At 42.1% G+C, this 72,089-nt stretch overlaps 2 protein-coding genes and 3 pseudogenes across 2 annotated transcripts; 1 reads left to right on the forward strand and 4 right to left on the reverse strand.

Moving 5' to 3' along the window:
- Positions 1-1,204: 1,204 nt before the first annotated feature.
- LOC148775785 (olfactory receptor 5B2-like) lies at positions 1,205-2,138 on the reverse strand (annotated as a pseudogene).
- Positions 2,139-8,520: 6,382 nt separating this feature from the next.
- On the reverse strand, positions 8,521-9,744 carry LOC129553735 (olfactory receptor 5B2-like; annotated as a pseudogene).
- Positions 9,745-25,506: 15,762 nt separating this feature from the next.
- On the reverse strand, positions 25,507-26,374 carry LOC129554166 (olfactory receptor 5B2-like; annotated as a pseudogene).
- Positions 26,375-34,298: 7,924 nt separating this feature from the next.
- Positions 34,299-43,589, forward strand: LOC129554176 (olfactory receptor 5B2-like). The gene is made up of 2 exons (XM_055422790.2): positions 34,299-34,305; positions 42,643-43,589. The coding sequence occupies exons 1-2, from the start codon at positions 34,299-34,301 to the stop codon at positions 43,587-43,589; spliced, it is 954 nt and encodes a 317-aa protein (XP_055278765.2).
- Positions 43,590-49,325: 5,736 nt separating this feature from the next.
- Positions 49,326-50,279, reverse strand: LOC129554174 (olfactory receptor 5B2-like). Its single transcript, XM_055422789.1, has one exon. The coding sequence runs from the start codon at positions 50,277-50,279 to the stop codon at positions 49,326-49,328; it is 954 nt and encodes a 317-aa protein (XP_055278764.1).
- Between the last annotated feature and the right edge of the window lie 21,810 nt (positions 50,280-72,089).

Raw genomic sequence — 72,089 nt, forward strand, 5'->3', positions numbered from 1 at the left:
AGCCGCAGTTGAGCACTGGCCGTTTCACAGCATTTGTGGGCAGGAGAACGCACTGACCGGGCTGCGCCAATGGCTCAGTGGTAAAGAATCCACCTGCCAGTGCAGGAGACACGGGCATGATCCCTGGGTTGGAAAGATCCCTGGAGAAGGAAGTGACAACCCACTCCAGTATTGTTGCCTGGGAAATCCTGTGGGCAGAGGAGCCTCTCAGGCTACCTGGCATGCTAGAGTCCACAGGGTCACAAAGAGTCAGACACGTCTTTGTTACTGAACAACAACTCTCGGGGCATTTTAAACACTGTGAAATGTGTGGTCAGCTGTGAAGAGCTGAACGTGCTTTTATTTTCCTCCATTTTTCTTCTAGTGTTTTCATCCTTTCATAAAACCAAATGTTTGGTTTTTCATTCTTCAAAATGACTCAGTCAAGACAGAAATAACTCCATTTAAATGTGGTATTTATGTGTCTTTCAATAATGTGTTGGAGAAGGAAATGGCAACCCACTCCAGTATTCTTGCCTGGAGAATCCCAGGGACGGAGGAGCCGGGTGGGCTGCCATCTACGGGGTTGCACAGAGTTGGACACGACTGAAGGGACTTAGCAGCAGCAGCAGCAACAGCAATAATGTGTGCCAATAAGGCACATACTTTCATTTAGAGTCACAAAATATTTCTCTAATTAGGACTCTTAGAAGACATATTCAGCTAAATAAATAAATTAAACATAAGTGTACATTCTAATACCCAAACGTTATCCTAAGTTATTTTACCTACACTTTATCACTACCTACCTACACTTCATCACTGGCATTTACACCACTGTCATGTGTGTGACCACATGCCTCGTGCCCACATGAAGCATGTGTATGTGTTTCTGATCACAGCCTTGTTTGTCTCACTGATTTATGTGTGTGTTTGTACTGACATGTGGTAGAGAAAAAGCCTATGTGGCAAGTGAATAAATCAAATCCATGACTAAGGTTTTTCAGAAGCAAGACCCAAAACATCTTATTCTTTCCCTGAGCTACATTATTTCAAGTATTACATTTCTGGACATTTTTTATTATCCCTAAACAACGTATTTTTGAAGTGGTAAGGCTAAAACTTTAGGAATTAAATGCATTGTACAGCTAAAAAGAGAGAATAGAACGACGTGAGAGAGATGAAACTACATTGCTTTTCATTATTCAACATTAAAATGCAAATCCTAGAGCGAGTTTTGCTTCCCCCAAGCCTTCTTGATCACACTTTTCCCCTCCTTGTTCCTCAGGCTGTAGACTGTAGGGTTCAGCATGGGGACGACCACAGCATGGAACACAGAGGCCACTTGGTCTGTGTCCATGGAGTGACTGGAGCTGGGCTGTAAGTACGTGAAGATGACTGTCCCATAGAAGATGTTGACTGCGAGAGGTGACTAGCGCAGGTGGACAAAGCTTTTTGGTATCCCTTAGCCGAGTGCATCTTCAAGACAGTGATAAATATGAGAAGGGAGGAAATAAATATTACCAGAAGAGCAAAAAAGACATTAAAGCTTGAAATTAAAACGAGAACCACCTCCCTAACATGTTTATCAGAGCAAGAGAGAGCCATGACAGCTGGAATATCACAGAAAAAGTGATGGACCACATTGGACTTACACAGAGAAAGGCTGAATGTGCCCCCAACATGGATGGAGGTGTTCACGAATCCACAGACGTAGGAGCCTATGGCCAGACGGCCACACACACTTTGTCTTCATAGGAGCCTATGGCCAGACGGCCACACACACTCGTCTTCAAGGTGTAATGTAGGGGTTTACACACTGAGGCATGGCGATCATAGGCCATTGCAGCTAGGAGGAAATTTTCCACACTGGCAAAGGCTGCGAAAAAGAATATCTGAGCAGCACAGGCATTGTACGAGATGACCTTGTCTGCTCTAAGAAACCCAGCCATCACTTTCGGTGTGACAGCTGAGGAGTAGCCAAAGTCCACCAAAGACAGATTAATGATGAAAAAGTACATCGGGGTGTGGAGACGGGAGTCCAACAGGATCAGTGTGATCACCCCCAGGTTTCCAAAAACACTGATGAGGCAAATGAGGGTGAACACAATAAAGAGGGGAATTTGAAGTTCTGGAGCATTGGTTAGACCCTGTGCCATTCTCCATGGGAATATTCTAAATTCTCTGTAGTAATGAGAAAGCAAAGAGCACGAGGTAACCAGCAAAGAGTTTGCACTGGAATTATCGAAACACCCTGTTATTTTATCATTTTATGATGGCAATAAATTATTCTTCATGATTCTCTGATCTAGAGCATAGATTTGAAACAAAAAACCTAGCAAATATCTTATTGTTACATACCGATTTATCATATAGCTTACATAATTTACTTTTTTGGAGTCCAAAGTCACTGCAGATGGTGACTGCAGCCATGAAATTAAAAGATACGTTCTCCTTGGAAGAAAAGTTATGACCAACATAGACAGCATATTAAAAAGTAGAGACATTACTTTGCCAACAAAGGTCTGTCTAGTCAAAGCTATGGTTCCAGTAGTCAGGTATGGATGTGAGAGTTGGATTATAAAGAAAGCTGAGTCCCCAAAAACTGATGCTTTTGAACCATGGTGTTGGAGAGGACTGTTGAGAGGCCCTTGGACAGCAAGGAAATCCAACAAGTCAATTCTAAAGGAAATCAGTCCTGAATATGCATTGAAAAGACTGATGCTGAAGCTGAAACTCCAATATTTTGGCCACCTGATGCGAAGACCGGTCTGTCTTGGGTGGCCCCACACAGCATGGCTTAGCTTCATTGAGTTAGACAGGACTGTGGTCCATATGATCAGATCAACTAGTTTTTTGTGATTATGATTTCAATGTGTCTGCCCTCTAATGCCCCCTCCCAATACCTACCCTCTTATTTGGGTTTCACTTACCTTGGTCGTGAAGTATCTCTTCACAGCTGCTCCAGCAAAGTGCAGCTGCCCTACCTTACCTTGGACGAGGGGTATCTCCTCAAGGCCGTCCCTCCTGACCTTGAATGTGGAGTAGCTCCTCTCGGCCCTCTTGTGCCCGAGCAGCCACCCCCTCTTGGACATGGGACAGCTCCTCTCAGCCACCGCCCTAACCTTGGGCGTGGGGTAGCTCCTCTTGGCCATGATTCTGCACGTAGTCGGTTGCGCCGGGGCTGGCGTCTCTCGCGTCTACACCGTGTCTATGCCAAAGCCTTTGACTGTGTGGATCACAATAAACTGTGGAACATTCTGGAAGACATGGGAATACCAGACCACCTGACCTGCCTCTTGAGAAACCTGTATGCAGGTCAGGAAGCAACAGTTAGAACTGGACATGGAACAACAGACTGGTTCCAAATAGGAAAAGGAGTGCGTCAAGGCTGTATATTGTCACCTTGCTTATTTAACTTATATGCAGAGTACATCATGAGGAATGCTGGGCTGGAAGAAGCACAAGCTGGAATCAAGATTGCCGGGAGAAATATCAATAACCTCAGATATGCAGATGACACCACCCTTATGGCAGAAAGTGAAGAGGAACTCATAGGCCTTTTGATGAAAGTGAAAGAGGGGAGTGAAAAGGTTGGCTTGAAGCTCAACATCCAGAAAACGAAGATCATGGCATCTGGTCCCATCACTTCATGGGAAATAGATGGTGAAACAGTGGAAACCGTGTCAGACTTTATTTTTTGGGGCTCCAACATCACTTCGGATGCTGATTGCAGCCATGAAATTAAAAGACGCTTACTCTTTGGAAGGAAAGTTATGACCAGCCTAGATAGCATATTAAAAAGCAGAGACATTACTTTGCCAACCAAGGTCCGTCTAGTCAAGGCAATGGTTTTTCCCGTGGTCATGTATGGGTGTGAGAGTTGGACTGTGAAGAAAGCTGATTGCCAAAGAATTGATGCTTTTGAACTGTGGTGCTAGAGAAGACTCTTGAGAGTCCCTTGGACTACAAGGAGATCCAACCAGTCCATTCTAGAGGAGATCAATCCTGGGTGTTCATTGGAAGGACTTATGCTAAAGCTGAAGCTCCAATACTTTGGCCACCTCATGCGACGAGTTGACTCACTGGAAAAGACTCTGATGCTGGGAGCAATTGGGGGTGGGAGGAGACGGGGACGACAGAGAATGAGATGGCTGGATGGCATCACCGACTCGATGGACATGAGTTTGAGTGAACTCCGGGAGTTGGTGATGGACAGGGAGGCCTGGCGTGCTGTGGTTCATGGGGTGGCAAAGAGTCGGACATGACTGAGCGACTGAACTGAACTGAACTGAACTGATGCGAAGAACTGACTCATTTGAAAAAACCCTGATGTTGGGAAAGATTGAAGGTGGGGGAAGAAGGTGATGACAGAGAATGAGATGGTTGGATGGCATCACCGACTTGATAGACATGAGTTTGAGTGAGCTCCAAGAATTGGTGATGGACAGGGAGGCCTGGTGTGCTGCAGTTCAGGTCGTCGCAAAGAGTTGGAGATGACTGAGCAACTGAACTGAACTGATCCGATAGTTACATATTATTGAAGCTGCAAGGTCCATACAGAGTACAAGCATTGCACAACTTCCCATTTGTTCAGATGAACAAACTAAGGTGCAGAAAGAGGTTATAATTTGTTTAAGATCATATATTTACCATAAACTCGTCTCCCAAGTCTGATAACTTGAATCTGTTAACAGTTTACATTTATATAGTGCTCATTCTCAGTACACATTTACATTTAATATGTTGGGCTTCCCTAGTGGCTCAGACAGAAAGAACCTGCCTATAATGTAGGAGACCTGGGTTTGATCCCTAGGTCAGGAGGATTCCCTGGAGATAGAAATGGCACCCACTCCAGTATTCTTGCCAGAAGAATCCTGCGGACAAAGGATCCTGGAGGGCTACAGTCCATGGGGTTGATGTTAAAAATTGCTTGATCCTCTTAACAGTCACACAAAAAGTTAAGTGTTTTATGGAACCTTATAAGTGACAGAGTGAAGCTTTGACTCAAAGGCAGAGCATGGACTCTGGAGAAAGGTACATATATATTTAAAAAGCAGACCCACCGTTTACTATTTGGGAGACATTCATAAAATAACTTCTTAGAGCCTTTCTTTCTCTATATGCAAAATGAAAAGTTTAATAGGACTTCTAAAATTGGATTATTACAGTAGTTAGATGAGAGAATACATTTTTTAAAAAGCCCAACATTGGTGTTCACCACAATCCTAGTGATTTACTATGTGTGGTCTCATTGAGATAAGACGGCAGTCTCCATCTCGGTTTAGGAAACGTGGGTGGTGACATGTAGGGTCCCAAGAAGTGGGTGAGGTTGACCAAATCTCATTTGACCCATGAGATTCTAATTTGGCCAATTAGAATCATACACTAAAAGCTATGAGTTTGGGGCTTCCCTGGTGGCTCAGACAGTAAAGAATCCACCCACAATGCAGGAGACCTGGGTTCGATCCCTGGGTAGGGAAGATACCCTGGAAAAGGGAATGGCTACCCACTCCAGTATTCTTGCCTGGAGAATCCCATAGACAGGGGAGCCTGGTAGGCCACAGTTAATGGGGTGGCAAAGAGTTGGACATGACTGTAGTGACTTAGCACACCACAGAAACTGTGGCTATTCAGTGTTTGTTGGTGCAGGTGGTAAAGAATCTGCCTGCCAGTGCAGGACACCAAGAGAATGGGCTCAGTCGCTGGGTTGGGAAGATCGCCCGGAGAAGGGAATGGCAGCCCACTCCAGTGTTCTTGCCTGGGAAGTCCCACGGACAGAGCAGCCTGGTGGGCAGCACTGAATGGAGTCGCAGAGTTGGACAGGACTGAGCACGAGCGCACGTATATTTTAAATAGAAGACGGAGGAGGGAGAAGAAAGAACAAGCGACATGATAATGTGTGTTCCATCAACAGGTCCACTAGATCACTCAGGTAGTTCAATCCTTTCGTCCCTAAGAAAGAGATGAGAGCTACAGACGCTCTCATGGGGAATATCCCTGAAGAGCTCCACGTGTCTATAACTCCTTCCTGACTCCCATGAGCTAGTCTCTGAAGTCCCCATGTGACTCAGTGTGACATCACTTTAGCTCAGATGCCTTGGCTGTCATCTTTTCCTCCGATGGTTAGCAGTTGTAAGTACATGCATGCATTCTCCCCGCAAACCCCCAACCTGAGGATTTGCTGTGATGCTGCAATCATGGCCAGAGGAAACATCCCGGGGCTCTGTGTCAACCTAGAGGGGTGGGGTGGGGTGGGAGGTGGGAGGTGGGAGGGAGGTTTAAGAGGGAGGGGATGTAGTATGCCTATGGCTGGTTCACGCTGATGTACTGCAGAAACTAACACAGCATTGTAAAGCAATTATCCTCCAATTAAAAAAAATTTTTTTTTAATATATATTGATTAATTTTAAAATGACAGCACTTCAGCAAGGCGTTTTTTGTTAATCGTAGGTCCAATTCTGTGAAATATATGGAAGAGGTAATTTTATTTTATTTTTTTTTCAAATAAGCAGAAGACAAGTGACTCTGCCAAGAGCAAAGTAAGAATTAGTGAAGTATTCAGGACTTTCTTTCAGGTTTCTAACTCTATGTTGGGTTCTTTCCTCCATCTTTACTTGTCTTAGAGGTCTCAGAATCTTTTGACCAGTGCCTGACAGAGAACATCCATCTCTAGCTATATACATGCATTATTCCACAGTTAAATGCTGATTCTAGGTTCACTATTTGGGACTGACTGTCTTTTCCAGCAGTAAGGTAAGACTGTATGTTCCATATAAATTTTTAGTGAGTGTAATTCATGCAAAAATCTGTGGAGAAACTTTAGCTACTATGAACTATTTGAGCACAGAAATAGATGTTTTGACAATTTTCTTTCCTAAAACAGTAAGTTGAAACTGGAGTTTAAATGTCAAAACTTCCATCAATAAGAAATTTAGTGACGCAAGGAATATCATCGTAGTGCCTTCCTAAAAAAATAATAGCAAAAAAAATGTAAGTGATGCTGTAAGTCTTACTTCATTTTATTCACGATTTCTTGTCCTTTTATTGGAAGCTAAAAAGAAACTTAAATAAAAAGCATTAACACACCAGGACAGAGTGAAATAATTCTTCTTTAGACCACGGAAGGGTTATGATTGAATCAGCAAGATCAATATTCCGTTGTAATCTTTCCCCAGTAACCTCACCCTCTTCATTATCACTAGCACATTTATAAATGCCAATAGAGAGGGGGCTAAAAAATAAGGCTTTTGATTTGATCACAGCTGCGTTTAAATTTTGAATCTTTAATTTTCCTCATAGTAACTATGTAATTGTAGAGCTTAATGTAATTCTCACAGCCTCAGTTCTCTTAATCGTAAAATAGGAATAATAATACCTACCTTACAACATGACTGAGGATTAAATGAAAAGAGATATGTATTTGTATATATACATATAAACACAAGAACAAATAAATTAAATATATATCTGACAATTAGAAGTACAATGGTAGAAAAGAATAATAGATGGCCTGCTAAGTGACTAAATTCAAGTAAGAAATATTTAAGGCACTTCCTACACAGGAACATATTCATATAAAAATTTCAAACATGGGGCTCACCACCAAACCAGACCTGTAGGCAGGCTGAAGACTGCCAACAAACTAGGAAATTTTCAACCCTTGACCTCTGTGGTTCAACTATGAAAAGATAGTATTAAGAGAAAGGACGAATTTCTAAAAAGAGGTTCTGGGGATTCCCTGGCAGTCCAGTGGTTAGGACTCCAGGCTGTCACTGCCGAGGGCCTGGGTTAATCCCTGGTTGGAGAACTAAGATCCCACAAGTCACATGGGCTGACCAAAATTAGAAAGAGACCCTTTCAACCCAAGCTAAAACATAGATTTTAAAGGAGGAACCTGAGCAAAAGAATCACTCGCATGAAATGACCAGAAGAGCCACTCTGTACAGCTGTAGAGGGAATGCCTGGGAAACCCTGGAGGACACAGGAAGATGTCAGTGGACCAAAGGTGAGAGGAAGGCCACAGGACTACAGAACTCATCCACACTTGAACCTTGCACTTCACTACCCACATTTCTCAAACAATCATGGAGGTTATCAATTCATTTTAATACTAATAGTATCTGATGTGATCAGACTGTACTTAATACCCAGCATTTTACTCATTGTTTTTAATATGTTTTATCTCCTTTAATTGTCATAATAATACCTTGAGTTAAGTCTCATTAAGCAGGGACTTCCCTGGTGGCTCAGATGGTAAAGAATCTGCCTGCAATACAGGAGACCGAGTTTGATCCCTGGGTCAGGAAGATCCCCTGAAGGAGGGCATGGCAACCCACTCCAGTATTCTTGCCTGGAGAATCCCATGGACAGAGGAGCCTGGCAGGATACAGTCCTTGCGATCACAAAGAGTCGGACACGTCTGAACAATGAACACTTTCAGATTTCACTACTACTTTAAGCCACCAAGTTTCTTGGTAGTATTACAAAACAATAGATGGCTGATTAGCAATACATGTTGTATAATCTCTTTAATTAAATCTATGTACTGAACAGAAGCTTCATCTTCTCAATGGCTCTCCTGAAAGCATTACTAACCTCTTTATTTCTTAGACTATATACGAGAGGGTTCAACATGGGGATGATTATCGTATAGAACACTGAGGCCACCAGGTCAGTGTCCATAGAATGACTAGAATTTGGCTGTAAGTACACGAAGATCACAGTTCCATTGAAGACGGTGGCGGCACTGAGGTGAGAAGAACAGATGGAAAGGCTTTCTTCCGTCCCTCCGCGGAGTGCATTCTCGGGATGGCAAAGCATATGAACAGCTGCTGCTGCTGCTAAGTCACTTCAGTCGTGTCCAACTCTGTGTGACCCCATAGACGGCAGCCCACCAGGCTCCCCCGTCCCTGGGATTCTCCAGGCAAGAACACTGGAGTGGGTTGCCATTTCCTTCTCCAATGTGGGAAAGTGAAAAGTGAAGTCACTCAGTCGTGTCCAACTCTTAGCGACCCCACGGACTGCAGCCTACCAGGCTCCTCCATCCATGGGATTTTCTAGGCAATAGTACTGGAGTGGCTTGCCATTGCCTTCTCTGTATGAACAGCTAGGAGCTCATAATTATCATCAGGGCAAAAAAGCCATTGAAAGCTGCTGAAATAAAGAGCACCATCTCATTTCCGTCGATATCAGAGCAGGAAAGAGCCAGGGTTGGAGGAATATCACAGAAGAAATGATGGACCACAGGGGAATGGCAGAAGCAGAGGCAGAAAGTGAATCCAGTGTGGATGGCAGACTCAGCAAAGCCCCAGACACAGCAGGCCATGACCATCTGAGTACACACTCTGGGGGTCACAGTGCTGGCATAACATAGAGGCTTCCACACGGCGGCATGCCGATCACAGGCCGTGACCACTCGGATCAAACAGTCTGCACTGGCAAAGGCCACAGAGAAGAACATCTGAGCGACACATCCCCCGTAGGAGATGACCTTACCTCCTGTGAGAAGCCCAGCCATCACCCTGGGAGTCACAGCTGAGGAGTAAACCAAATCCCCCGGAGAGGTGTTACCGAGGAGAAAACACATGGGGGTGTGGAGACAAGAGGCCAACAGAATCAACGTGGTCATCCCAAGATCTCCAGTGAGAGGGGTGACATACAAGACGCGAATATTATAAACAGGGGGACTTGCACCCCTGGGGCATCTGTCAGTCCCAAAAGCCTAAACTCATTCACCTCAGTGCTGTTCTTCATGACAGACATTTTGAAACAATGTTTCACCTGTCAGAACAAGGGAAGCAAAATGGATGTATTATAGACGCATGGAAAATGACTCGTTGCACATTCTGTCACCTGAATGACACAAGCAAGCCTTCATAACATCCAACCATCTCATCCTCTGTCATCCCCTTCTCCTCCTGCCTTCAATCTTTCCCAGCATCAGGGTCTTTTCCAGTGAGTCAGCTCTTCGCATCAGGTGGCCAAAGTATTGGAGTTTCAACTTCAACATCAGTCCTTTCAATGAATATTCAGGACTGATTTCTTTTAGGATGGGCTGGTTGGATCTCCTTGCAGTCCAAGGGACTCTCAAGAGTCTTCTCCAACACCACAGTTCAAAAGCATCAATTCTTCGGCACTCAGCTTTCTTTATAGTCCAACTCTCACATCCATACATGACCACTGGAAAAACCAAAGCTTTGACTAGACGGACTTTTGTTGGCAAAGTAATGTCTCTGTGTTTTAATATGCTGTCTAGGTTGGTCATAGCTTTTCTTCCAAGGAGCAAGCGTCTTTTAATTTCATGGCTGAAGTTACCATCTGCAGTGATTTTGAAGCCCAATAAAAGAAAGTCTGTCACTGTTTCCATTGCTTCCCCATCTATTTGCCATGAAGCGATGGGACTGGATGCCATGATCTTAGTTTTCTGAATGTTGAGCTTTAAGCCAACTTTTTCACTCTCCTCTTTCTCTTTCATCAAGAGGCTCTTTAGTTTTTTGCTTTTGGCCATAAGGGTGGTGTCATCTACATATCTGAGGTTATTGATATTTCTCCCGGCAATCTTGATTCCAGCTTGTGCTTCATCCAGTGTTCCTCATGATGTACTCTGCATATAAGTTAAATAAGTGGGGTGACAATATACAGCCTTGATGTACTCCTTTTCCTATTTAGAATCAGTCTGTTGTTCTATGTCCAGTTCTAACAATATTGCATAGGATCCTGGAATGTTAGGTCCATGAATCAAGGCAAATTGGAAGTGGAGATGACAAGATGTAGCATCGACATTTTAGGAATCAGTGAACTAAAATGGACTGGAATGGGTGAATTTAACTCAGATGACCATTATATCTATCAATATAAGGTTCCCAATAACCCTGAGACTGGCAGCTTCTCACCTCCATCTTGCCATTTCTAAAAGCACTCAGCTATTCCAAGCAACCACTTAATTATGTACAAAATATCTATTGATTGGGCTTCCCTGATGGCTCAGCAGGTAAAGAATCTGCCTGCAGTGAAGAAGATGCAGGTTCAAGCCCTGGGAAGGAAAGATAACTTGGAGGAGGAAATGGCAACCCCCTGTAGCATTTTTGCCTGGAGAATCCCATGAACAGGGGAGCCTGACGGGCTACAGTCCATGGGGCCACAAAGAGTCGGACTTAACTGAGCACATACATCCTACTACTATCTATTGCTTATTTTTCTATGGGTTGAAGGTTGTGCTTCCTCTGCAGATTATTTTTTCTGAAGACTTTTTTTGACCTGGACAAGTTTTGAAATCTTTATTGAATTTGTTACAATATTGCTTCTGTTTTAGGGATAGGTTATTTTGGCCCCGAGGCATGTGGGGTCTTAGCTCCCTGACCAGGGACTAAACCCACACCCCCTGCACTGGAAGGCAACGTCTGAGCCCCTGGACTGCCAGGGAAGTCCCTACTGATACTTTTATCACTGTCATTCCTAAGCAAGACCTCACTCCTATTCACTGAGCATTTACCATATGCCAGGTAGTCTGAGAAGAATAAACAATATTTCATTTGATCTTCTCAGCTCTCTTGTTAGATTATCACCTGAGAAAAAAGTGATGCATCACTATCTTTCTGGAGGTGAGCAGTGTGAAGAATGTGATTATCATGCAAGCAACTGTGATCTATCTGAGGTCTAAGAAATGGAGAGTCAGTTGCAAGTTATATGCAGATGTTCGACTGTGCTGAGGGTCACTGCCCCTAAAACTCTTGTTGTTCAAGAGTCAGTCTTACTTAGTGAAATATGTTTAAATTACAAGAAGAATACAGGATGGTTCATCCTGATGGCTGTCAGAGATGGGGAAGTGGAGGGTGGGTGAAATGGGTGAAAGAGTCAAATGATACAAACTTTCAGTTACAAAATAAATCACGGGAATATAATGTACATTATAGTTAATATTACACTGCATATTTTAAAAAATTGTATCTGTGTATGGTGACAGATGTTATCAAGACTTGTTCTGCTGTCATTTTACTAAAGATACAAACATCCAATCACGATGCTGTGCACCTGAAGCTGATAAACGGAAGATAGAAAAGCGCAGGAAGCAAAGGTACATTTCAGATGAAAATAAGCAAGGGCTCCACGGGAGTGTTATTGCTACTGTACGCGTCATAGGTGGGTACATGTGCTGAGCGACGATGTAAATCGTATTTTTTCCCTGTAGATTTCTTATTCAAGAAGCCTAAAGCTTTTGATCCCAGGCTTCTGAAAATCCTGTGCAGAGCTGGGCTGAGACTACTCTAGTAACTCAGGACCGTGTGTCTCATGACGTGCTCAGTGTGTGCAGAGTTACAGAGACTACTCTACTCAGGACCGTGTGTCTCATGACGTGCTCAGTGGAGCTCACTTAGTGATCTGTTCATTCGTTCGGCTGAGACTACTCTACTCAGGACCGTGTGTCTCATGACGTGCTCAGTGTGTGCAGAGTTGGGCTGAGACTACTCTAGTAACTCAGGACCGTGTCTCATGACGTTCTCAGTGTGTGCAGAGTTACAGAGACTACTCTTCTCAGGACCGTGTGTCTCATGACGTGTTCAGTGTGTGCAGAGTTACAGAGACTACTCTAGTAACTCAGGACCGTGTGTCTCATGATGTGCTCAGTGTGTGCAGAGTTACAGAGACTACTCTAGTAACTCAGCACCGTGTGTCTCATGACGTGCTCAGTGTGTGCAGAGTTACAGAGACTACTCTAGTAACTCAGGACCGTGTGTCTCATGACGTGCTCAGTGTGTGCAGAGTTGGGCTGAGACTACTCTAGTAACTCAGGACCGTGTGTCTCATGACGTGCTCAGTGGAGCTCACTTAGTGATCTGTTCATTCGTTTGGCTGAGACTACTCTACTCAGGACCGTGTCTCATGACGTGCTCAGTGTGTGCAGAGTTGGGCTGAGACTACTCTAGTAACTCAGGACCGTGTCTCATGACGTGCTCAGTGGAGCTCACTACTCTACTCAGGACCGTGTGTCTCATGACGTGCTCAGTGTGTGCAGAGTTACAGAGACTACTCTAGTAACTCAGGACCATGTCTCATGACGTGCTCAGTGTGTGCAGAGTTACAGAGACTACTCTACTCAGGACCGTGTGTCTCATGACGTGCTCAGTGGAGCTCACTTAGTGTCTGTTCATTCGTTCGTTTCATTTGTTCACTCAGCGCCTCAGTAAACGTTTCCTGAGCGCCCACCACTTCCTGAGTGCTGCCCTAAACACAGGGATTGTGCTCAGAAAAATATCTTCTATTACTTGAGAAAAATCATTTCTTAGTTAATGAAGGTTGTTGAGACGTCGGGACTCTAGCTTGGAAACATGAGAGCATTAAAACTCAGGATTTTAAACTCCAAAGAAATTCACGGGGACACACTGCCTTTGTAACTTTACACAGCACATCTTGTAACACCACAGTCTAAACTAGGCCATAGAACTGATCTAGAAATTTACCTGACTTTTCAAGGAAAGTGGCACAACTTCCCTTGTGAGCTTCAAATTGCTAGTCCTACTCAAAGATAAAGGATCCTATTGAAGCTTTTTCTTCATGTCTCATCACAAAGATTGAAGTTCTCCAGAGGCAGGGAGATATAAGGAAAATGTAATTTTTAAGTGAGGATGATAAAATACTTTCAAATGTGTCACACAGGGATGTTGCTATGAGGACAAATAGGAGAACATCCTTGCATGCACTCTATAAAGGGCTGAGCAATGTCAGGAAAGGATTATCATACTCACCGTGGACATTTTAGCTTGGGGTTTTATCCCTGATCATTGTTACAGGCTCAGAGTAATATGCCTTGGAAATAAGTCCACTTAGTAAAATGAACAAACTATTACCTTAAGATTAATAGAAGAATGCCAAAGGGCCTTTGACAAACAGACTGGTCCATCTAAAATGATGTCAGAGTCATTTGGGATGTTACAGGCCAGTGAATGGAAACCAGATGGATTTATGTGTCCTTGAAGTTATCAGGGGATCAGGTACCCAGGAGGGAAGCCACTGTCTCTCATTCCACCTGGAGAAGAAGCAATTAAACTGTCCGTAGAGACCTACCTTAGTTTGTGAAGGCACAGCACAATATATCTACATCACTTGGGTTTATTTCTTTTGATAGTGCAGACATCTTTAGAAGAGATTTGTCACTGACTTTCCTGATAGACAGAATCTTGAGAGGAGTAATGAAAACTATGCTAGGACGTTAGTTCTGTTATCTCACAGCAATATGACTTCCTAAATTAAATTCACAAAACGGTTACAGGCTACATAACCCTTCTGCACATAAGTTCCCTCATTCATAAAAAGGAGATGATAGTGCCCACTTCTTATGGAAGTTCTGAGGAACGTATTAGTTAATGCTGATGAAGTTCTTCAAACAGCCTGATACGTGGTAAACTCACCAAATACTATAAAAAACAAAGTCTTAATTTTCTTTGTAAAAGAGCCTCTATTTCTGAATGTGTGATTTTCTCTAAAATAAATCATTTATCCCTTATGGTGGTGTGTTCAGCATTAAGTCAGGTCTGACTCTGTGATCCCATTGACTGCAGCACGCCAGGCTTCCCTGTCCCTCATTATGTCTCAGAGTTTGCTCAAGTTCATGTCCGTTGAGTCGCTGATGCTATCTAACCGTTTCATCCTCTGCTGCCCTCTTCTTTTGGCTTCCATCTTTCCCAGCATCAGGAACTTTTCCAACGAGATGGCTCTTCACATCAGGTGGCCAAAGTACTTGGAGTTTCAGCTTTGGCATCAGTCCTTCCAATGAATATTCAGGGTTGATTTCCTTCGGGATTGACTGGTTTGATCTCCTTGCAGTCCAAGGAGACTTAAAAGTCACCGTGAGTTAATTTCAAAGACCCTAACATATAGTTGTGGGATTGGGGATGCCTGTGAATAATTAACAAACCAAGAAATAAGCCAGAGAAACATGACCCTGAAACATGGAACATGTTCAAACATGAACTTTATTAAGGTGTCAAAAATTGCAAAGCAAGGATTCATCGGTTGCATATTTGATTTTTTTCTCCCAGTTATAGACAAAGCTAAACAATTCTGGGACTCAACCAAAACAAAAATTCAGACATATAGCTATGTGGAAACTGTAAATGACCACTAGGAGCTGACATATGACATTTTTCTGGAAGTTCTTCACCTTAACTTGTCCTATTTTTGATAATTCCCCAGTATGCGAAACTCAGTGGAAGGCTATACAATACCATGTTCAATGGTCTCCCTAGAGAACCTCTAGAGAGTGGCATGATTGCAAACCCTGGTTCTGTCCAAACTGCCCTGGACCTCAGGCAAGTTATTTAGTGTCTCTAAGCAAGGAGATCCAACAAGTCCATTCTGAAGGAGATCAGTCCTGGGTGTTCTTTCGAAGGACTGATTTTGAAGTTGAAACTCCAATACTTTGGCCCCCTGATGCGAAGAGCTGACTCATTTGAAAAGACCCTGATGCTGGGAAAGATTGAGGGCAGGAGGAGAAGGGAATGACAGAGGATGAGATGGTTGGATGGCATCACCGACTCGATGGACATGGGTTTGGGAGGACTCAGGGAGTTGGTGATGGACAGAGAGGCCTGGTGTGCTGTGGTTCATGGGGTCACAAAGTTCATGGGGACACAACTGAGTGACTAAAGTGAACTGAACTGAAGCCTCCATTTCCTCATAAGTAAAATGGGAGTAATAGTATTCATCGGAGAAGGCAATGACACCCCACTCTAGTACTCTTGCCTGGAAAATCCCATGGACAGAGGAGCCTGATAGGCTGCAGTCCATGGGGTTGCTAGGAGTCAGACATGACTGCGCAACTTCACTTTCATGCATTGGAGAAGGAAATGGCAACCCACTCCAGTGTTCTTGCCTGGAGAATCCCAGGGACAGGGGAGCCTGGTGGGCTGCCATCTATGGGGTCACCCAGAGTCGGACACGACTGAAGCGACTTAGCAGCAACAGCAGCAGTATCTATTCATGGAGTTGTGAGGATTAAATAAGTTACATGTAAAGCACTGAGAACAGCATCAATGTTCTAAGAAACGATATAAATGAGAGCTATTATTATTGTCATTATACTTACCATGCTCACTGCTCAGCCAGCAACAGAAGTACTTATCTCAGTCAAGGGGCTGCTACAGATAACACACCTAAGTTGGGACAGTCGGAACTTGTTGATGTCGGGTGCTGCGGCATGTGACATTAGCAAAGGGCCTTCAGCTGTGATCAAGACGGCCCAAGGTAGAAGCGGTGGACATGCAGAGGAATTGTCTTAACAAAACGGTCTCGGGGGTTCTATCTTGCCTGTGTCTCCTGCCTTCTGGTTTCCTTTGTTTAACACTGATTTCCTGAGCTTAATTAGCCATCATTCTTCTTGGTTTTGTGAGCACTTCATTATTCTTCCAGTAAACTCCTTTCTGTTAAGTTGGCCAGAGTTGATTTCTGCTCCGTACATCCACGATCCTGTCTCACCAACCGTGTCTACCCAAAAGGTGGGGACAGGGATGCAGGAGAAAACCTATCAGAAAAGGCAGACTGCTGCCACCGCTGTCGCTCAGTTTCCTAAGCTGACCTTTCTCACACTGTAACTCCCACAGGGGTCATGACTAGGCTTCTCGACACAACATGCCAAACACGGAGAATTTTGTGGATTTTATGTCTTAAATACAGGAGGAAAAGACATGCTTCTTTGTCTCTACTTGCTCGCATTATCTCGGCCTTTTCACACGTTACCCTTGGTGTTGGATCAACTGTGTCCCAGCAAAAGCATTCCAACTCAGCTGGGGAAAAAATAAAAGCTATGAAGGACAAGCACTTTGCGATCTATCCTCAGGTTTCCTAATTCAACAATATTTAAATACAAGTTTATAATAAGTCTTTAAATTGCAAGTGACCAAAAACAAACAAGTATAAAAAGTACCCTAATGCTAACACCAGAAAAATATATTCAAATTAAAGAAAGTTACAGACCAATATTTCTCATGAACATAAATACAGAAGTCCTCAACGAAATAATACCAAACCAAATCCAGCAAAGTATAAAAATAATTATACACCACAACTAAATGAGATTTATTCCGTGTATGCCAGGCTGATGCATCATTTAAATATCAGTCATTGTAATCTGGAATATTAATATGTTAATAAAGAAAAAACATGATCATATCAATTGCTGCAGAAAAAATTATCTGATAAAAATTCAGTTTCATGATAAAAACCCTTAGGAAACCAGGAATAGAGAGGAGAAGTCACACATAAATAGGGAAGGCTGAAAGAACCAGCAGGATGAAGGTATTATTTAGCTTAATGGAGACATAGATGGATTGATATAGAAAGAAACACACCTTTGGATGTATATATTTGCTATTGTTATTAAGTCTCTATGTCAAGTCTGACTCTTTTGTGACTCCATGGACTGGAGTCCACCAGGCTCCTTCTGTCCATGGACTGTCCCAGGCAAGAATACTGGAGTGGGTTGCCATTTCTTTTCCAGGGGATCTTCTTGACGCAGGGATCAAACCTTCACTCCTGCATTGAGGTGGATTCTTTACCACTGAGCCACCGAGGGAGTCCAAATACTTTTGTTGGTATACATATATATTTCCTAGTTTTGTCTTCTGAGAGCGCCTGGAAGTGGCACCCCAGTAACAATGAGCCTTCCTGGCTCCTGGATCCTATTTTCTAAATGTCTTCCTCTAATAGATTGAAGCAGAGCTCTTTGAAGAAATAATTTATTAATTCAGGGACTGAGCAGGTTAAATGCAAGGTGACCCTGAGTGTCTTATAACTCTCAAATATAAATAAGTGTTCAAATATAAAAAGATAGGGGACATGTCAAAGGAAACAGGAAAAAAAATTAAAGAGTTTCCAATGACCAAACTTGGAACAATTTAAGCAAAATAAATAACTCAATATAACATTGGATTAAAATACAAAGTGCACAGTGAGTATGTGTTCCTATGGTTCAGTTCAGTTCAGTTCGGTTCAGTCACTCAGTCGTGTCTGACTCTCCGCGACCCCATGAATCACAGCACACCAGGCCTCCCTGTCCATCATCAAATCCCGGAGTTCACTCAAACTCATGTCCACAGAGTCTGTGATGCCATCCAGCCATCTCATTCTCCGTCGTCCCCTTCTCCTCCCGCCCCCAATCCCTCCCAGCATCAGAGTCTTTTCCAGTGAGTCAACTCGTCGCATGAGGTGGCCAAAGTATTGGAGTTTCAGCTTTAGCATCAGTCCTTCCAATGAACACCCAGGATTGATCTCCTTTAGAATGGACTGGTTGGATCTCCTTGCAGTCCAAGGGACTCTCAAGAGTCTTCTCCAACACCACAGTTCAAAAGCATCAATTCTTCGGCAATCAGCTTTCCTCACAGTCCAACTCTCACATCCATACATGACCACGGGAAAAACCATAGCCTTGACTAGACAGACCTTGGTTGGCAAAGTAATGTCTCTGCTTTTTAATACACTATCAAGGTTGGTCATAACTTTCCTTCCAAGGAGTAAGCGTCTTTTAATTTCATGGCTACAATCAGCATCTGTAGTGATTTTGGAGCCCAAAAAAATAAAGTCTGACACTGTTTCCACTGTTTTTCCATCTATTTCCCATGAAGTGATGGGACCAGAGGCCATGATCTTTGTTTTCTGAATGTTGAGCTTCAAGCCAACCTTTTCACTCTCCTCTTTCACTTTCATCAAGAGGCTTTTGAGTTCCTCTTCACCTTCTGCCATAAGGGTAGTGTCATCTGCATATCTGAGGTTATTGATATTTCTCCCGGCAATCTTGATTCCAGCTCGTGCTTCTTCCAGCCCAGCGTTCCTCAAGATGTACTCTGCATATAAGTTAAATAAGCAAGGTGACAATATACAACCTTGACATACTCCTTTTCCTATTTGGAACCAGTCTGTTGTTCCATGTCCAGTTCTGACTGTTGCTTCCTGACCTGCATATAGGTTTCTCAAGAGGCAGGTCAGGTGGTCTGGTATTCCCATCTCTTTCAGAATGTTCCACAGTTTATTGTGATCCACACAGTCAAAAGCTTTGGCATAGTCAATGAAGCAGAAATAGATGTTTTTCTGGAACTCTCTTGCTTTCTCCATGATCCAGCGGATGTTGGCAATTTGATCTCTGGTGCCTCTGCCTTTTCTAAAACCTGCTTGAACATCTGGGAGTTCACAGTTCACATATTGCTGAAGCCTGGCTTGGAGAATTTTGAGCATGACTTTACTAGCGTGTGAGATGTGTGCAATTGTGCGGTAGTTTGAGCATTCTTTGGCATTGGCTTTCTTTGGGACTGGAATGAAAACTGACCTTTTCCAGTCCTGTGGCCACTGCTGAGTTTTCCAAATTTGCTGGCATATTGAGTGCAGCACTTTCACAGCATCATCTTTCAAGATTTGAAATAGCTCAACTGGAATTCCATCACCTCCATTAGCTTTGTTAGTAGTGATGCTTTCTAAGGGCCACTTGACTTCACATTCCAAGATGTCTTTCTCTAGGTCAGTGATCACATTATCGTGACTGTCCTGGTCGTGAAGATCTTTTTTGTACAGTTCTTCTGTGTATTCTTGCCACCTCTTCTTAATATCTTCTGCTTCTGTTAGGTCCATACCATTTCTGTCCTTTATCGAGCCCATCTTTGCATGAAATGTTCCCTTGGAATCTCTAATTTTCTTGAAGAGATCTCTCGTTTTTCCTATTCTGTTGTTTTCCTCTATTTCTTTGCATTGATCACTGAGGAAGGCTTTCTTATCTCTCCTTGCTATTCTTTGGAACTCTGCATTCAGATGCTTATATCTCTCCTTTTCTCCTTTGCTTTTCGCTTCTCTTCTTTTCACACCTATTTGTAAGGCTTCCTCAGAGAGCCATTTTGCTTTTTTGCATTTCTTTTCCATGGGTTACATAAACAAATAATTGAATAAATAAATAAGTGGTGGAGAAGAGATCATTTTTTCCCTTCACAAACATTCTAAATAATTTATTGGTATATTCTCCACTGCAGGAGGTCAACCTTAGTGCTCTATAGCCTGGAGGATCAACTAGACTTAGTGAGTTGCTTACAAAAAAAATAGAAAAGAGAGAAATTTTCTTTACACTGGACAACATAGAAAAGCTGTCTTGGGCCAGTGACTGAAGTTAATATCACAGTGTCAAGTCATGTTGTTTACATGTACCCCCTTAAGATGATTTTCATCTTATTCTTCACATAATCCCCCAAACCTCGTCTCAAAATGATCAAAAAATTCCGACAAATACAAGTTAGGAGACTTTACAAAACAGCTGATGCATGTTCCCCAAAGCTTTAGGGTTGTGGAAAATGAGGGCAGACTGAGAAACTGTCCTAGCCGAGAAGAAATGGGGGGCCATGAGATGTGGACTCGCGTTCCTGAGCTGTCTCCTGGAAGAGAAAAAAGTTTGGTAGGAAAAAAGTTGCAAAATCCAAGTAAAATCTAAAGTTTAGATAATAGTAATGCCAATGTTGATGCTCAAGTTTGACAAAGGTACCTGGTGGCTCAGCTGGTAAAGAATCCGCCTACAATGCGGGAGACCTGGGTTCGATCCCTGGGTTGGGAGGATCCCCTGGAGAAGGGAAAGGCTACCCCCTCTATTATTCTGACCCGGAGAATTCCATGGACTGTATACTCCATGGGAACACAGAGAGTCGGACACGACTGAGAGACTTCCCTTTCACACATGGCAAAGACAGTCACAGTAGGGGAAACTGGGTCGAGACACATGGGAATTGTCAGTAATACCTCTGTAAGCTGTTTTTAAAATTTTAGAATACTCCAAAATTTTTAAAATATTTAAAATAATAATAACAAAATGATTCTAGCAGAAGAAACATTCTTCATCCCACAGACTTTAGAGCTAGAGGGAATGTCACTAGTATCCCATCAACATGCACTAGTGAGATAAGCTTATGCTTGTCCCACTAGAATCAGCTTGACTGCCTTAAGGCATTAAAGCACAGTCTTATAAGTCCTGAGATGCTGAATGCCTCTAATTGCATAGAGACAGAGAAGACAAAGGAACAAATAGCATTGTGTAGTTTTATTACAGACCACTGGAAGGTAAAAGTCAAGTGATAATTAAATTTCATACTAGTTTACTGAATATAGTTAATATTTACATTCAATATGGATATTTACAGTTATTAGACTTAATTATACAGACTTTACTTTTGTGGGCTCCAAAATCACTGCAGATGCTGATTGCAGCCATGAAATTAAAAGATGCTTACTCCTTGGAAGGAAAGTTATGACCAACCTAGAGAGCATATTAAAAAGCAGAGACATTACTTTGCCAACCAAGGTCCGTCTAGTCAGTTCAGTTCAGTTCAGTTCAGTCGCTCAGTCGTGTCCGACTCTCCGCAACCCCATGAATCACAGCACGCCAGGCCTCCCTGACCATCACCAACTCCTGGAGTACACTCAAACTCATGTCCACAGAGTCAGTGATGCCATCCAGCCATCTCATTCTCTGTCGTCCCCGTCTCCTCCCACCCCCAATTGCTCCCAGCATCAGAGTCTTTTCCAGTGAGTCAACTTGTCGTATGAGGTGGCCAAAGTATTGGAGCTTCAGCTTTAGCATAAGTCCTTCCAATGAACACCCAGGATTGATCTCCTTTAGAATGGACTGGTTGGATCTCCTTGTAGTCCAAGGGACTCTCAAGAGTCTTCTCTAGCACCACAGTTCAAAAGCATCAATTCTTTGGCAATCAGCTTTCTTCACAGTCCAACTCTCACATCCATACATGACCACGGGAAAAACCATTGCCTTGACTAGACGGACCTTGGTTGGCAAAGCAATGTCTCTGCTTTTTAATACACTATCAAGGTTGGTCATAACTTTCCTTCCAAGGAGTAAGCGTCTTTTAATTTCATGGCTGCAATCAGCATCTGCAGTGATTTTGGAGGCCAAAAAAAGTCTGACACTGTTTCCACTGTTTTTCCATCTATTTCCCATGAAGTGATGGGACCAGAGGCCATGATCTTTGTTTTCTGAATGTTGAGCTTCAAGCCAACCTTTTCACTCTCCTCTTTCACTTTCATCAAGAGGCTTTTGAGTTCCTCTTCACTTTCTGCCATAAGGGTAATGTCATCTGCATATCTGAGGTTATTGATATTTCTCCCAGCAATCTTGATTCCAGCTTGTGCTTCTTCTAGCCCAGCGTTCCTCTGATGTACTCTGCATATAAGTTAAATAAGCAAGGTGACAATATACAACCTTGACGTACACCTTTTCCTATTTGGAACCAGTCTGTTGTTCCATGTCCAGTTCTAACTGTTGCTTCCTGACCTGCATACAGGTTTCTCAAGAGGCAGGTCAGGTGGTCTGGGATTCCCATCTCTTTCAGAATGTTCCACAGTTTATTGTGATCGACACAGTCAAAGGCTTTGGCATAGTCAGTGAAGCAGAAATAGATGTTTTTCTGAAACTCTCTTGCTTTCTCCATGATCCAGCGGATGTTGGCAATCTGATCTCTGGCTCCCTCTAGTCAAGGCTATGGTTTTTCCCGTGGTCAAGTATGGATGTGAGAGTTGAACTGTGAAGAAAGCTGATCGCCGAAGAATTGATGCTTTTGAACTGTGGTGTTGGAGAAGACTCTTGAGAGTCCCTTGGACTGCAAGGAGATACAACCAGTCCATTCTAAAGGAGATCAATCCTGGGTGTTCATTGGAAGGACTGATGCTAAAGCTGAAACTCCAATACTTTGGCCACCTCATGCGACGAGTTGACTCACTGGAAAAGACTCTGATGCTGGGAGGGATTGGGGGCGGGAGGAGAAGGGGACAACAGAATGAGATGGCTGGATGGCATCACCGACTCAATGGACATGAGTTTGAGTGAACTCCGGGAATTGGTGATGGACAGGGAGGCCTGGCGTGCTGTGATTCATGGGGTTGCGGAGAGTCGGACACGACTGAGCGACTGAACTGAACTGAACTGATACATTCAGCATATGAAGTAATTTTCAAAATTGAATCAAATATTAAAGACTTATAATAGTTTCTTATCTTCGTGTCTTTTATGACTTACTATATAGAATCTGTTTGATGTTACTCGCCACTTAATGAGACATAATTCCTAAGGAAAAATTGTAAGATGGTTTCAGATGATCCATTGGATGCTGTGGATTCCAAAAGTTCATTGTGTAACTGAAAGTGGGTTCTGACTGCTCACCACTCAAAAGTCATTAAAGGCAAGGTAGGTGGAAAGGAAAATTTGCTTCATTTTTGGATGGTGGCCATTGGCAGGAAGAGCAGACTCCTGTCCAAAGGTTAGCTTTGTCCCCAACCCCAACAGTCAGAGGGCAAGAGCTTTTATAGGCTGAGAGACTGAGCTACATGTAGACACAGCACAGTCAGCTCTGGCAGCCGTCTTGAAATTGGCCATCCGTGGTCTGACCAGTGTCCTCTTGATTGTTTTAATGACAGTTAATCTTCAGTTCCAGGGTCATTTTGTTCCCATATTTTTTAGGCCACTTCTTGGAACGTGGTGGCTCAGATGGTAAAGTGTCTGCCTGCAACGTGGGAGATCAACCCCTGGATGGGGAAGATCCCCTGGAGAAGGCAATGGCACCCCACTCCAGTACTATTGCCTGGAAAATCCCATGGACGGAGGAACCTGGTGGTCTGCAGTCCACGGGGCCTCACAGAGTCGGACACGACTGAGCGACTTCAGTTTCACTTTCACATCATGACTACAGTCTGGTCATCATGTATCATCACGTCTCCAGACGGTGGGGGTTTCAGTGTCTACGGCCCAGAGTATTATCTACAGCCCTTGAGAAGGGGCTAAAGGGCCTAGACTGCTTAATTACTAAACCATTATTATCTGGTCTCCCTCGACTATTCTCCTTTGCTTCTGCATCTTCTCACTTCTCTGGTCAAACTTAAAAGTTTAACCCCCACCAGTTTTCTTCTACTCTGGTCATTTTCTCTTTGAAAATTATCATGAGAACATGCTATTTCTCCAAAATGTCTGAGTCAAGATGGAAATATTATTATAATCCATTAAATGTTATGCTTATGTAGCTTTCCATAAAATGTGCCAATAAAATGACACCTTCATTGGAAAAATGGCAAAACTTTTCTTCTACATTGGACAATTTTTCAGTTAAATAAATAAAAGTTCAACATAACTTTATATTCCAATACCCTAATTGATTTTGATTTTACTAAGGGGAATACACTGTAATATAATCATCAGCAGTTCAAAAATTTAACGTATGATGCAAAAAAGACTCAATTTATTTGTACTTTTGATAATTGTTTACTGAAAATCTACTATGAAACACATAGCCATTTAAGTACGAAGAATCACATGATGAGAAAAAGAGATAAAGTCACTGTTCGTAAAGAACTTACATTCTATCTGGGAGAAATAGTTAACAAACCAGTGGGCAAATAAATATACATGAGTGAGTGTTGATAAGGATTATAAAGAAAAATACAGGGTTAAGAGTTGGTGTGTAAGGGGATGAGGGAGTGTTTTATAAAGATAGTCAGGGAAGTCTCTAGGTTAGGGTAACATTTAAGGCCATTCTGAATGAAGTAAGGGAAGATTCCACTTGGAGCAGCAAATTCAAAGGCTCTGATGCAGAAACTTGTGAAGTCGTCAAGAAATAGCCAGGGAATAGATGTGAGTGGAGCTGGGAGAAGACTTGGAGAGCAAAAAAGGTGACCTAACTCAACTAAAGTACGAACAAATGAGAAGCAGCAACCATTTCAAAGCATTTGCAGACAGAAAAATGCACAATGTTATTAATACTCACTGCATTTCTTTAAACATCATTAAACTTTGTGGTCATATATAAATAATGGAAAATGCTTTTATTTTACTTTATTTTTCTTATATTCAAGTTCGTTCATCCTTTTGAAAATTGTAATGTGAACATTTGGTTTTACAAAATGACTCAGCCAAGACAGAAATATAACTTCATTTGAATGTGATATTTATGTGTCTTTCAATAAAATGTGCCAATGAAGCCCATCCTTTCATTTAGGATTACATAACTTTTTTTTTTTTTTTTACCAATTAAGGCTCTTAAAACAGATATTCCATTAAAGAAATAGAGAAGATTAGACATAAATTTACACTCTAGTAGCTTTAAATTATCTTAAATTATTTTATTATAAACCGCCTGCACCACAAATTTACCAGTGCCAAGTGTATGTGATCATATGCCCACATAGAGCATACATATGTGCTTCTGTTCATGAACTTGTTGGTCCTACTGATTTACATGTGTGTATGCACTGCCATGTGATACAGAAAATGTCTGTGTAGCAAGTGAATAAGTCAAAAACCATTAGCAATGTTTTTAAGAAGCAGGACTCAAAATGTCTTATGTTTTACTTGAGCCATATTTAGTTCATGTATGTTTTATTTTTATTATACAACAAATTTCTGAGTGGTAAGAATATAACTTTTGCAATTAAATGTACTTAAAGGCTAAAAATGTGAATGGAAAGACTTAAGAGGAAAATAACTAGATTATTGTACATCATACAGCATTAAAATCCTAGAGCGAACTTTGCCTTCCCCATAGCCTTCTTGATCGCACTTTTCCCCTTTGTTCCTCAGGCTGTAGACTGTAGGGTGCAGCATGGGGGTGACCATAGCATGGAACACTGAGGCCACTTTGTCTGTGTCCATGGAGTGACTGGAGCTGGGCTGTAAGTACGTGAAGATGACTGTCCCATAGAAGATGTTGACTGCGAGAGGTGACTAGCGCAGGTGGACAAAGCTTTTTGGTATCCCTTAGCCGAGTGCATCTTCAAGACAGTGATAAATATGAGAAGGGAGGAAATAAATATTACCAGAAGAGCAAAAAAATCATTAAAGCTTGAAATTAAAATGAGAACCACCTCCCTAACATGTTTATCAGAGCAAGAGAGAGCCATGACAGCTGGAATATCACAGAAAAAGTGATGGACCACATTGGACTTACACAGAGAAAGGCTGAATGTGCCTCGTCTTCATGGTGAAGGTGTAATGTAGGGGTTTACACACTGCGGCGTGGCGATCATAGTCCATTGCAGCTAGGAGGAAGTTTTCCACACTGGCAAAGGCTGCGAAAAAGAATATCTGAGCAGCACAGGCATTGTATGAGATGACCTTGTCTGCTCTAAGAAACCCAGCCATCACTTTCGGTGTGGCAGCTGAGGAGTAGCCAAAGTTCACCAAAGACAGATTAATGATGAAAAAGTACATCGGGGTGTGGAGACGGGAGTCCAACAGGATCAGTGTGATCATCCCCAGGTTTCCAAAAACACTGATGAGGTAAATGAGGGTGAAGACAATAAAGAGGGGAATCTGAAGTTCTGGAGCATTGGTTAGACCCTCCAGGATGAAATCTGTCTCCTCTGTGCCATTCTCCATGGGAATATTCTAAATTCTCTGTAGTAATGAGAAAGCAAAGAGCACGAGGTAACCAGCAAAGAGTTTGCACTGGAATTATCGAAACACCCTGTTATTTTATCATTTTATGATGGCAATAAATTATTCTTCTTGATTCTCTGATCTAAAGCACAGTTTTGGTCTTCCCTGGTGGTCTAGTGGTTAAGAAGTTGCCTGCCGACGCAGGGGGCATGGGTTGTATTCCTCATCCAGGAGAGTCCCACATGCCATGGAGCAACCAAGCCCATGAACCACAACTGTTGAAACTCACACACTCTAGTGTCCAAGCTCCACAACAAGAGAAATCACGGCAATGAAAAAGCCATGCACCACAGCTAGAAAGTAGTCCCACTCACCACAACTCTAGAAAGCCCATGAGCAGCAGCAAAGACTCAAAACAGTCATAAAAAGTGGGAAAAAAAATAAAGCACAGAGTGGAATAAAAAACTTAGCAAATGAATTATCTAACAGTTACATGTTGTTGAAGCTGAAAGATTCATGCAGATTACATTGTCAATTTCCCACTTGTGCAAATAAACAAACTGAAGTGCAGAAAGAGATTATTATTTGTCTTATATAACATAGTACTTTGACCACCTGATGAGAAGAAGTTCATTTGAAAAGACTCTGATGCTGGGAATGATTGAAGGCGGGAGGAGAGGGGAATGACAAAGGATGAAGTGGTTGGATGGCATCACAGACTCAACGGACATGAGTTTGAGTGAACTCCAGGAGTTGGTGATGGACAGGGAGGCCTGGTGTGCTGTGGTCCTTGGGGTCACAAAGAGTTGGACAACACTGAGCGACTGAAATGAATTGGACATTTGCCATAAACACATCTTCCAATCAAATCACTTGAATCTATCAACAGGTTATGTTTATACAGTGCTCACTCCAAATATGCATTTAAGTTTAATATGCTTAAATATGCTTAATCTCAACGAACCTACAAAAGGTTAAGTGTTTTGAGCAAGTTTATCTGAGTATCAACTGACAGAGTCAAGCTTTGGACCCAGGCAGAGTGATTTCCAGGACGTATGCTCCTAACTGAAATTTAATTGAATTTATTTTTAATTAAAGCTTATATTTATTCATTGCATATCAAAGAAGCACACATAGCCAAGGGGGCAATTCTGAAAAGAAAGTGTGCCATGGAATGTTGAGCTTGGGTTCTGAAAAGGGGTGCATATGTGTTCAAAAGCAGCCCTATAATTTAAAACCTATTTCACTGTTCATGAAATAGCATCTTTGAGCCTCATTGTCTCTATAAAATAAGATGGTAATTAGATCCTTGAAAACAATTATTATAGCAGTTAAGTGAGGTAATATAATTTTTTAGAGCACAACTAGGTGGGAGAATCCCAGGGATGGGGGAGCCTGACGGGCTGCCGTCTATGGGGTCGCACAGAGTCGGACACAACTGAAGTGACTTAGCAGCAGCAGCAGCAGCAGGGTGTTGTTATGAAAGTGGAAGAAAGTGAAAATGAAAGTCACTCAGTTCTATCCGATTCTTTGCATGGTCCATGGAATTCTCCAGGCCAGAATAGTGCAGTGGGCAGTCAATAAGAGTCTGAATGCAGTACTTGGATGCAATCTCAAAAATGACAGTATGATCTCTGTTTGTTTCCAAGGCAAACCATTCAATGTCACAGTAATTCAAGTCTATGCTCCAACCAGTAATGCTGAAGAAGCTGAAGCAGAATGGTTCTATGAAGACTTACAAGGTCTTCCAGAACTAACACTCAAAAAAGATGTCCTTTTCATTATATGGGACTGGAATGCAAAAGTAGGAAGTCAAGAAACACCTGGAGTAACAAGCAAATTTAGCCTTGGAGCACGGAATGAAGCAGGGCAAAGGCTAACAGAGTTTTGCCAAGAGAACGCACTGGTCACAGCAAACACCCTCTTCCAACAACACAAGAGATGACTCTACACATGGACATCACCAGATGGTCAATACTGAAATCAGATTGATTATATTCTTTGCAGCCAAAAATGGAGAAGCGCTATGAAGTCAGCAAAAACAAGACCAGGAGCTGACTGTGGCTCAGATCATGAACCTCCTTACTGCCAAATTCAGACTTAAATTGAAGAAAGTGGGGAAAACCCCTAGACCTTTCTGGTATGACCTAAATCAAATCCCTTCTGATTATACAGTAGAAGTGAGAAATAGATTTAAGGGACTAGATCTGATAGACAGAGTGCCTAATGAACTATGGACGGAGGTTCATGACATTGTACAGGAGTTAGTTATCAAGACCATCCCCAAGAAGAAGAAGCGCAAAAAGGCAAAATTGTTATCTGAGGAGGCCTCACACATAGCTGAGAAAAGAAGAGAAGCTAAAGGCAAAGGAAAGATATATCCATTTTAATGCAGAGTTCCAAAGAATAGCAAGGAGAGATAAGAAAGCTTTCCACAATGATCAATGTACAGAAATAGAGGAAAGCAACAGAATAGGAAAGACAAGAGATCTCTTCAAGAAAATTACAGATACCAAGGGAACATTTTATGCAAAGGTGGGCCCAATAAAGGATAGAAATGGTATGGACCTAACAGAAGCAGAAGATGTTAAGAGGAGGTGGCAAGAATACTCAGAACTGTACAAAAATTATCTTCACAACAATGATCTTCACAACAAGATAACAATGATGGTGTGATCACTCACCTAGAGCCAGACATCCTGGAATATGAAGTCAAGTGGGCCTTAGGAAGCATCAGTACGAACAAAGCTAGTGGAGGTGATGGAATCCTAGTTGAGCTATTTCAAATCCTAAAAGATGATGCTGTGAAAGTCCTGCACTCAATATGCCAGCAAATTTGGAAAACTCAGCAGTGGCCACAGGACTGGAAAAGGTCAGTCCTCATTCCAATCCCAAAAAAAGGCAATGTCAAAGAATGTTCAAACTACTGCACAATTACACTCATCTCACATGCTAGCAAAGTAATGCCCAAAATTCTCCAAGTCAGGTTTCAACAGTACATGAACTGTGAACTTCCAGATGTTCAAGCTGTATTAGAAAAGACAGAGGAACCAGAGATCAAATTGCCAACATTCATTGGATCATGGGAAAAGCAAGAGAGTTCAAAAAAACCACATCTATTTCTGCTTTATTGACTATGCCAAAGCTTTTGACTATGTGGATCACCAAACTGTGGAAAATTCTGAAAGAGATGGGAATACCAGGCCACCTGACCTGACTCTTGATAAATCTGTATGCAAGTCAGGAAGAGTTAGAATTGGACATGAAACAACAGACTGGTTCCAAATTGGGAGAGGGGTACATCAAGGCTGTGCCTTGTCACCCTGCTTATTTAACTTATATGTCAGGCAAAATGCCTGGCTGGATGAAGCAGAAGCTGAAATCAAGATTGCCGGGAGAAATATCAATAACCTCAAATATGCAGATGGCACCACCTTTATGGCAGAAAGTGAAGAAGAACTCAAGAGCCTCTTGATGAAAGTGAAAGAAAAGAGTGAAAAATTTGGCTTAAAGCATCTGGTCCCATCACTCATGACAAATAAGTGGGGAAATAATTGAAACAGTGAGAGACTTTATTTTGGGGCTCCAAAATCACTGCAGATGGTGACTGCAGCCATGGAATTAAGAGATGCTTGCTCCTTGGAAGAAAAGCTATGACCAACCTAGACAGCATATCAAAAAGCAGAGGCATTACTTTGCAAACAAAGGTCCATCTAGTCAAAGCTATGGTTTTTCCAGTGGTCACTTATGGATGTGAGAGTTGGACTACAAAGAAAGCTGAGCACCAAAGAACCAACGCTTTTGAACTGTGGCATTGGAGAAGACTCTTGAGAGTCCCTTGGACTACAAGGAATCCAATGAGTCAATCCTGAAGAAAATCAGTCCTGAATATTCATTGCAAGGACTGATGCTGAAGCTGAAACTCCAATACTTTGGCCACCTGATGCAAAAAACTCACTCATGGGAAAAGATCCTGATGCTGGGAAAGATTGAGGGCAGGCGGAGAAGGGGACGACAGAGGATGTGATGGTTGGATGGCATCGCTGACTTGATGGACATGAGTTTGAGTAAGCGCCGGGAGTTGGTGATGGACAGGGAGGCTTTTTGTGCTGCAGTCCATGGGGTTGCAGAGTCGGACAGGACTGAGTGACTGAACTGAACTGAGCTGTTCCCTTCTCCAGGGGATCTTCATAACCCAGGGATCGAACACAGGTCTCCCATATGGCAGGAAGATGATAACATAGCAAATCCTGATAAATTGTTATGTTAACGTTATCATGAAATGATGATCTCTATCTTGGTTTAGGAAAGGTGGATGGTGATTTTCAGGGTCTCAAAATTTTGGTGAGTTTGAATTCTGGGAGAGTATTTCTCAATATGCCTTTCCTGACACATGAGTTCATTTAGTCTTTCCTGTGCCCTCCGGGATTTCTTACTCTATCCCAGACATTTTAGGGCTTCCCTGGTGGTGCATTGGTAAAGAATCCACCTGTCATTGCAGAAAGTGCTGGTTCAATCCCTGGATGGGGAAGATCCCTTGGAGTAAGCAATGGCAACCCACTCCAGCATTCTTGGCTGGAAAATCCCATGGACAGAGGAGTCCACGGGGTTGCAAAAGATTTCAGCGTGACTTAGTGATTTAACAACCACAGACATTTTATAAGAAAATTCAGGGATGTTCAGGATATCTTGCTTAATTTTCCTTCTGATTCATATTTGAAGGAGTTTTCTTCTCTAAAACGCATTGTTACTCCACTCTCATTCATCAGCTGGGTCACAGAAATGTAGGGTTGATAAATCACGGACCAGGAGTTTAATTCTAGCCTGCACCTCTGTTCTGGGGCATGTTCCATGTCTTTACTTTTTAATTTAGATTTGGAGCATTGGAAGTGTGTTCATTCTCTGGCAGCGCTTGCCTCTCAAATCTTTTTCTGTCCGTGCTGCTATTTAAGTTTCCCTTCCTAGTCTCTAAAGGATTTGTGCTTAACAATTTATAGCATATGCTGGGTCTTATGATCTCTAATAAGAGAATTATATATTTAGATATAGACATGTCTCAATCTTCACAGTAAATGTTAACTCTATTATGAATGTTTTAGAGACACTAAAAATGAGAATTTGAGAAGGTATTTCCTAAATTACCTATATAATACAGCATAAATTTAAGATTTAAATGAATATATGATTCATTTTACAACCTTTGCTTCTGAATGACTGCTCCGTCAGCCTTTCTAGATGTCTTGAAAAGGGTCAGATTGTGAGGTAAAGAATAGTAAATGGCACAGATCTAAAGAAACCTGACGAGGACTCTTCTGGAATCTAAACAACTGTTACTTCAAACATTGTAAGCTTCCACCACAATGCGTGAGAAGAGAGGAAGCGATGGAATTACCACCCACTCTCAGAGCGCCACCTGCCGTTCTTGTCCGTCCTCTTTAGGAACATAACGTAGAGTTTCATGAGCATAACTGAACTTCCAACTAGTGGAATTATTTTGCAATTTGCCTCGATCCCAGTTTTTTCAGGAGAATGTTTATGACATTCCAATTTGAGCTCAAATAGCTCATAGTATCAGCTTCATGACTGCTTTTTATATGTACTACACTCTTTGCTCAAAATGTGGATGAAATATAGAAGCTTACCTGTCTCTTGAAAAAAGAGGCTGCAAATCCTGAATTTTCAGTCTGATCTGAAGCTCTTCCAGGGCAGAATTTAAAAATTCTGTTGAAGAAGCTCTCTCTGTGATGCTAATCAAAAGGTGTCCTTATAATCGTCACTTATGGCAGAAAGTGAAGAGGAACTCAAAAGCCTCTTGATGAAAGTGAAAGAGGAGAGTGAAAAGGTTGGCTTGAAGCTCAACATTCAGAAAACAAAGATCATGGCATCTAGTCCCATCACTTCATGGGAAATAGATGGAAAAACAGTGGAAACAGTGTCAGACTTTATTTTTGGGGGCTCCAAAATCACTGCAGATGCTGATTGCAGCCATGAAATTAAAAGACGCTTGCTCCTTGGAAGGAAAGTTATGACCAACCTTGATAGTATATTAAAAAGCAGAGACATTACTTTGCCAACCAAGGTCCGTCTAGTCAAGGCAATGGTTTTTCCCGTGGTCATGTATGGATGTGAGAGTTGGAGTGTGAAGAAGGCTGATCGCCGAAGAATCGATGCTTTTGTACTGTGGTGTTGGAGAAGACTCTTGAGAGTCCCTTATACTGCAAGGAGATCCAACCAGTCCATTCTAGAGGAGATCAGTCCTGGATGTTCATTGGAGGGAATGATGCTAAAGCTGAAACTGCAATACTTTGGCCACCTCATGCGACGGGTTGACTCACTGGAAAAGACTCTGATGCTGGGAAAGGTTGGGGGCGGGGGGAGAAGGGGACGACCGAGAGTGAGATGGCTGGATGGCATCACCGACCCTGTGGACATGAGTTTGAGTGTACTCCGGGAGTTGGTGATGGACAGGGAGGCCTGGCGTGCTGTGATTCATGGGGTCGCGGAGAGTCGGACACGACTGAGCGACTGAACTGAACTGAACTGAACCTTGCACCAAACTTTTGTGAAATAGATATAATGTGATTGACACATCAGCATATTTCACTGAACTGTGGCCACGAAGAGCTAAGGAAAGAAGGTCTATTAAATAGCTCAGTAAATTGTTGTCATTTTGACTGCATTCCATATAGTATTTACCTTGGGGCTTTCCCCTGTAAGTGGTTGCAGACTCACAGAAAATCCTGTTTGGAGGAAGGCCTTTATGTGTACTAACAATTATTCACATTCAGAAGAGTAAATAAATGACCAGAGAGGTTCCGTATGTAGCCTGTTCCTTCTAAAATGATGTCAAGGAGAACTATTTTGGGATTTTAGAAGCTAATGAATGGGAGCCAGGAGGGAATGTTAGGGACCTGGAGCTTGTCTCAGGACAAGCCCCCACGAAGATTGCCAAAGGCACTCATTCAACTTACTTCAGCAAGAAGTAATTAAACTGCCTCAAGGACGAGCTTGGCTTCCTGAGCCAGCAGCATGCAGATATATTTACATTATTTTCTTGTCATTTCTTTCTTTTTTTTCAGTTTAAGTGTAATTTACTTGCAGCTTCATATTTTAGTGTACAGTTCTGAGAGTTTGGACAAATGTGTGTGATCATGTAACCACCAACACAATCAAAATAAAGAACAGTCTTGTCTGCCCTCAAATTTCCCTGCTCTTTCTCAGTGAAACTCTCCTGCCACTCCCAGATACTGGAACCCGAATTTGTCGTATGACTGTTCCTTTGTAAGAAATACCATACAAAAAAAAAAAGAAATACCATACAAGTGAAATCACACAGTATGTACCTTTTTGGGTCTGGCTACTCTCATCTGGGATAACACACGATACAGTCATCCTTCTGTGGCTCGTATCAGTAGACTGTTATTTTTTATTTATCAAGTGCTCTTCTATTGTAAGGAATATAGCCAGGTTGTCTTAGTTTTATTGATTACAGTTAAATCTGCTATAATCATTTGCATATAGTTTTGTGTTTGAACACTGGTTTGCATTTCACTTGAGTAAATACCTTTAAGTGGAATTGCTGGCTGATGGGGTAAGTATATGTCTCATAAGTAAGATTGTCAACTTTATGAACAAGTAACACACCACTTGCATTCCCACGGATAAAGTATCTCACTTCCTTCCTGCCATTGCCAGTCCTTACCACTGTCTACACCAGGGTGGAGTGTTCCTGACAGAATGAAGCAGCTGAGTGAAAGTACCAAGGCTGTGAGGAAGCTATATTGTTTACAGAACTTAGAGACGTCTACTGGTTCCACAGTAGCAATTGGTACAACTACTGGAGAAGGCCAAACCACGGGTGCCTAAAGCTGTGACATTGATCAGGAGAAGTTGGGAAATTAAAGTTCTGAATGACAACTAGAAAATGATACGTGGGCTTTCAGAAGTTCTGACACTTTCCTGGGCATTGAGAAGGTTGTGGCCATGTTCAGGATTATGGAAAGAGCAGGGCAGATGCCAGTTCCTTATTCCAGCTGACCTTGAGGACCTGCACAAACAGAGAACAAAACCTGAAGCAAGATCTGCCAGCTGTCTAAATTTTGGGTGGTCCCCAGTCCACACATTCAGGCCCTCTCATCAAAGTGTGCATAAGGAGAATTCTGACTATTGGCTGGCCAGTACTACAGTTGCAGCCCCAGAGAAGACAGGCTTATGCGTAAAAACAGGACTTTACAAGACTGGCAGAGACTTCAGTGGCTCTACAGCACAGGGAAACAGACCCTAAAATTAGGACAGTCAGGCCACTAAACAAACAAAGGCAAATATCAAACAATTGCAAGCTAGTCGGAATTCAGTTTCCACACTATATTGTCTAAAGCGTCCATTTATTTAACGCACACACACAAATGTGAATCATGAAAATCTGGAGGAAAATATGAGAAAGTGGTCAACAGAAACTCTTTGGGGATGTCCATATACTTTCAAAAAACTGAGGGAAACAACAGGTAAAGAATTGAAGGAAAACACAGGTGGCGCAGTGGTAAAGAACCCGCCTGCTATGGCAGGAGACATAAGAGATGCAGGCTGGATCTCTAGGTCAGGAAGATCCCCTGGAGGACGGCATGGCAACCCACTGCAGTGTTCTTGCATGGAGAATCCCATGGACAGAGGAGCCAGTCAGGCTACAGTTCCTAGGGTCGCAAAGAGTCGGACATGACTGAAGCCACAGCACACACAAACACAGGTGATTGATTACAGTGACAGATCTACCAGAGACTGTGCGTCCCTGGTGGCTCAGTGCTGAAGAATCTGCCTGTCAGAGGAGATGGAGGAGATGTGGATTTGATCCCTGGGTCAGGAAGATCCCCTGGAGAAGAAAATGGCAACCCACTCCGGTATTCTTGCCTGGAAAGTCCCATGGACAGAGGAGACTAGAGAGCTATAGTCCGTGGGGGTCGCAAAGAGCTGGACTTGACTTAGCAACTAAATAACAACATCTAATAAAGAATATCAACAAAGATAGTAAAGTTATAAAAAAGAAGCAATCAGAAATTCTAGAGTTATAATTTTAACTTTATTAAAATTCAAAATGTTTCTATGTTAAGAAACACCATTTATAAAATAAAAAAATTAAACCACAAATTTGGAGAAAGTGTTTGCAAATCAAATATCTAATTAAAAAGATAATTTTGAGAATATAGAAATCTTACAACTCAGTAATGAGAAGACAAATGTCTCAATTGAAGATGAGGAATATTTGAAAATACATTTTATAGAAAAAGGTGTATTAGTGCCTAAAACCCACATGAAGAGATAAAAATGATCATAAATCATAAAAATTAAAATGACAATGAGACACCACATCAGATACACTGGGATGGCTATAACTGAATAAACGGATTATAACAGATATTTTTAGAGATGTGGTAAAAAGAAAATCTCCATACATTACTAGTAATCTTTAAGTTTTGGATAAGTGGGTGCTGAAGAATTGGACCAAACTCTTCTATTACTGATAGCTCAGTTGGTAAAGAATCCGCTTGCAATGCAGGAGACCCCAGTTTGATTCCTGGGTCAGGAAGATCTGCTGGAGAAGGGACAGGCTACCCACTCTAGTACTCTTGGGCTTCCCTGGTGGCTCAGCTGGTAAAGAATCCTCCTGCAATGCGGGAGACCTGGGTTCGATCCCCGGGTTGGGAAGATCCCCTGGAGAAGGGAAAGGCTACCCACTCCAGTGTTCTGGCCTGGAGCATTGCATGGACTGCACAGCCCATGGGGTCACAGAGTTGGACACGCCTGAGCGGCTTTCACCTTCACTTTCTTCCACTTCTGTTAAAGGCAGAGTAAATGCCCCTGAAGGATCTTTACATGGAGAGACAAAGACCTGCCGGAGGAGGGGCTCTGTCTCAAGACGAGGACACTCCAGTCACAAACAGTCACAGTCAAAGGTGATGCGGGAGCACTAGAGGGCTGGCCTAGACAACTTTGAATTTTGAGGAGACAGACTCAGTAGCGGTCCAGTCAAAATTCCTGGCAAAGTAAGTCAGAAAGAGAAAAGCAAATATTGTGCACTAGCACACATGTAGGAAATCTAGAAGAATGGTACTGATGAATCCATCTGCAGGGCAGGAATAGAGATGCAGACGTAGAGAACAGCCCTGTGGGCGCAGCGGGGGGTGGGGGGAGGGCGGGGCGGATAGAGAGAGGAGCTTTGGAACATACACGTTACCATATGCAAACCAGAGAGCTGGTGGGGCGTTGCTGTACAGCTGAATGCTAGAAAGGAGAGGGTGGGGGATTGGTGAAGCAGGTGAAAGGGATTAAAAGGCACCGTCTCCAATTATAATAGTTAATAGTACTATAAAAACTTTAAATTGAGAGACAGGGTAACTAAACTTGTGGTGATCATCTTTAATGCATATAAGTCACAGTGTTATACACCTGAAGCTAATGTATGTCAGTTCTACTCCCAACTTTTAGAAAGGTGGAAGGAGTTCATCACTGGTAGACCTGCCTGAGAGGAAATGCTAAAGGCAGTCCTTCAAGTTGAAATGAGAAGACATTAGACAGCAATGCAAAAACATATGAAAATAGAAAATTCACTGATAAAGGCAAATATATAGACAAATACAGCATTTGGCAATATGGTAATTGAAGTATGTAAGTCACTTTGAATCCTAGCATAGAATATAAAAGGTAAACAGATAAAAATAACTGTAACTGTTATTTTGTATTCAGTTCAGTTCAGTTCAGTCACTCAGTCGTGTCAGACTCTTTGCGACCCCGTGAATCACAGCACACCAGGCCTCCCTGTCCATCACCAACTCCCGGAGTTCACTCAAACTCATGTCCATTGAGTCGGTGATGCCATCCAGCCATCTCATTCTCTGTCGTCCCCTTCTCCTCCCGCCCCCAATCCCTCCCAGCATCAGAGTCTTTTCCAGTGAGTCAACTCTTCACGTGAGGTGGCCAAAGTATTGGAGCTTCAGTTTTAGCATCAGTCCTTCCAATGAACACCCAGGATTGATCTCCTTTAGAATGGAGTGGTTGGATCTCCTTGCAGTCCAAGGGACTCTCAAGAGTCTTCTCCAGCACCACAGTTCAAAAGCATCAATTCTTTGGCGATCAGCTTTCTTCACAGTCCAACTCTCACATCCATACATGACCACGGGAAAAACCACTGCCTTGACTAGACAGACCTTGGTTGGCAAAATAATATCTCTGCTTTTTAATATGCTATCAAGGTTGGTCATAACTTTCCTTCCAAGGAGTAAGTGTCTTTTAATTTCATGGCTGCAATCAGCATCTGCAGTGATTTTGGAGCCCCCAAAAATAGTCTGACACTGTTTCCACTGTTTCCCCATCTATTTCCCATGAAGTGATGGGACCAGATGCCATGATCTTTGTTTTCTGAATGTTGAGCTTCAAGCCAAACTTTTCACTCTCCTCTTTCACTTTCATCAAGAGGCTTTTGAGTTCCTCTTCACTTTCTGCCATAAGGGTGGTGTCATCTGCATATCTGAGGTTGTTGATATTTCTCCCGGCAATCTTGATTCCAGCCTGTGCTTCTTCCAGCCCAGCGCTCCTCATGATGTGCTCTGCCAGATACCAAATACGAGAAGATACAGTTTGTGATATGAGTAACGAAAAGAGAGGTGTATAGGAGCAGAGCTTTGTAAGTGATGGACGTTAAGCTGTTATCAGTCAAAAAGAGATGGTTGTAACTATGAGATGTTTTGTATAAACCCCATGGTAATCCCAAAGACTGTACCAGCAGAAGATGCACACAAAAATGAGAAAGGAATCAAAATCCGTCTCTACAAACAGCCAGCGACCCACAAAGCACGGTATCAAGAGATCGAGAGGGGAAATAGCTAAAGACAGCAAAGGAGAGCAAAACGAACATGACTAGTCCCTCTGTGATGGTTCATTATATGTATCAACTTGAGTGGGTCAGGGCATGCCAGATACGTTATTAAACACTGTTTCTGCGTGTGACTGTGAAGGTGTTTGTAGACGAGATTAACGTTTGAATCAGTGAAATGAGTGAAGCAGGTGACCCTCTCCAATGTGAGTGATGACCATCCAGTTCATTGTGGACCTGAATAAAACAAAATGGTAGCAAGGTGAATTCACTTGCTACTTGACTGCTTGAGCTTAAGACATTGATAATCGGCTTTTGGCATAAAAAAACTCGGGGTTTTTGTTAAGGTGATAGAACTCTTCTGTTTTGTAGCTGTGGCAGTGGTACCTGACCAGATAAAATTTAACCAGACTCTTAGAATAACACACTAAAAGCTATGGATGTTTATGGTTTCTAAACTATACTTTGAGTACAAAATGGAAAAAAATGAAGAACAAGCAATGAATTATGAAAACATGTGCACACTCTCAATATATCTAGCAGAATCCCACAAGCAATTTAATTCTGTCTTCCCTAAGAACGTGAGATGAGAACTACAAAGGCCCTCATGGGGGCAAGCCCCAGAGAATTCTGTGTTTCTATGGCTCCCTTCTGACTCCCGTGAGCCAGCCTCTGAAATCCAACATAAATCCACGTGACATCACTGACTGTGCTGAGCCCCCTTGGCCATCATTTACCAAACACAGGCATCCCTCTCTGACCTTGAACCTGAGGATTTGCTTTCGTGGCCAGAGAAAACGGCTCAGAGTAAAATTATGCTGATTGGCTTTAAAGTGATAGCCTCTCAGCAAGGTGTTTTATGGAGCTACCCTCATCTGCTAGTTACAGGTACAAGTCTGTGAACTATTCGAAAAGAGGTAATATTATTGTTTTTCAAACAAGGAGAAGAAAAGTGACTTCTCCAAGAGCATACTCAGAATTAGTGGTGAGTTTAGGAGTTTTATCCAGGTTTCTAACTTCATGTTGGGTTCCTTCCTCCATCTTTACTTGTTCTTAGAGGTCTTGGAATCTTTAAGAAAGTCTCTAACAGTGGTGGTTTAGTCACTAAGTCCTGTCCAACTCTTGCAAACCTGTGAACTGTGTCCCGCCAGGCTCTTCTGTCCATGGGATTTCCCAGGAAAGAATACTAGAGTGGGTTGCTATTTCCTCCTCCAGAGGATCTTCCAGACCCAGGAATCGAACCTGTGTCTCCTGCATCACAGGCGGATTCTTTACCAACTGAGCTACGAGGGGTATGTGCTTTATGCCCATGACTAAACGTCTGATTCCATTATCACTCTTCGGGATTGACTGTCTCTACTTTTCCAGCAGCAAGGTAAGCTTCTGTGTTTCATGTACATTTTTAGTGAGAAGTATAATTCATGTAAAATCTATGGGGCAGCTATACCTACTATGAATTATCTGAGCACTGAAAGAGATGGTTTCAACATTTTTTTTTTCTAAAACAGTGAGTTGAGGCTAAAGTTTGAATGTCAAAATTTCCATCAATGGGAGTTTAGAGATACATATGGAACAAAGTCATGTTGTTCTCCTATAAAAGAATCGCAAAAAAAGAATAAATGATCCCATCCCTAAGACTTAATCTCATCTTAGTTACTATCCTGTGTCATCTCATTGGTGGCAAGAAAGAAAACTACAAGAGAGTGAAATAATCCTTCTTTAACCACAGAAGTGTTCTGATCAAGTTAGCGAGATCCTAACTCTACTGTAATCGTTCCCATAATCTCATCCTTATGATTACTAGCACATTTGCAAATGCGGCCAGTGAGGTGGCTGAAAGCATAGGCTTCTGATTTGGTCACAGCCGGGTTTGAATCTTGAATCCTGAATCTTTTTCATACTATGTGACTGTGCAGCTTTACATAGCTGCTCAAGTCCTCAGTGTTCTTACTGGTAAATGGGTATAATAATGTGATCCACCTTAAAACACTGCTGCTGCTGCTGCTCCTAAGTCACTTCAGTCGTGTCCGACTCTGTGTGACCCCATAGATGGCAGCCCACCAGGCTCCCCTATCCCTGGGATTCTCCAGGCAAGAACACTGGAGTGGGTTGCCATTTCCTTGTTCAATGGCATGAAAGTGAAAAGTAAAAGAAAAGGTGGGCTTCTCTGGTGGCTCAGACGGTAAAGAATTCACCTGCAATGTGGGAGACCTGGGTTGGGAAGATCTTCTGGAGAAGGGGAAGGCTACCCACTCCAGTATTGTTGCCTGGAGAATTCCATGGACAAAGGATGCTGGTAGGCAACAGTCCATGGGGTTGCAAACAGTTGGACACAACTGAGCAACTTTCACTCCCTCACTCATCCGGAGGAATGAGTGTGTGTTTAAATACTTGTGTGTATACATATAAACCCATGAATAAGTGTATATGTGTGCATATGCATAAACATGGATGCATATGCTCTTAATGGGGGCTTCCCCAGTGGCTCAGCTGGTAAAGAACCCACCTGCCAATGCAGGAGATGTAAGAGAAGTGGGTTTGGTCCCTGGGTGGGGAAGATTCCCTGGAGAAGGAAATGGCAGCCCACTCCAGTATTCTTGCCTGGGAAATCCCAAGGACAGAGGAGCATGGCGGGAAGTCCACGGGGCTGCAAAGAGCTGGGCGTGACTGAGCGCACATGCGCACACGCACTCACGCACAGCACATACATGCTCTATGCGGTGAGCCTATGAGATGATATGAGATGAGGACAGTGAGAGAAAGAATGAGCTTAAAAAAGAGACTCTACTCATGCTGAAATAAAGACTTCAAGAAAGAAGATAGACCAGTTCACGTGGCGTGGCTGAACAGCCAGTGATGGTTAGCAGAGAACCAACAGACTGAGAAACACTGGAGGACACACAGATGCCCGTGGACAGAGCGTGTGAGAAAAAGTTGAAGAGACAGGGTGCAAGACTTCAACCCTCGTCCGCGTCCGGATCCCTGATTTCACCTGCCTTTCTCGAACGTAGAGCCTATCATTTCATCCTCATAACAATATCACAGCTAGTGCCTATCACATGATGCTAGGCACTCAGCATTTGACTGATTTTTCGATACAGTATTTCATCGAATTCTCACAATCCTACCTTGAGGTATTATTCTTCTGTACATGGAGAAAACCAGGATCAAGTAGTTAGGTTACAGCCAACGACTCTGGGGTAGCAAATGGTAAGACCGACACACATCTGTTCCCAGAACCCAGCTTCACACTCAGTGCTATGTCTTCCCCTCAGAACGGCCTCCGCCGGCGAGTGCTCTAGCTATTCCGCTCGTCTGTTACACACGCTGGAGCAGGAAATGGCGACCCACTCCAGTGTTCTTGCCTGGAGAATCCCAGGGACGGGGGAGCCTGGTGGGCTTCCGTCTGTGGGGTCGCACAGAGTCGGACACGACTGAAGTGACTTAGGAGCAGCAGCAGCATTACACACACGCGTCTCAGCTACTTGACCGGGAAACCCAAGCACTGAGTTGGGCCAATGGAGACAAGGAGTAATTGTAAATTGAGTAAAACTCAAGTTTATTTATTTATTGGAGGGCAGTTTAATTTATTTCTTTTTCAAAAATTGTATTGAAGGACAGTTGATTTACACCGTTGTGTTGCATTTCTGTTGTACAGTAAAGTGACTCAGTTACACATATACATTCTTTCTCATGTTCTTTCCCACCGAGGTTTATCACAAGCTATTGAATATAGGTCCCTGTGCTATACAGTAGGACCTTATTGTTTATCTGTCTGTATACCATAATGTGCACCTGTTAATCCCGAAGTCCCAGACCAGTGGACCAAAGAACGACTCTTCCTGGGTACACAACTTGACTTTGACAGTAATAATTTTGTGAATTTAAATACATTACTCAATCCCTATGCTTCAAAGTTAAAAGAGGGTAACAACTAGTCAGTCTTATAAGCTTATTGAGAAAAGCAACTTGATACATGGGTGAACTGTACAGGGCAGCTCCTGGCACCACAACAACATAAAAATGTAAGCATTTACGAGGCTCAGGGAACCAAAATGACACATATATTCACTCTAGACATGGCATCCTGATCAAGATTTTATATTTTCACATTTCAGTTTACAAGTGTGTAAAATTTAGACAGTAGGAGATGAACCAAACGACCCTTCGGTTTCAACAATGTGTAACTCTATAATGCACTAATATGCACCAACACTGGTCGCCAAAGCCATATCTTATATGCATAACATTGAAGTTTTGATATTGCCGTCATGCAGTGACGCGCGTCTACCGATCAGCCAGTCATCTAGTTGCTGTCTGCTTCGATTTCTGTCCGTTCCATTGTTATCACTCCGTTCCTTTATTCCTTATGGCCACAGGGCATCTTGTGATTCCCAAACCACAGCCATGGAGAATAATACAGACGTGACTGAGTTCATTCTGCTGGGACTAACCAGTGCCCCAGGACTGCAGGTACCCCTGTTTATTATATTCAGGCTCATCTATCTTGTGAGCGTGGTTGGAAACCTGGGGATGATTGTTTTGATTCTCACGGACTCTCGTCTCCACATTCCCATGGACTTTTTCCTTAGTAACCTGTCTTTGGTGGACTTCTGTTATTCTACAGCTGTCACTCCCAAGGTTATGTCTGAGCTGCTTATGGGAGACCAGGTCATCTCCTACAACGCATGTGCTGCTCAGATGTTCTTTTTCGTAGCCCTGGCCACCATGGAAAATTTCCTCTTGGCATCAATGGCTTATGATCGCTCTGCAGCCGTGTGCAAATCCCTACACTACACGGCCACCATGACAACCAGTGTGTGTGCTGGTCTGGCCGCCGGCTCCTGCATCTGCAGCTTTCTGAACGCCTCTGTTCACATCTGGGACACATTCAGTCTCTCTTTCTGTAGGTCCAATCTAATCCATCACTTTTTCTGTGATGTTCCAGCCGTCATGGCTCTCTCTTGCTCTGGTAGACACGTTAGTGAGCTAGTTCTTGTCTTTGCGGCAAGCTTCGCTATCTCTTTTGCCCTCTTGGCTGTCTTCGTTTCCTACCTGTCCATATTTGTCACCGTCCTGAAGATGCACTCGGCTGAGGGATACCTGAAGGCTTTATCCACCTGCGCCTCTCACCTCACCACAGTCTCCATCTTCTACGGGACCGTCATCTTCATGTACTCCCAGCCCAGCTCCAGTCACTCCATGGACACAGACAAAATCGCATCTGTGTTCTATACGATGGTCATCCCCATGCTGAACCCCCTGGTCTATAGTTTAAGAAACAAGGAGGTTAAAGGTGCTTTCAAGAAGGCAGTTAAGAAAGCAAACTTGTCTCTAGGCTTCACCTTTTAAAGCTGTAAGATTCCAAATAACCTAGTTTCATTCCTCTCCTGTCTTTAACCATGAAATCATCTACATTTTAGGGCCCACACTACTCCTAAATTACTGAGATAATATTACCATTTCTCCTTCAAAAGTCTATCATCAAGAAAAAAGAAAATGTTATGGCCAACTATGTGATATCTGTATGAGGATGTCCACAGGGATCTTTGAGTATTTGGTGCCCTGCTTGTAATAAGCTTTATTAATTATATTTGGTTCATTCATATGCTCTTATTTTCTCTACCATATAACAACACAAGCATATGAGTAAAACACTGGACACACAAAACCATGAATAAAAGCACATGCAAGAAGCTCAGAAGATTTTAGTAAGTTTTCTTAGGTAACAAAGTTTGGTTGGACTGGTCTTTTTATCTCTAAAACTTGTGGCTTTTTTTCCCTCCTGGTTACGTTTTAGAAGCTGAGAATTGACAAAGATTAGTGAAAGTAAACTGCGCTGCAGACACTTCATGGTGGTTCTTGTCACAGTGTCCTTCCACTTCTTGCAAGCAGCATCCAGATTGTCTTCGGGGAATCTCTTTATGTCAGTTGGTATAAATAATACAAGCAAATATACAAGCAAAGTCCAAAATGGCAGTGGCTGAACCACAGAGATCTTTCTTGCTCGTGTATTGTTCAGTTAGTTGTTCTACGGAAACTCAGTGGAACAGTCATCCAAGTTCTTTCTGTTTTGCGGCTCACATTATCTTTGCTCCTACTGTGTAAATCTAAAACATATTCTAGAAGCATTTGTTATTTACATTAACTAGCACATGGAACGGAGAAGGCAATGGCAAGCCACTCCAGTACTCTTGCCTAGAAAATCCCATGGACGGAGAAGCCTGGTAAGCTGCAGTCCATGGGGTCACTACAAGTCAGACATGCCTGAGCGACTTCACTTTCACTTTTCACTTTCACACATTGGAGAAGGAAATGGCAACCCACTCCAGTGTTCTTGCCTGGAGAATCCCAGGGACGGGGGAGCCTGGTGGGCTGCCGTCTATGGGGTCACACAGAGTCGGACATGACTGAAGTGGCTTAGCAGCAGCAGCAGCAGCACATGGAAGCAACCTAGATGTCCATCGACAGATGAATGGATAAGGAAGTTGTGGTGTATATACACAATGGAATATTACTAAGCTATAAAAAGGAACACATTTGAGTCAGTTCTAATGAGATGGATGAACCTAGAGCCTATTATACAGAATGAAGTAAGTCAGAAAGACAAGAATTGTATATTAACGCATATATATGGAATCCAGAAAGATGGTACCGATGATCCTACGTGCAGGGCAGCACAGGGGACAGACATAAAGAGCAGACTTTTGGACACAATGGGGGAAGGAGACGCTGGGGTGATCGGAGGGGACAGCACTGAAACACACACAGTATCATGCATAAAACAGATAGCAAGTGGGACTTTGCTGGTGTTCTGTGACAACCTAGAGGCCTGGGAGGGGGAGGGGTGGGGAGAAGTGTAAGAGGGAGGGGGCATATGTACACCTATGGCCATTTCACGGTGCTGTACGAGAAAACATCACAATATTATAACTAACCCACGATTAAAAATAGTAAAAGTTTAAAAAGTAGCTTTTAAATGGCTCCAGTAGAAGACACGTCACTGTCATCACAAACTCAGAGCCAGAGAGAATATGTTTGGGTTATAACACTCTGTCCACACTGGTGTCCATCTCAGTACATTCAACACAATCTTGCAAACACCGGAGTATGGAAGCCTCTAAGTATGCAGACGCAGAGAAAGGAATACCAGTGCAAAGTTCCTACAGGCATCTTTATTACAGAATTGAGCTCCCCCAGGATCAAAATAAAACACAAAAATATTATTCTACTCGGATACTTAATATAGATTATGTTTACTATTGATAAGTACTATTATGTTTATATTATCTGTGGAAGCTTAGAATCACTGGAATGAACTGCATTACCATAACCAACTCAGGTTCAGTTCAGTTCAGTCGCTCAGTCGTGTCCGACTCTCCGCGACCCCATGAATCACAGCACGCCAGGCCTCCCTGTCCATCACCAACTCCCGGAGTTCACTCAAACTCATGTCCACAGAGTCGAAGATGCCATCCAGCCATCTCATTCTCCGTCGTCCCCTTCTCCTCCCGCCCCCAACCCTTCTCAGCATCAGTCTTTTCCAGTGAAAGTCTTTTCCTCTTCGCATGAGGTGGCCAAAGTATTGGAGTTTCAGCTTTAGCATCAGTCCTTCCAATGAACATCCAGGATTGATCTCCCTTAGAATGGACTGGTTGGATCTCCTTGTGGTACAAGGGACTGTCAACAGTCTTCTTCAACACCACAGTTCAAAAGCATCAATTCTTCGGCGATCAGCTTTCTTCACAGTCCAACTCTCACATCCATACATGACCACAGGAAAAACCATAGCCTTGAGTAGACGGACCTTTGTTGACAAAGTAAGGTCTCTGCTTTTTAATATATTATCAAGGTTGATCATAACTTTCCTTCCAAGGAGTAAACGTCTTTTAATTTCATGGCTGCAATCAGCATCCGCAGTGATTAGCAATATGTGAACCGTGAACTCCCAGATGTTCAAGCAGGTTTTAGAAAAGGCAGAGGCACCAGAGATCAAATTGCCAACATCCACTGGATCATGGAGAAAGCAAGAGAATTCCAGAAAAACATCTATTTCTGCTTCATTGACTATGCCAAAGCCTTGACTGTGTGGATCACAATAAACTGTGGAAAATTCTGAAAGAGATGGGAATACCAGACCACCTGACCTGCCTCTTGAGAAACCAACTCAGGTATTAAGCATTAAAATAGTTTGATACGTTTTGTCTTCTCAGTTCAGTTCAGTCGCTAGGTCGTGTCTGACTCTTTGCGACCCCATGGACCACAGCACGCCAGGCCTCCCTGTCCAGCACCAACTCCCGAAGTTTACTCAAACCCATGTCCATTGAGTCGGTGATGCCATCCAACCATCTCATCCTCTATCATCCCCTTCTCCTCCTGCCCTCAATCTTTCCTAGCATCATGGGCTTTTCAGATAAATCAGCTCTTTGTCTTTTATGACTTACTAAATAGAATCTACTTGATGTGTTGTCAATGAGATATCTTTTCTAAGGAATGACAACAAAGTTTCCAGATAATCATTGTATCTGTCAGTGGAAATTAAAAGCACTGAGTGACAATGTAGAAAATATTTCAGTCAAACAAAACAGCAGTCATGCCTCTTGAAATGATAATTTTACATAGAAGATTTACTTTATGAGTGAATTATAAATATCCTGATTCAAATATTTAATATATTCATCCTGATGGGTGAAGCTGAAATAAAAGCTTCATCCATCCACTCATTCATTTAAAAATATTTATTTAACTCTCCTATGATCCAGAAATTGATTTAGGTACCAAGGACTGGGGGCTTCCCTGGTGGCTCAGATGAGAAAGAATCTGCCTGCATCGCAAGAGAACCAGATTCGATTCCTGGGTCGGGAAGATCCCCTGGAGATGGGAATGGCTAACCATTCCAGTATTCTTGCCTGGAAATTTCCAGGGACAGAGGAGTCTGGAGGGCTACAAAGAGTTGGACATGACTAAGCAACTAATGCTTTCACTCACTTTTACCAAGGAGTTATGAACAAACAGAGAAGCTATTTCTTATATGGAATTTATGTTTTAGGTTGGATATGTACATAAGTACAAGATGGATTTACAAAAGGCAGAGGAGCCAAAGATCAAATTGCCAACATTCGTTGGATCATAGAAAAAGCAAGAGAATTCCAGAAAAACATCTACTTCTACTTCATTGACTATGCAAAAGCCTTTGACTGTGTTCAGTTCAGTTAAGTCTCTCAGTTGTGTCTGACTCTTTGCGACCCCATGAACTGCAGCATGCCAGGCTTCCTTGTCCATCACCAACTCCCGGAGTTTACCCAAACTCATGTCCATTTTGACTGTATGGATCACAAGAAACTGTGGGACATTCTTAAAGAGATGGGAATACCAGACTACCTTACCTGTCTCCTGAGAAATCTGTATGCAGGTCAAGAAGAAACAGTTAGAACCGGACATGGAGCAATGGACTCATTCCAAATTGGGAAAGGAGTACGTCAGGGCTGCATATTGTCATCCTGCTTATTTAACTTCTATGCAGAGTACATCATGAGAAACGCTGGGCTGGAGGAAGCACAAGTTGGAATCAAGATTGTTGAGAGAAATATCAAAAACCTCAGATATGCAGATGACATCCTTATGGCAGAAAGTGCAGAGGAACTAAAGAGCCTCTTGATGAAAGTGAAAGAGGAGAGTGAAAAAGCTGGCTTAAAACTCAGCATTCAAAACATTAAGATCATGACATCCTGTCCCATCACTCCATGGCAAATAGATGGGGAAATAGAAACAGCGTGTTATCCAGTAGGGCCTTGCTGTTTATCCATTTCATATGTGATACTTTGCACCTGCTCATCCCCAACTCCCAATCCAGCTCTCCTTCATCTCCCTTCCCCTTGGCCACCACCAGTCTGTTCTTTGTGTCTTGCAAGACAGTTTCTGTTTTGTAGATAAGTTCATTTGTATCGTACTTCAGACTCCACATGTAAGGGATATCACAGGTATTTGTCTTTCTGACTTACTTTATCTGGAATGACACTCTCCAGGTCCCTCCCTGTCGGTACAAATGCCATTCTCGTTTCTATAGCTGAGTAGTACTGATCGTGTACAGGTACCATGTCTTCTTTATCCACTCATCTGTCAGTGGACATGGAGGTTATTTCCAATCTTAGCCATTGCAAATAGTAATGACATGAACATAAGGGTGCATGTGTGTTTTTGAATTATAGTTTGTCCTGATATATTCTCAGGCGTGGAATTATTGGATCTTCAGTTCAGTTCGGTTCTAACTCAGTCATGTCCAACTCTTTGCGACCCCATGAATCACAGCATGCCAGGCCTCCGTGTCCATCACCAACTTCCGGAGTTCACTCAAACCCACCTCCATCGAGTCAGTGATGCCATCCAGCCATCTCATTCTCTGTTGTCGCCTTCTCCTCCTGCCCCCAATCCCTCCTAGCATCAGAGTCTTTTCCAGTGAGTCAACTCTTCGCATGAGGTGGCCAAAGTATTAGAGTTTCAGCTTTAGCATCAGTCCTTACAATGAACACCCAGGACTGATCTCCTTTAGAATGGACTGGTTGGATCTCCTTACAGTCCAAGGGACTCTCAAGAGTCGTCTCCAACACCACAGTTCAGAAGCATCAATTCTTCGGCGATCAGCTTTCTTCACAGTCCAACTCTCACATCCATACATGACCACTGGAAAAACCATAACCTTGACTAGATGAACCTTTGTTGGCAAAGTAATGTCTCTTTTATTGGATCTTATGGCACCCCAATTGATCATTTAAAATTCTTTTCTTTTTCAAAACTAGCCATACGCAATTTATTTATTTAACAAATTTCCTGCTCCAGTTTGTACGTGCATACATGGGACAAAGGAATGCAGTTCTAACCTTAGGCTTGTGTATTCTCCGGTTTTTGCAGGTACATTTGCATCAACATGATAATAATTAATAGCATTATGTTCGTTTCTACTAGGAATCTGACATCATACGATGGAGGGATATCTTCTCAGGAAAATAAGTGCAGTGTGGGCCTTAACATGTGAGTCACTGAGCAAAGGATACCTTAGAGATGACTCTAACTTTTCTGGATCCTACATTATTAAAGGGATAATCCTAGAGACAATTTTGCTTTCTCAACAACCTTCTTGAATGCCCTTTTGACCTCCTTGTTCCTCAGGCTGTAGACCACAGGGTTTAGCATCGGGATGACCATAGCATAGAACACAGAGGCCACTTTATCTGTGTCCATGGCATGAGTGGAGGTGGGTTGTAAATACATGAAGATGACTGTCCCATAAAAAATGGAGATAGCAGTGAGGTGAGCAGCGCAGGTGGAAAAAGCCTTCTGATATCCCTCAACTGAGCGCATCTTCAGAATGGTGACAAATATGAGCAGGTAGGAAATAAAGATAATCATGAGAGCAAAAAACACATGGAAGGTATTAATATAAACAAGAACCAACTCACTGATGTGCTTATCAGAGCAAGAAAGAATCATGACTGCTGGAACATCACAGAAGAAGTGATGGACCACATTGGACCTACAGAAAGAGAGGCTGAAGTTATCTCCAACATTTACAGAGGCATTCAGAACACTACACATGTAAGAGCCTGTGACAAGACAAGCACACCTCCTTTTTGTCATGGTAGTGGCATAATGCAGGGGTCTGCACACTGCTGCATAGCGGTCATAAGCCATCGATGCCAGGAGGTAACTTTCCCCAGTGCCAAAGACTATAAAAAAGAACATCTGAGCAGCACAGCCATTGTAAGAAATGACCTTATTTCCTGTAAGGAATCCTGCTATCACATTGGGCGTGACTGCTGAGGAGTAACCAAAGTCCACCAGAGAGAGGTTGCTCAGGAGAAAGTACATAGGCGTGTGCAGGTGAGGGTCCAACAGAATCAGCATGATCATCCCCAGATTTCCAACTAGAGTGACAAGGTAAATGAGGGTAAACGTCGTGAAGAGTGGGACCTGTAGTCCTGGGGCATCAGTAAGCCCTAGGAGGGTGAACTCGGTCACTTCTGTTTTGTTGCCCATGGCTGTCATTTAGGAAACAGGGGGCCCTGCAGCAATGAGAAGCAAAGGGACAGAGGAGTGAACAGAGAGGCAGGGCACCGTGAGACGGGAGCGTGCAGATGCTCCGCGAACCACTTCAGTTACAGCAAGAGCTTGTTCTCCGGCTCTGAAGCACACAGATGAAGATTAGTAAAAATTTAATAGTTGAGACTGAAGGGTTTCACAGATCAGTCACCTCATTCACTAATTTTGTACATGAGGGAGGATATGGGGAAGAGGGAGGTGGGAGGGGGGTTCAAGAAAGGGAACACATGTACACCCGGGGCGGATTCGTGTCCATGTATGGGAAAACCAACCAATATATTAATGTAAGGGAATTTGCCTCCAATAAAATTTTAAAAATAAATTAATTAATTAAATTAAATTAAAAAATAAAATAAAATTGCCCTGAAAAAAAAAAAGAAAGGGTTATGACGACCTTCTCTAAGGTCGTCATAGTATTCATACTTTGGCTACCAGATGCAGACTCATTGGAAAAGACCCTGATGCTGGGAAAGACTGAAGGCTGGAGGAGAAGGGGATGACAGAGGATGAGGTGGTTGGATGGTGTCACCGAGTCAACGGACATGAGTTTGAGTGGACTCCGGAAGTTGGTGATGGACAGGGAGGCCTGGAGTGCTGCAGTCCATGGGGTCGCAAGGAGTTGGACACCACTGAGCAACTGAACTGAAGTTAACTGAAGGTTATCATATATCTGGAATGACTCCATCTTCCAAATCACATCTACTGAGAAAAGAAGCAGTTTACCCTTCTACAGAGCTCACTTTCAGGAACATAAATACACACACACACACATACATATATATGTCACAGCTGATCCCCACTATCTGTAGTAATTAGGTTCTATAAAGTAACAGTAAGCAATGAATTCATGAATGTTTCTTTGCTCCCAGCAAAAATACACAGTTTCCTGCAAGACTCTGGCCACATTTTCATCAGTCACTCAATCCAAAATATTGTTTATGTATGTTTCACTTTAAAGACATCTTATTTAATATATACTGTTGATTCATTAACATTGATCTCACAGCCAACAGCACTATATGTAATATACTTATTTTCTCCTTAAGGCACATCACAGACTTCTTTTAGCACTGCTGCTGCTGCTGCTGCGTCACTTCAGTCGTGTCCGACTCTGTGTGACCCCATAGACGGAAGCCCACCAGGCTCCCCCATCCCTGGGATTCTCCAGGCAAGAACACTGGAGTGGGTTGCCATTTCCTTCTCCAATGTGTGAAAGTGAAGTTGCTCAGTTGTGTCCGACCCTTAGCGACCCCACGGACTGCAGCCTACCAGGCTCCTCCATCCAGGGGATTTTCTAGGCAATAGTACTGGAGTGGCTTGCCATTGCCTTCTCCGTCTTTTAGCACTACACTCAGGAAAAAAAAAATTTTTTAATTAAAAAAATCACACAACTGGAAGCATAAAACTGTGACAAACTGACACCAGAAAGACAGCATGAGAACACTTACATAGTGACCACGGCGTGGAGGTGGCCTAGGTGCCCACCAAGAGACGAGTGGGTAGAGAGACTATAGTCCTAACCCTGGACTGCCAGGGGAGTCCCTGGGGGATACTTTTATGTTGCTACTTGCCTGTTTGAGGATTATTCAAAGTGGCGAACAAAATCAAAATCACAATGAGATACCACCTCACACTGGTCAGAGTGGCTATCATTAAAAAGTCTACAAATAACAAATGCTAGCGAAGGTGTGGAGAAAATGGAACCTTCCTACACTGTTGGTGGGAATGTACATTGGTGCAGCCACTATGGAGAAAAGCATGGTGGTGCCTTACAAAGCTAAAAATAGAGTTGCCATGTGATCCAGAAATCCCACTCCTGGCATATATCTGGGCAAAACTATAGTTCAAAAAGATACAGGCACCCTATGTTCATGCGCTTCCCTGGTGGCTCAGATGGTAAAGAGTCCATCTGCAATGCAGGAGACCTGGGTTCGGTCCCTGGCTTGGGGAGACCCCCTGAAGAAGGGGAAAAATACTGGCTATCCACTCCAGTGTTCTGGCCTGGAGAGGTCCATGGACAGGGAAGCCTGGCAGGTTGCAGTCCACGGGGTCACAAAAGGTCGGACACGACTGAGTGACTTTCACTACGTTCATAGCAGTACCACTGACAATAGCCCAGACATGGAAACAACCTACATATCCACTGGCAGCTGAATGGATTAAGAAGATGTGAGACACACTCACACACACACACTCACACACTCACACTCACACACACACACTCACACACTCACACACACACTCACACACACACACTCACACACTCTCACACACACACACACTCACACACTCACACACACTCACACACACACACTCACACACACACTCATATACACACTCTCACACACACTCACACTCACACACACACTCACACACTCACACACACTCACACACACACTCACACACACACACACTCACACACACTCACACACACACACTCACACACACTCATATACACACTCACACACACACACACACTCTCACACACACACACTCACACACTCACACACACTCACACACTCACACACACACACTCACACACACACTCATATACACACTCTCACACACACACTCACACTCACACACACACTCACACACTCTCACACACACACACTCACACACTCACACACACTCACACACACACTCACACACACACACTCACACACTCTCACACAGACACACTCACACACTCACACACACACTCACACACACACACTCACACACTCTCACACACACACACTCACACACACTCACACACACACTCACACACACACACACTCTCACACACACACACTCACACACACTCACACACACACTCACACACACACACTCACACACTCTCACACACACACTCACACACACTCACACACACACTCACACACACACACTCACACACTCACACACTCTCACACTCACACACTCACACACTCACACACACTCATATACACACTCTCACACACACACTCACACACTCACTCACACTCACACACACACTCACACACACACACTCACACACACTCACACACACACACTCACACACTCTCACACACACACACTCACACACTCACACACACACTCATATACACACTCTCACACACACACTCACACTCACACACACACTCACACACTCACTCACACTCACACACATGAGAATAGTACTCAGCCACAGAAAGAATGAAATAGTGCCATTTGCAGCTAAAAGGATGGAACTAGAGACCACCGTGTGATGTGAAGTGAAACAGAGAAAGACATATCATATGGTATCATCTGCATGTGCAATCTAAAATATGACCGAAATGAATCTATCCATGAACCAGACCCACTGACACAGACTTGCGGTGGCCTAGGGGGACAGGGTTGGGGAAGGGCTGGTTTGAGAGCTCGGGATTAGCAGATGCAAGCTCTTATACACAGAAGGTATACACAGCATGGTCCTACTGTATAGCACAGGGAACTATTTCAGTCCTGTAATAAACCACAGTGGAAAATAATATGAAAAAGAATGCATAAGTGAATCACTCTGCTGTGCACCAGAAACTAACACGACATTGTAAATCAACTTACTTCAATGAAAAAATAAAGCGGCAAACAAACAAACAAAGAAATTGTAGTACATACATAAAATGGACTATTGTATATATATATATATTCTTGAGAGTCCCTTGAACTGCAACCCTAAAGGAAATCAACTCTGAATACTCACTGGAAGAATTGATACTGAAGCTGAAGCTCCAGTACTTTGGCCACCTGATGTGAAGAGCCAGTTCATTGGAAAAGACCCTGAGGCTTGGAAAAAATGAAGGGAAAGGGCAGCAAAGGATCAGATGGTTGGATACCACCACCGATTCGATGGACAGTGGACTTGGGCAAACTCCGGGAAATGGTGAGGGACGGGAGGACGGGCATGTTGCAGTCCATGGGGTTGCAAAGAGTCAGATACAACCTAGCGATGGAAAAGCAACAGCACATCTACATGAAATCTAGAAAAATGGTAAAGATGAACTGTGCCGTGATTGGGCAGGAATAGACTCACAGACAGAAGAACAGACTAGTGGACACTGGGGAAAGGAGAGGGTGGGATTGAGAGAGGAGCGTTGGAACACAGACATCACCACACATGAGACAGACAGCCAGCGGGAGGCGCTGCATCAGTCCCACCTAAGGGGCTGGGATGAGCTTGCGGGTGGGCGGGAGGGAGCTCAAGAAGGAGGGGATATACGTATATGTTTATGGCTGATAGACCTCCCTGGTGGCTCAGATGGTAAAAGCATCTGCCTACAATGCAGGAGACCTGGGTTCAACCCCTGGGTGGGGAAGATCCCCCAGCGAAGGAGATGGCAACCCACTCCACTAGTCTTGCCTGGAAAATCCAGTGGATGGAGGAGCCTGGTGGGCTACAGTCCATGGGATCACAAACAGTCGGACACGACTGAGGGACTTCACTACACTATGGCCGATTCGTGCTGTTGCATGGAAGAAACCAATGCAGCATTGTAGAGCAATTACCCTTTGATTAAGTATTCAAAAATAAAAACAACTGCAATATGCAAATGGAAATAAGAATGTAGAGCTATTGCCTTGTTCAACCTCTGCTGGAAATGTGAATGTCAAGCAACTCAGAATTTTTACCACTTTGCATATGTCCCTAAATGATCACAAAAGCTCTGAAAATATTTATTTTAGGGTTAAAATAAGTTTTACCTATAGGAAAATCTGTAAATAGGAAATCTGTGAATCTGAAGATTGACTGTATGTACATATATTCATTTCATCCTCTCAACAATGCTATGAGGTTCATAGTCATTAGTCATTACCATCACTGATTTGATGGGATAACTTAGGCTCCAAAAGATTGTTTAATATGATTTACATGAGCAGCAACCAGCAGAGCCAAGCTTTGTGCTCAGATAGACTAGTCCCTAGTTCTCATGATATTAACTGAAATTTGAATTGAAGTGAATCAATTCAACTTATGTCTTTCACTGAATCCAACGGACCACACTTAATATTAGTTATTAGGAAAACTGAAAGAATATACTGGGTCGGGAAGATTCCCTGGAGTAGGAAATGGACTGTAGCCCACCAGGCTCCTCTTTCCTGCCTGGAAAATTCCACGGACAGAGGAGCCTGGTGGGCTACAGTCCATGAAGTCTCTAAAAGCTGGACACGACTGAGCTATTGAGCACACACACACACTTTATCCACTCAGATCTTCTGACCCCTCCAGCAGATCTCACTGTCTTCCCTACCATCACTGGCCGTAGTGGCCATTTGCTCAATTTGTTCTTTGAGATCCACATTTTACCTTAGATTGAAACAGTCTTCTTCTGTTTCAACTTACTCCCATGGCCGTCACCTATAATCTGCATCACACAAATCTAGGGTTGAAATTGTATTTGATTAGCTTTCAGATCTGCTTTTGAGGTGATCTTCACATTCTAAATTTTTTCCTTTGGACTTGAAGCCTATGTCACAGCTTCTGTTTGTTAGTAACCACTCTTCTTTACCATCTTCTCTTTATAATTTTCATGCCCAGAACATAACAATTGTATTTGTTCACCCTAAACTAATATAAAGAACTTTTAAGCATATACTTTGTTCTATAATCTCTAGTAAGAGCTTTTTCTATATGCAACTGTGTGTATATTTCATTTTATCCTCATGACTTAAGTTAGGTAGCATAATATTTGCACAGTGCTTATGATATTTATTAAGGTAATTTATAAGTTGGCAGGAATAACTTATAAGTTACATTTTTCTACAACTTTATCCTACAGTGTTATAAGGTGTGGATTATTATTATCCACATTTTGGTGTTAAGGAAACTGAGATTTGAGAGGCTAGACTACTTCATAAAATTCCACACCTAATAATAAATTCAAGAGTCACACCCAGGTGGGAGAGATTTTAAAGCTTATGCCCTTAGCCACCACTCTTTTAACTTTTCCGGATGTGCTAGGGACTTCCCAGGCGGCTCAGTGGTAAAGAATCCACCTGCAATGCAGGAGACCTGAATTCACTCCCTGGGTTGGGAAAATCCCCTGGAGAAGGAAATGGCAAGGCATTCCAATATTCCTGCCTGAGAAATCCCCATGAACAGAGGAGCCCTGTGGGGGTTCCATGACCCCTGTCCATGGGGTCACGAAAGAGTGGGACATGATTGAGCATCTAAACAACAACACGATGTGCTAGTAATAATACGAGTGACCTTAAGGGGAAAGGAGGCTGAAATAAAGGGCTTTATAATTCACGGTGATCCTCTCGTAAAGTGTCACCTCACCCCGTTCTATTTAACGTCAATAATCAGCCTGGAGTTAGTAAACAAAAGGAAGCTACCGAGTCAGAGCACAGTCTGCTTCATGTTTCTGTTCTGTTTGTGTTGCTGTCTGTTTGCTCTTATCCTCTATAGGAACACTGCCTGCATGGCGTTTTCTGAGTACCGCAAACTCCCCACTGATGTAGATTTTGATATTTCATAACCAGTTCCTCCTCACAGTTTGAGGAAAATACTGAAAACATCCATTACTCTGTGAAAATATCTCATAGTAGACCCAGCCTCCTTACTGTTATTGCATGGATTTCACTTCTCACTAAAATTATATAGGAAAACGTAGAAGCTTACCTTGCTCCTTGACAGAAAGGGAAAGGCAACCAGCAGAAACTCAACCAGGGTGGAATGTGTAAGCCCTATAGGAAAAGCTCTCTCAGGTACTAGAAAAAGATTTTAAGGTCTCTGAAGCACAAATAGTCGAAGAAAAATCATTTACATGGAACTAGGAAACCTAGGTTCATGCCCTATATCTTGAATGTATTATTTATGATACCTTGGAAGAGTCATTTGCTTCTGTCAAGTTCAGTTTTCTTATTTATGAAACAAAAATAATAAAATTACCTGTCCCACATATCTCACAAGAATCTGTGAGTAGAAAATGAAAAAACGATGTACAGAACAATTGGGCAGAGGGGTTATCATTTTAACCTCAATAAGTATAATTCTGATCTTAGAGTGTTTTTTTGTTTGTTTGTTTGTTTTGACTGTGGCTGCAGGTTCCAAGCAAATCCTGTTTGGAGGAAAACTGATACGTATGCTAGAAACTAGTAACATTCAGGTGAATAAGAAAAGGAACAAGAGGGCTGTGTGCACAGACTGGTCCTCTCTGAGATTCCAAAGGCTACTGAACGGGAACCGAGAGGAAGTCATAGGGACACAGAACAGTCAGGGGAATAGGTCCCTTTTGAGAACATCCACAGCTCTTCACCTCACTTGTTTAGCAGAAAAGCAATTAAATGGTCTGTGGGGAGTGTGAGCGCCTGTTGAATAAGCGCACCAATTCATTTGCACTACTTGGCCTTAGAAAAATCATTGTCTGATTGAGGATGCACAATTTACATAAAGTTATAGCCACACTTTCAAATGTATAGTTCTAATGAGTGTGGCCATACAGCCACCACCCCATCACGATACAGAACAGTTCTTTCAACTCACCTAATTTCCCATGCTTCTTAATGCTTGACCCTTCTACAGCCTAGCAACCACGGACCTGTTTGCAGCCCTTACAGTTCTGACTTTGTAAGAACATCATTAGAAAACTGAATCAAACCATAGGCCGACTTTAGAGGGTGGCTTCTTTCTCTTAGCGTGATGAATTTGCAGTTTATGGATTTGGGTGGTTGCTCTGCGGTCGGTCCCTCTTTATTGCTGAGAGGCAATCTGTGTATTCAGCACAGTGTTTATCCATTCCTCAGTTGAAAGAAAATGGGGTTGTTTCCAGTTTTTAGCTATTACAAATAAAGTGCCGATAAACATTCACATACAGACTTTTATGTGAGCATATGCTTATATTTCACTTGGATAGATTCTTAGGAATGAGATTTCTGGGTTATATGATATAGTCACCTGTCTTCCAAGATGGTATAGTATTCTGCTTTCCTGCCAACAATGTATGAGAGTTCTGATTGCTTCCTATCTTTGGCAGTATTTGATATTTACAAGGTTTTTAAATTAGTTACTCTAGTAGGATTGAAGTGTATCTCTCTTTTTTTGAGTTTGCATCTCTATGATGACTGATTATGTTGAACATCTTTCCGTGTGCTTATTTGCCATCCCTATTATCCTTTTTTGTGAAGTCTCTGTTAAAATCTTTTGCTTATTTTACTGTGTTTGTTTTATTATGATAGCAATGTGGGAATACTTTATGTATTCCAAAATGCAAGTCCTTTACTGATAAGGACTGATATGTGATTTGTAAACACTTTCCCCTGGTTTGTAACATGCCATTTAGAGTTTTTAACAAATATTCCAACTATATCAGTTGAAAATACATACTATACTATTTAAAATTGCCTTTGCAAAAATTGTCAAATGTCAACTAACTGTATCAACATTGCTATATTTCTCAAATCTCTGTCGAGTTCCAGTAACGTTTAATCGAATGCAGCTATCCTTCGTCTGGTACTGCACTGCTAGACTACTGTAGTTTAAGGGTGAGTCTGGAAAGGACGAGTGTGAGTGCTTCACCTTTGCTGCTCTTTGAAATTATCTTGGTTGTCCTAATTTATTTGATTTTATATATAAATATTCCAATGTGCTTCCTAAATTTTACAAAAATTCTTTCTTAGATTTGAGAACACAGATATCTTAAAATTATTTAGTCTTCCAATCCATGAATGTACTGAATTTCTCTATTTATTATATCTGATTTATTTTTTGTTGTTGTTTAATCACTAAGTCATGTCTAATTCTTTTGCAACCCTAGGGACTGTAGCCCACCACATTCCTCTGTCCATGGAATTCTCCAGGCAAGAATACTAGAGTGGATTGCCATTTCCTTTTCCAGGGGATCTTCCTGACCCAGGGATCGAACCTGCGTCTCCTGCATAGGCAGGCAGGTTCTTTACCACTAAGCCACCAGGGAAACCTCAAAATGTTATCATTTTCAGCACATATTACACATATCTTGCAAGGTTTATACCTCAGTACTTTATGTCATTGGTACTATTGCAAATGGTACTGCTTTAAAATTACAGTTTGTATATCATATGTGAAATAGATAAGCAGTCCAGGCTCAATGCATGAGACAGGGCACTCAGGGCTGGTGCACTGGGATAACCCTGAGGGATGGGATGGGCAGGGAGGTGGGAGGGGGGTTCAGGATGGGGAACACATGTACACCCATGGCTGATTCATGTCAATGTACGGCAAAAACCACCACAATATGGTAAAGTCATTAGCCTCCAATTAAAATAAGTAAATTAAAAATAAAATGCAAGGAATAAACAAACAAAAAAATAAAATTACAATTTCCAATCATTTATTGACATTATATAGAATTATGATGGATTTTTTAATATTGGCCTATCTTCTTGATAACTTGCTAAACTCATTAGTTCTACAGTTTCGTTATTTTCTTTGTGACTTTATAAGCAGAAAGTCATATATTCTCTGAATTGTGGGAATTTCATTTACTCCTTTCCAACCATTGTGTTCTTTTTTCTTCTTTTCTTGCTTTGCTGTATTAATGTCTATCACGATGGACAGAAGTGGTGAGGGGATATATCCTTGCCTATTTCCAGTCTTGGGAAAAAAGCATTCAGTCTTTCATCATAAATAAAGTGTGAAGCCAGCTGTGTTTCACAGTTGTTTTTTTATCATGTTTATGAAGTTTCCCACTACTCATACTTTTTGGAGAGTTTTCATTGTGAATAAATGATGAATTTTGTCCAAGGCTTTTTCTGCATCTATTGAGATGATTATTTGGTTTTAGTCTAGTGCTACCATATGATTTCATTCGTATATGGAATATAGAACAAACAAACATGCAACATGGATAGATCTAGAGCTTGTCAGACTAATGAAGACAGTTCAGTTCAGTCGCTCAGTCGTGTCCGACTCTTTGCGATCCCATGAATCACAGCACGCCAGGCCTCCCTGTCCGTCACCAACTCCCGGAGTTCACTCAGTCTCATGTCCACTGAGTCGGTGATGCCATCCAGCCATCCCACTCTCGGTCGTCCCCGTCTCCTCCCGCCCCCAATCCCTCCAAGCATCAGTCTTTTCCAGTCCAGCAAAGACAAACATCATATGACATTGCTTTTTTGTGGAATCTAGGAGGGGTAGTATAAATGAACTTCTCTGCAAAACAGAAAGAGTTACAGTGAGAAAAATAAACCGTGGTTACCAGGGCGAAGGAGGAAGAGGGACAAATTGGAAGACTGGAGCTGACATATACATACCACTATACAGAGATAACTAGATGACTGATAAGGACCTACTGCGCAGCACAGGGAACTCCACTCAGCACACTGCCACGGCCTATATTGGAAAAGAATCCAAAACAAAGCATGCACGTGTATAAACGATCCACTTCGCTGTACACCTGAAACTAACACAACATTGTAAATCAACTATACTCCAATAAATTGAGAAAAGCAGACAATAAATGAACACCGCAAACCAAACAGAAACACACACACAGAAACAGAGAACAGAGCAGTTGTTACTAGAGGGGAAGGGGCAGTGGGGAGGACAAAACCGGTAAAGGGAATCAATATAATGAACAAATGGAAACTAAATTTTTGGTGGTGAGGCTGCTGTCGTGTCTACAGAATTAGAAATATGTACAGTAAATGTGCACCTTACATAATGCTATAAACCAATGTTACCTCAATAGAAATTAATTAAAAGAGAACGAAAAACATACAAACAAAAATTCCACAACATCTTAATATAGGGTATTATTTTGAAGTCCCACTTGCAATTAACTTGAAATGCCACTTGGTCATGACTTTTTAAGCATTTTATATACTATTAGATTTGATCACACACAATGATGAAAAGGACAGTTGTACATATAAGAATAAATCAATGTAATGTATCACATTAATAGAATGAAAGACAAAACTCATATGATCTCAACAAAAGCATTTGACAAAATTCAACAGCTTTTCATGATAAAAGCTCTCCATGAATTAGGTATGAAAGGAATGTACTAATAAACACTATACATGGCAAACCCACAGCGATATCATACTCAGCAGCGAAGAATTGAAAGTTTTTCTCTAAGATCAGGAACAAGACAAGGGTGCCCCTCTAACCATTTCAGTATAGTAATAGAAGTCCAGCCAGGCTTTTCACGTGGACCATGCAGTTGTGGATGCTCTGGACCTTAGCATTTCCATTGGATCATTTCTTATAAGTTTTCGTTCCTTTATCAAAATCACCAGCCTGATTGTTATGTTTTGCCAGCTTCTCCACCAGAATCTCTGACATATTAACCATATTCATTTGTTGGCCAACATATTCGTTAGAGTTTCTTTATGATGCTACAGAAAAACTCGAATGACCTTTTTGGCCAACCCAGTATTTTGTGTGGCCTCTCTGATAGTTTCAGTATCTCTGCCATGCCAGCATTTGATGTGGTTGATTGCTTTGTCACTCAGGAATGTATTGCCTCTTTGTATTTCTTGCAATTTTGTTTTGGAAGCCAAACATTGTGTATGAAGCAACAAAGCTTGCGGTAGATTTTATGCCTGAAGATAGGCCTACTTTTTGTTCTTGTGGTTGTTTGGCTAGAATATTAGTGTAGACAGCTGAGTCAATCTAGTTATAGATGAGTCAAACTGAGTTTGGATCTTGTTTTTATAGCTACTGTCAGTGAATCACATATGCAGAGACTTCATAGAGCCTGGCCACGTTTTAGGATGGAGGCTGGTTTACAGGATATTTCTCAATATCTGTTACCTTCTCAGTTTTAAACCTTTCCTTTGCTCTTGAACCTTCGATAGGATCTCCATGACCTTGCCCCGCTCCTAGCAGTGCATTGTGCTTCCTTACTGCTCAAAGTTGCTTAGCCCACTTGTCAAAAGCAGAGTCCTTTCACTGTTTTGATATGGGTTTCATCTTACACAAAATCTTCTCCTTGGTATCATAGGTAGGGCCCTTCTCAGTGATCCTGACTTACGCTGGGTAGAGTAGACCTCTAGCAGTCTTATCCCAGGACATAAATAAATAAATCAAATAAATAAACCAAATATATAAAGTATAAAATTCACTTAAGTGTATAACTAGCAGATTTAAGCTGGCAGAAGGAAAAAAAAAAAAAAAAACAGTGAACCTTAAGATAGGTCAATTGAGAATATACAGTCTAGGAACAGAGATAAAAAAGAATAAAGAAAAGTCAAGTCTCAGAGAACAGTGGGATACTTCAAAGAACCAACATATGCATAATGCAATTCCCGAAAGGAGAGAGAGAAAGGGACCGGAAGTCTTTGAAGAAACAATAGCAAAAACGCGCCAAATCTGAGGAAAAGAATGGACACATATATAATTCAAAATTGTTAACACTTTGAGACTCAAAATATTAATGTCTTTGGACACTAACAATTCATACCATTTAATGCAAAGAAGTTATTAATACTATTGTAATTCTTGATGCTCAAAATTTTTTAATTAAATATTATATTTTTATTTAAGTAAATTAAACTTGCCTTTATGATCCTTTTCTTTTTCCTCTATTTCTGTACATTTTCCCTATTTAAAAAAGCAAAATGGCTGTCTGAGGAGGCCTTACAAATAGCTGTGAAAAGAAGAGACACAAAAAGCTAAGGAGAAAAGGGAAGATATAAGCATCTGAATGCAGAGTTCCAAAGAATAGCAAGGAGAGATAAGAAAGCCTTCCTCAGTGATCAATGCAAAGAAAGAGAGGAAAACAACAGAATAGGAAAAACAAGAGGTCTCTTCAAGAAAATTAGAGATACCAAGGGAACATTTCATGCAAAGATGGGCTCGATAAAGGACAGAAATGGTATGGACCTAACAGAAGCAGAAGAGATTAAGAAGAGGTGGCAAGAATTCACAGAAGAACTGTACAAAAAAGATCTTCATGACCAAGATAATCACGATGGCGTGATCACTGACCTAGAGCCAGACATCTTGGAATGTGAAGTCAAGTGGGCCTTAGAAAGCATCACTACGAACAAAGCTAGTGGAGGCGATGGAATTCCAGCTGAGCTATTTCAAATCCTGAAAGATGATGCTGTGAAAGTGCTGCACTCAATATGCCAGCAAATTTGGAAAACTCGGCAGTGGCCACAGGACTGGAAAAGGTCAGTCTTCATTCCAATCCCAAAGAAAGGCAATACCAAAGAATGCTCAAACTACTGCACAATTGCACTCATCTCACACGCTAGTAAAGTCATGCTCAAAATTCTCCAAGCCAGGCTTCAGCAATATGTGAACCGTGAACTCCCAGATGTTCAAGCAGGTTTTAGAAAAGGCAGAGAAACCAGAGATCAAATTGCCAACATCCACTGGATCATGGAGAAAGCAAGAGAGTTCCAGAAAAACATCTATTTCTGTTTCATTGACTATGCCAAAGCCTTTGACTGTGTGGATCACATCAAACTGTGGAAAATTCTGAAAGAGATGGGAATACCAGACCACCTGACCTGCTTCTTGAGAAACCTGTATGCAGGTCAGAAAGCAACAGTTAGAACTGGACACGGAACAACAGACTAGTTCCAAATAGGAAAAGGAGTACATCAAGGCTGTATATTGTCACCTTGCTTATTTAACTTATATGCAGAGTACATCATGAGAAATGCTGGGCTGGAGGAAGCACAAGGTGGAATCAAGATTGCCGGGAGAAATATCAATAACTTCAAATATGCAGATGACACCACCCTTAGGGCAGAAAGTGAAGAAGAACCAAAGAGCCTCTTGATGAAAGTGAAAGAAGAGAGTGAAAAAGTTGGCTTGGAGCTCAGCATTCAGAAGACTAAGAGCATGGCATCTGGTCCCATCACTTCATGGCAGATAGATGGGGAAACAGTGGAAGCAGTGTCAGACTTTATTTTCGGGGGCTCCAAAATCACTGCGGATGCTGATTGCAGCCATGAAATTAAAAGACGCTTGCTCCTTGGAAGGAAAGTTATGACCAACCTAGCATATTAAAAAGCAGAGACATTACTTTGCCAACCAAGGTCCGTCTAGTCAAGGCTACAGCTTTTCCAGTGGTCATGTGTGGATGTGAGAGTTGGACTGTGAAGAAAGCTGATCGCCGAAGAATTGATGCTTTTGAACTGTGGTGTTGGAGACGACTCTTGAGAGTCCCTTGGACTACAAGGAGATCCAACCAGTCAATTCTAAAGGAGATCAGTCCCGGGTGTTCATTGGAAGGACTGATGCTAAAGCTGAAGCTCCAATACTTTGGCCACCTCATGCGAAGAGTTGACTCACTGGAAAAGACTCTGATGCTGGGAGGGATTGGGGGCAGGAGGAGAAGGGGATGACAGAGAATGAGATGGCTGGATGGCATCACTGACTCGATGGACATGAGTTTGAGTGTACTCCGGGAGTTGGTGACTGACAGGGAGGCCTGGCGTGCTGTGATTCATGGGGTCACAAAGAGTCAGACAGGACTGAGCGCCTGAACTGAACTGAACTGAACTGAAGTAACTTCCATTCAGTTTTGCATAATCTCTGCAACAATTTACATTTTCAGCAATGGTGTAGGAGGGTTCCCTTTTTTCCACTTCCTCTACATTTTTTATTTGTAGACTTTTTGATGATAGCCATTTTGATGGGTGTGAGATGATATCTCATTGTTGCTTTGATATGCATTTTTCTATTAGTTAGTGTTGCTGACCATCTTTTCACGTGCCTGCTGACCACCTGTATGTCTTCTTTGGAAAATGTCTATTTAGGTCTTCTGGCCATTTTTCAAATTTGTTTGTTTATGGGTTTTTGTTGTTGTTGTTGTTGAGTTGCATAAGCTTTTTCTGTGTTTGGGGAATTGATCCCTTGTTGGTAACACTGCTTGCAATTTCTCCCAGTCTGTGGGTTATTGTTTCATTGCAAAAGCTTTTAAGTTTAATTAGACCCCATTTGTTTATTTTAGCTTTTATTTATTTTCCCTTGGAATACTGATCCAAGAAAATATTGCTACAAATTATGTTAAAGACGTCTTCATTTATGTTCTCTTTTAGAAATTTATAATTTCAGGTCTTATGTTTAACTTTGTTTGAGTTTATTTTTGTATGTGTTATGAGAGAATCTTTTAATCTCATTGTTTTATAAACGTTTTTCTACCACCACTTTGTGAAAAGATTGTCCTTTTTTCACTGTATCTTCTTACCCTCTTTGTAACTGATTAATTGACCATAACTGTGTGGGTTTATTTTGAGTTCTCTATTCTATTCCAACTGATTTGTGTGTCTATCTTTGTGCCAATACATGCTACTTTGATTACTGTACCTTTGCAGTACAATCTGAAGTCTGGGAGCGTGATACCTCCAGTTTTGCTCTTTTTCTCAAAAATTGCTTTGCCAATTATGGGTCTTTTGTGGGTCCATATAAACTTTAGGATTATTTGTCCTAGTTCTGTGAAAAAGGTCATGGGCATTTTGATAGTGATTGCATTAAGTATGTATATCTCTTTGGATACCATGGCAATTTTAATAGCATTAATTCTTCCAACTCAAGATCATGGACTCCACTTTTTCCATTTCTTTACATCATTTCCCATTTCCTTCATTGGTGTTTAATAGTTTTCAGAGTACAGGTCTTTCAAGTCATTGATAGAATTTATTTCTAGATATTTTAGGTTTTTTGATGTGACTTTTAATAGGACTATTTACTTTCTCTTTTTGATATTTCATTACTATTGTACATAAATGCAGCAGATTTCTGTATATTAATCTTGTATTTTGCAATCTTGCTGAATTCACTTAATAGTTGTAATAGTTTTTTGGGGTTTTTTGGAAGAAGGACTTTTACACAATACAAAATATCATATATTGTCTATAAAAATGACAGTTTTACTCTTCTCTCCAATTTGAATAACTTGTAATTTTGTTTCTAGTCTGATTTCTGTGGCTAGGACTCCCAAAACTATATTAAATGGAAGTGGTGAAATGGCATTCTTGTCAAATCAAACTGGAAGGCTTTCAAATTTTCACCATTGTGTAATATGTTGGCTGTGGTTTTGTTATAAAATTGCCTTTATCATGTTGAGATTTGTTCCCTCTCTACCCACTTGGATGAGATTTATTTTTTTTTTATCATGAATGGACAATGGATTTTGTCAAATTCTTGGCTTGCACCTATTGAGATTATCACGTGATGAAATTTTAAAAATTTTTTTCATTTAAAAAATTTTTTATTGGAGTGTAGTTGATTTACAGTGTTGTGTGAGTTTCAGTTATACAGCAAAGTGAATCAGTCATACATATGCAAATATCTACTCTTTTTAGATTCTTTTGCAATATAGGCCACTATGTGATTTTTAAACTTTTTTTTTGTTAATGTGGTGCCTCACATTTATTTCTGTATTATGAGCCATCCATGTGATCATGGAATACATCAAACTTGTCATGCATGATGTTAAGTCTTCAAATTGCTTTAAAAGGTAACTGTGCCTCATATGCCAAAATTTAAAAGCTAGGATAGGTTGCTCTTAGAGATTGGCGAAGACCAGTCAGGTTAACCTCTAATTTGAGCCTGAATGCCAATCTATAATTTGGTGGCCTGAATGCATACGTGAAGGAGGGAGCATAAAATGAGTACACTGTTGAGCATCTGAACATAGAGTCAAGCCTTACTTTAAAATTAAGCGCTATTTTTTCAGTGAATTAAAATATGCCATTATTCTTATTTCCCTTATACTCTGGTCTGATATTTTAAAATTGTCATATGAGCATGTAATTTCTGCAAAATGAGTTGATAAAGACAAAAATTTAGCTAATTAAAGATGACCATATAATGATGTTTATTATCACTGAAACAAGAATAGAAACAAAAATTAAGCAATAAACCTATACCCAGGCAATTTGGCAACAAGTTTACATTTAAGAATGAATTATCAGATATCATAATCATTGTTTTAAATTATACTATGAAAATAGACTAATCCCATTCATCTTTGAATTCATTTTTCTGTCACTCATGGATGTGTGAGTTACATTAGCTTAAATAAATGGTATTTCTTTGGGCATGTATTTAAATATGCATTGAATAAAATGAGAGTGGGGATGATCATGAGAAATAATGAAATGTAACTTGGAAGGAAAGTTATGACCAGCCTAGACAGCATATTAAAAAGCAGAGACATTACTTTATCAACAAAGGTCCGTCTAGTCAAAGCTATGGTTTTTCCAGTAGTCATGTATAGAGGTGATGTTTGGATTATAAAGAAAGCTGAGTGCTAAAGAAGTGATGCTTTTGAACTGTGGTGTTGGAGAAGACTCTTGAGAGTCCCTTGGACTGCAAGGAGATCCAACCAGTCAATCCTAAAGAAATCAACTTTAATTTACATTGGCAGGACTGATGCTGAAGCTGAAACTCCCACCTGATGTGAAGAACTGACTCATTTGAAAAGACGCTGATGCTGGGAAAGATTGAAGGCAGGAGGAGAAGGGGACGACAGAGGATGAGATGGTTGGATGGCATCACCAACAATGGATGTGAGTTTCAGAAAGTCCGGGAGCTGGTGATGGACAGGGAAGCCTGGTGTGCTGCATTCCATGGGGTCGCAAAGGGTTGGACACAACTGAGAGACTGAACTGAACTGAGTCTTCAATAGCCTCACAAGATAATAGGATACATGCTTCGTTGCCAACTCTTTTGACCCCATGACCTTAGCCTGCCAGGCTCCTCTGTCCATCGGATTTTCCAAGCAACAATACTGGACGGCTGGTCATTTCCTTCTCCAGGAGATCTTCCAGACCCAGGAATCAAACCTGGGTCTCCCGTATTTCAGGCAGATTCTTTACTATCTGAGCCAGATCCCTGGGTCAATAGGATACATAGAATATATAATTCCAACACAACGGGCTACTGTAGAAAATCCTGCAGAAAGAATAAAGACACCCAGAGAATGAACATTAAAAGTGTAATTCCAAGCTAGAGGTATCTGGATGCACAACCCTGCTCCACCCTGTGCTAGATGACTGACTCTGGGTACTGCTCAATATCATTTGCTCATCAGTTTGTTCTTGAGCTCCTCATCGAACTGGAGTGACAGTGCACACTGGCGTGGCAGGCTTTGACACACTCTGACGAGGACAGAGTTGTTTGTTTCTGTATTGATTAGAGGAGTGGATGCGGCAATGAAGGGATTCCAGAAAAGTGTAAATCAGACATCCTATAACCTCACTCATTCTATTCGCTTCTGCTCCAGATTGCTTCCATTGTCACATTCCATTTGTGCCTTCCTCTAATTTTCACACAATATTTCTCCTCGACTCAGAGAGTGGTCAGCACAGCTTTACCACGTATGAATTAATTGGTTTCCTGAGTCATCCTGTGTATTAACTAAGGTTTTTGAGCCTCAGTTTCTCCATATCTAAAGTAGATACAACAATATTTCCTGGCACTTGGTAGGATTCAATCAATGTAGATAATCTTACAGTTAGATGATAGTGATGGAATCTATCAAGGGACCTAAAATGTAAGGTCCTGAGGTTAAGGAAATAGATTCCCGAGGTTAAGGAAAGCTCCATGTCAAGAATGAAGTCTGCGATGCTATAATTTCACCCAATTCATTGTCTCTGCATTAATCTCATTAATTTATGCAATAGATAATGATGGTGTGGACCAGAGTGATAGTGAGAAAGGCAAGGAGACGTTACCAAACTCTAGATATATTTCTATAAAGTAGAGCTTTCTGGATTTCCTGATGTAGCAAATGTAGGATATTAGAGAAAGAGGGGAAAATGATGATTCCATTTGTTTGTATAAATTGTGAAGGGAATGGAGTAGAAGAAACAGATGTTTGAGGAAGAACAAGATTGATGATTTCAGATTAGTCACGGTGAGTTGGAGATTCTTCTTGGCCGTCTAAATTAGAAGGGCTGCATAAACAATTGGACTGGTTGCATCAGAATTTATTAATTCTAATTATATTGGCAATTTGCTACTGGTTTAACCTTCATATATCATATTAAATCCACACAACTAAATAAGACCATTAAAGGAAAGAGTTTGAAGGAAAAAAATCAAAGTATGATAATGTTACAAATTTAAGAACATGGAACAATATAGCTTGAAGAGGAAAGTGGGAAAGAAAATTGGCAGCACAGACCTGGCTGTGAGGGAAGCCCTGTCCCAGGACACAGATTTCAGGTGCACAAGTTGGTAAAGGGAACTTCCAGATATCTTGGTTATGCTGATAAATGTAAATCCTTCTGTAAATTCCAGAAGGAACAATAGAGTGATTTCAGGATTTGGGCAGGAGTGGCTGCTGGGTTTAGAAAGAGAGATAGGAAGAGATGTGGACATTATTTAACAGGAGTTTAGGGCTGACTTGAATTCCTCAGCTTGGTGAATGACACCCCAGTAAAGAGAATCAGGAGATTAGTCCTCAGGTCTAATCTCCAGATTAGATTGTCTAGAGGGTGGCAACCAAGCTGTGAGGTTGTGGGGTGGAAGGGGAGGGTGAAGGTCTTGACAGGAGCCTGTAGCTGTTCATTCCCTCTTTACTCCTGCTGGTGGTGGTAGGGGGGCCACTGGGAGGCATCATCACTCAGAGAAGACACCCTCTTGGCTCCTACTTACCTTAATCGATACTCCTATTCCGTTTCGTTCCGTTCTGTCGCTCAGTCGTGACCGACTCTTTGCGACCCCGTGGACTGTAGCCTACCAGGCTTCTCCGTCCATGAGATTCTCCAGGCAAGAATACTGGAGTGGGTTACCGTTTCCTTCTCCAGGCAACAGGCCTTATTCTAAAGCACGGCTCCAGCGACAAGCTGGTGTTTTCAGTTACTTCAGTATCAGGCAGTGCCAGTTAAAAAACGGGACAACCCGGTCCTGAGGCTTGCGTTCCATCACTGTCATGTCCTCTTCACTCGCCAGAAAGGTCAACGTCAGTCATCCTGGAATCATCTTCTGCCACAACTAAATCCTGTGCGTCACGACTTATCTGCTGGGACATTCCGTCACACCTGAACACAGGGCCGCGAGGGCCTGCGCTTGGAGCAGGGCGTGGCGCACAAAGGGTCCGGCTTCGTATTACTCGTATTAGATGTCCCTAAAACCTGCGGGTGGGGGTAGAATGTACTGAAAGCATTTCATTGTGTGTTTTTTACCATCTTTCTTCTCGACAAAATGAAGGAGTCTTAATCCTGAACTTTCCTACAGGGGAGAAAAAATAGTTTCAAGCACATTCATGCCTTAACATTAATCTACTGAAAAAGTAGAATGATAAAATGTCTTTAAATCGTGTATTGACCTTTTAGCAATCTTTTTTAGATTTTGTTTTTGATTGGGCCACCACATATTGGATATTCAGGACATAATTTAAAAGGGTTCAAGATGTTCTGTGCCCTTCAGTTCAGTTCAGTCGCTCAGTCGTGTCCAACTCTTTGTGACCCCATGAATCACAGCACGCCAGGCCTCCCTGTCCATCACCAACTCCCGGAGTTCACTCAAACTCATGTCCATCGAGTCAGTGATGCCATCCAGCCATCTCATCCTCTGTCGTCCCCTTCTCCTCCCGCCCCCAATCCCTCCCAGCATCAGAGCCTTTTCCAGTGAGTCAACTCGTCGCATGAGGTGGCCAAAGTATTGGAGTTTCAGCTTTAGCATCAGTCCTTCCAATGAACACCCAGGATTGATCTCCTTTAGAATGGACTGTTTGGATCTCCTTGCAGTCCAAGGGACTCTGTGCCCTTGGTACAATTCAAATTTGTTCTTCAAAGAATAACATGAGTTTCAAAGCTTCCATGAAGTCTTCAGAAACGCCTCCTCTCTAGACACTGCCATTCTATTATAACCTACGGAGCACCATTGGCCACTTATAATAATTTGGTTTATCTTAATTTAAGCTGTATCTCCCATATAGGACTTCAATACTATATAAGCAGATGTACAAACTTAGATAATGATCTAAACTATGGTAGCTTGAAACTACTGAGCACTTTCTATTTTCAGGGAGCCTCATGCATTGATTTATCACCCAACCATGTGAGACATTATTCCCATTTAATATATGGGGAAACTGAAGCTTGCTGACAAGGAGTTACACAATGAAGTCCATTAAACTATCTAATAGCAGAGCTGATATTTGAAGTAATGTTATTTTGAATCAAAGCTTGAGTTTTTGAACACTAAGAAATATTCTCCTTATATTTTATATGTAATCTCTTACCCCAGCCCTGGGCACAGAAATGTTGTTCATTATATTGGCCTGTTCATGAATGAATAAAGAAAGCTGAGCGCTGAAGAATTGATGCTTATGAACTGTGGTGCTGGAGAAGACTCTTGAGAGTCCCTTGGATAACAAGGAGATCCAACCAGTCCATCCTAAAGGAGATCAGTCCTGGGTGTTCATTGGTAGGACTGATTTTGAAGCTGAAACTCCAATCCTTTTGCCACCTGATGCAAAGAGACGACTCATTGGAAAAGACCCTGATGCTGGGGAAGATTGAAGGTGGGAGGAGAAGGGGACAACCGAGGATGAGATGGTTGGATGGCATTGCCAACTCGATGGACATGAATCTGCGTAAACTCCAGGAGTTGGTAATGGACAGGGAAGCCTGGCGTGCTGCAGTCCATGGGTTCGCAGCGTCAGACATGACTAAGCGACTGCACTGAACTGAGCTGATTCATGAATGACTTATTTATTGAGTGTGTTATTCACAAGTAATGTGGAGAAATATAGAGCATGGACTTTTGGAATCAAATATACAATTAGCTGTTGGGAATTTAGCTAGTATACTATCTTTCTGAATCCAAGTTGAGTGACACGGACTATACCCACA

This window comes from Moschus berezovskii, chromosome 14 (genome assembly GCF_049115385.1).
Source record: "Moschus berezovskii isolate FMDL1 chromosome 14, NW_MosBer_1.0, whole genome shotgun sequence".
Lineage (NCBI taxonomy): Eukaryota > Metazoa > Chordata > Mammalia > Artiodactyla > Moschidae > Moschus > Moschus berezovskii.

What these genes read in the sequence shown, in the direction of transcription:
- LOC129554174 (XM_055422789.1), bottom strand. Translation starts at nt 50,279, where the DNA reads ATGACAGCCATGGGCAACAAAACAGAAGTGACCGAGTTCACCCTCCTA.